Source organism: Pseudophryne corroboree, unplaced genomic scaffold (assembly GCF_028390025.1).
Source record: "Pseudophryne corroboree isolate aPseCor3 unplaced genomic scaffold, aPseCor3.hap2 scaffold_831, whole genome shotgun sequence".
In the NCBI taxonomy this organism is placed as follows: domain Eukaryota; kingdom Metazoa; phylum Chordata; class Amphibia; order Anura; family Myobatrachidae; genus Pseudophryne; species Pseudophryne corroboree.
Window position 1 is genome coordinate 139,650 of NW_026970410.1, and position 69,864 is coordinate 209,513.

Genomic DNA, 69,864 nt, shown 5'->3' on the forward strand with positions numbered 1-69,864 from the left:
TCACTCCTAGCTCTGCCCCTTTGAAATTATTAATCCCTACCCCCCGGTAGGCGGAGTTCTCCAGGCCCATACTCAGGAGTCACCACTGCTGTACATTATGTGCCGGTTGTAGAGGCAGAGCGGGGAACATCAGAGAACGCCACAAATTACACAGTGGGCAAGGAGATAGCTGGAGACAGCTGCACAGCCATGCCTTGCAAGTTCGAGAGAGCTGTTGAATTTCAGCACTTCAAGTCAGAGCCTGCCCCCTGCTGCCCAAGCAGTCCGTGACAGTTAGTGTCGAGGAGGGAGGGATTTGTGCATGTGTGCTATCAGTGTGTGTGTGGGGGGGTGGAGGATGTGTGTGACTGTGAGGGAGCTGTCAGTGTCAGTGGGGAGAGGAGCAGGAGGGAGTTGTCAGTGTGTGGAAGTGATGAGAGTTGTCAGTATTGGGGAAATGTGTGTGTGTGTGTGTGTGTGTACTAGATTTTGGAGTGTGTGTTTGTGAGAGGTTTCAGTTGGGGAATTAGAGTTCATACAGTAATTAAATGTTTTCATATTGAGAACTACATCTCCCAGCATATACAGTGTGCTGGGGATGCTAACAAGCTTTATTTAAAAGTCTAAAAACATTGCTTTTATGACTGCAATGGTTAAAAAGGGAGAGCTATAAATCAATTTATCAGTGAATGATCGCAGTTTGAGCTGTTACATTTTACTGAACCACCTATCCCTCCACACTCACTACCTGTCCTCAGGATACATTTACCATCCCGGCAGACGGTATACCGGCGGTCATTTGACCGATGTTGGAATCCTGACACCACTTGGGAGACTGGTGCCGGCACACAGACAGCCAACATCCCAAAGGCGAGTATTGGAGGGAGGGTTAGGACCGGGGGAGGGGGTGTTAGGGAAGGCACTAGGAGGGGGGGGGGTTAGTCCTAGCTGCCACCCCCTGAGGGTTAGCCCTATCCGCCACCCCCCCAGAGGGTTAGGATTAGGTATCATGTGACTGCTGGAATCCCGAGCGCCGGATGCCATACCCAACCCCCTTTACTTTTTCAGGCATTTCTATCTCTCCTCTCTCTATGGTGTTCCGATTGCCCACTTTCCCTTGTGCTTTTCTCTCTCTCTCTCTCTCCTTTGTTTAGAGCATCAGTTTCTGTAGTCCACTTTATCCTTATTTTTTCCAGTGTTTCACTATCTCTCTGATGTAATGAGGATGTATGGTCTAGAGGGATCAGTAATGCATTGTACTGTATAGAGGCGTCAGGGATGTAGCGTAGGGTATAGAGGCGTCAGGGATGTAGCGTAGGTTATAGAGGCATCAGGAATGTAGCGTAGGGAATAGAGGCATCAGGGATGTAGCGTAGGGTATAGAGGCGTCAGGGATGTAGCATAGGGAATAGAGGCGTCAGGGATGTAGCGTAGGGAATAGAGGCGTCAGGGATTTAGCTTAGGGAATATAGGCATCAGGGATGTACTAGCAGGTATATAGAGGTCAGTGTACTGTATAGAGGGGTCAGTAATGCAGTGATGGTTATAGAAAGGTCAGTGATGTAGTGTAGGGTATAGAGGGGTCAGTTATGTAGTGTGGGGTAAAGAGGGGTCAGTAAAGATACTAAGCTGAAGTACTTAGAACACTTCTTGAATTAAGACACAACCTGCAAGAAAAAGTATGCAATATGGGTGAAAAGGCAAATGTCAGAGGTCTGATACAAGTGACCAGCTCCACACCTTGCACCACATAGCGTTATGTTAAACTGGGATATGTTCTTTTTTGGTGTGTGTGTGTGTGTGTGTGTGTGTGTGTGTGTATGTGTGTGTGTGTGTGTGGGGGGGGGGGTGCCAAAGGAAATTTTTGCCATTGGCTCCTTTGGTCTAGAACCAGCCCTGATCACAAAATATTTTTGTCTGAGCAGACTGGACACTGATCAGCGTTGGCTCATTCTCAGCCCCCCGCCCAGCCTCTGTTGCCAACAGACTGCTATTAGCTAGTTAACCTTCTGCCTTCCCTATCTATGACACAGACTGCTGCTAATGCTACCAGAATGTTCCCAGTGGCTTCACACCAACAGTGAATCCCAGCCGATGATGTAGGGCAGCGTGTGGGGGAGGGGGTCAGTTGCTGTGGCTCCAACATGGTAACCGCCAATGGACTGCAATGCTTTATCGAAAGGGGGGGCGCCAGTTCCTTACTTTGCCAGGGGCGCTTGGACCCCTAGCTACACCTCTGTTGACCCTAACCGATACCCCTAAACTAACCATAATTCCTGCAGTAAAAATCCATGTTTCTATGTATATAGGGGGTCATTCCGAGTTGATCGCTTGCTGCCGTTGTTCGCTGCGTAGCAATCAGTTGAAAAAAAATGGCTAATCTGTGCATGCGCATGCTCCGTAATGTGCATGCGCATCGTACGGGTACAAAGTCCATTGTGGTTTTGCCGCCATTTTCACACGTGCATTGAGATTGATAGGGAGAGGACGTGGCTGGCGTCCTCTCCTTTTAGACTAGAGTACTAGAGAGAGACACAAATTTTGGGGAGCATATTATTAGGAGGAGTACTACTTGCTGCTGATAGTGTGACCAGTGACCACCAGTTTAATTAATCCGTTCTCTGCCTGAAGAAAAACGATACACAGTGTGACACAGTCACATACCATATCTGTGCTCAGCCCAGTGTGCTGCATTATATGTAATACTGTATATCATTATCTGACTGTGCTGAGTGCTCACTGCTCACACAGCTTAATTGTGGGGGAGACTGGGGAGCAGTTATAGCAGGAGTACATATTTTAAGTACAGTGCACACTTTTGCTGCCAGAGTGCCACTGCCAGTGTGACTGACCAGTGACCACTGACCACCAGTATTGTGATTGTCTGCTGACCACCAGTATATTGTGATTGTCTGCCTGAAAAAGTTAAACACTCGTCGTGTGGTGTTTTTATAAACGCATTCTGCAGACAGTGTCCAGCAGGTCCGTCATTACATAATATATACCTGTCCGGCTGCAGTACTAGTGTGATATATATATATATATTTTAATTTTATCTCATTATCATCCAGTCTATATTAGCAGCAGACACAGTACGGTAGTCCACGGCTGTAGCTACTAGTGTGATATATAATATATATATATTTTAATTTTATCTCATTATCATCCAGTCTATATTAGCAGCAGACACAGTACGGTAGTCCACGGCTGTAGCTACCTCTGTGTCGGCAGTCGCTCGTCCATCCATAATTGTATACCACCTACCCGTGGGTTTTTTTTTCTATCTTCTTGATACTAGTAGCTTACTTTAGGAGTCTGCAGTGCTGACAGACAGTGTCCAGCAGGTCCGTCATTACATAATATATACCTGTCCGGCTGCAGTACTAGTGTGATATATATATATATTTTAATTTTATCTCATTATCATCCAGTCTATATTAGCAGCAGACACAGTACGGTAGTCCACGGCTGTAGTTACCTCTGTGTCGGCAGTCGCTCGTCCATCCATAATTGTATACCACCTACCCGTGGTTTTTTTTTTTTCTATCTTCTTGATACTAGTAGCTTACTTTAGGAGTCTGCAGTGCTGAGTCTGACAGACAGTGTCCAGCAGGTCCGTCATTACATAATATATACCTGTCCGGCTGCAGTACTAGTGTGATATATAAATATATATATATTTTAATTTTATCTCATTATCATCCAGTCTATATTAGCAGCAGACACAGTACGGTAGTCCACGGGTGTAGCTACCTCTGTGTCGGCAGTCGCTCGTCCATCCATAATTGTATACCACCTACCCGTGGTTTTTTTTTTCTATCTTCTTGATACTAGTAGCTTACTTTAGGAGTCTGCAGTGCTGACAGACAGTGTCCAGCAGGTCCGTCATTACATAATATATACCTGTCCGGCTGCAGTACTAGTGTGATATATATATATATATATATTTTAATTTTATCTCATTATCATCCAGTCTATATTAGCAGCAGACACAGTACGGTAGTCCACGGCTGTAGCTACCTCTGTGTCGGCAGTCGCTCGTCCATCCATAATTGTATACCACCTACCCGTGTTTTTTTTTTTTCTATCTTCTTGATACTAGTAGCTTACTTTAGGAGTCTGCAGTGCTGACAGACAGTGTCCAGCAGGTCCGTCATTACATAATATATACCTGTCCGGCTGCAGTACTAGTGTGATATATATATATATTTTAATTTTATCTCATTATCATCCAGTCTATATTAGCAGCAGACACAGTACGGTAGTCCACGGCTGTAGTTACCTCTGTGTCGGCAGTCGCTCGTCCATCCATAATTGTATACCACCTACCCATGTTTTTTTTTTTTTCTATCTTCTTGATACTAGTAGCTTACTTTAGGAGTCTGCAGTGCTGACAGACAGTGTCCAGCAGGTCCGTCATTACATAATATATACCTGTCCGGCTGCAGTACTAGTGTGATATATATATATTTTAATTTTATCTCATTATCATCCAGTCTATATTAGCAGCAGACACAGTACGGTAGTCCACGGCTGTAGCTACCTCTGTGTCGGCAGTCGCTCGTCATCCATAAGTATACTAGTATCCATCCATCTCCATTGTTTACCTGAGGTGCCTTTTAGTTGTGCCTATTAAAATATGGAGAACAAAAATGTTGAGGTTCCAAAAATAGGGAAAGATCAAGATCGACTTCCACCTCGTGCTGAAGCTGCTGCCACTAGTCATGGCTGAGACGATGAAATGCCAGCAACGTTGTCTGCCAAGGCCGATGCCCAATGTCATAGTACAGAGCATGTAAAATCCAAAACACCAAATATCAGTAAAAAAAGGACTCAAAAATCTAAAATAAAATTGTCGGAGGAGAAGCGTAAACTTGCCAATATGCCATTTACCACACGGAGTGGCAAGGAACGGCTGAGGCCCTGGCCTATGTTCATGGCTAGTGGTTCAGCTTCACATGAGGATGGAAGCACTCAGCCTCTCGCTAGAAAAATGAAAAGACTCAAGCTGGCAAAAGCACAGCAAAGAACTGTGCGTTCTTCGAAATCCCAAATCCACAAGGAGAGTCCAATTGTGTCGGTTGCGATGCCTGACCTTCCCAACACTGGACGTGAAGAGCATGCGCCTTCCACCATTTGCACGCCCCCTGCAAGTGCTGGAAGGAGCACCCGCAGTCCATTTCCTGATAGTCAGATTGAAGATGTCAGTGTTGAAGTACACCAGGATGAGGAGGATATGGGTGTTGCTGGCGCTGGGGAGGAAATTGACCAGGAGGATTCTGATGGTGAGGTGGTTTGTTTAAGTCAGGCACCCGGGGAGACACCTGTTGTCCGTGGGAGGAATATGGCCATTGACATGCCTGGTGAAAATACCAAAAAAATCAGCTCTTCGGTGTGGAAGTATTTCAACAGAAATGCGGACAACAGGTGTCAAGCCGTGTGTTGCCTTTGTCAAGCTGTAATAAGTAGGGGTAAGGACGTTAACCACCTCGGAACATCCTCCCTTATACGTCACCTGCAGCACATTCATAATAAGTCAGTGACAAGTTCAAAAACTTTGGGCGACAGCGGAAGCAGTCCACTGACCAGTAAATCCCTTCCTCTTGTAACCAAGCTCACGCAAACCACCCCACCAACTCCCTCAGTGTCAATTTCCTCCTTCCCCAGGAATGCCAATAGTCCTGCAGGCCATGTCACTGGCAATTCTGACGAGTCCTCTCCTGCCTGGGATTCCTCCGATGCATCCTTGCGTGTAACGCCTACTGCTGCTGGCGCTGCTGTTGTTGCTGCTGGGAGTCGATGGTCATCCCAGAGGGGAAGTCGTAAGCCCACTTTTACTACTTCCACCAAGCAATTGACTGTCCAACAGTCCTTTGCGAGGAAGATGAAATATCACAGCAGTCATCCTGTTGCAAAGCGGATAACTGAGGCCTTGACAACTATGTTGGTGTTAGACGTGCGTCCGGTATCCGCCGTTAGTTCACAGGGAACTAGACAATTTCTTGAGGTAGTGTGCCCCCGTTACCAAATACCATCTAGGTTCCACTTCTCTAGGCAGGCGATACCGAGAATGTACACGGACGTCAGAAAAAGACTCACCAGTGTCCTAAAAAATGCAGTTGTACCCAATGTCCACTTAACCACGGACATGTGGACAAGTGGAGCAGGGCAGGGTCAGGACTATATGACTGTGACAGCCCACTGGGTAGATGTATGGACTCCCGCCGCAAGAACAGCAGCGGCGGCACCAGTAGCAGCATCTCGCAAACGCCAACTCCTAGGCAGGCTACGCTTTGTATCACCGGTTTCCAGAATACGCACACAGCTGAAAACCTCTTACGGCAACTGAGGAAGATCATCGCGGAATGGCTTACCCCAATTGGACTCTCCTGTGGATTTGTGGCATCGGACAACGCCAGCAATATTGTGTGTGCATTAAATATGGGCAAATTCCAGCACGTCCCATGTTTTGCACATACCTTGAATTTGGTGGTGCAGAATTATTTAAAAAACGAGAGGGGCGTGCAAGAGATGCTGTCGGTGGCCAGAAGAATTGCGGGACACTTTCGGCGTACAGGCACCACGTACAGAAGACTGGAGCAACACCAAAAACGCCTGAACCTGCCCTGCCATCATCTGAAGCAAGAAGTGGTAACGAGGTGGAATTCAACCCTATATATGCTTCAGAGGTTGGAGGAGCAGCAAAAGGCCATTCAAGCCTATACAATTGAGCACGATATAGGAGGTGGAATGCACCTGTCTCAAGCGCAGTGGAGAATGATTTCAACGTTGTGCAAGGTTCTGCTGCCCTTTGAACTTGCCACACGTGAAGTCAGTTCAGACACTGCCAGCCTGAGTCAGGTCATTCCCCTCATCAGGCTTTTGCAGAAGAAGCTGGAGACATTGAAGGAGGAGCTAACACAGAGCGATTCCGCTAGGCATGTGGGACTTGTGGATGGAGCCCTTAATTCGCTTAACAAGGATTCACGGGTGGTCAATCCGTTGAAATCAGAGCACTACATTTTGGCCACCGTGCTCGATCCTAGATTTAAAACCTACCTTGGATCTCTCTTTCCGGCACACACAAGTCTGCTGGGGTTCAAAGACCTGCTGGTGAGAAAATTGTCAAGTCAAGCGGAACGCGACCTGTCAACATCTCCTCCTTCACATTCTCCCGCAACTGGGGGTGCGAGGAAAAGGCTCAGAATTCCGAGCCCACCCGCTGGCGGTGATGCAGGGCAGTCTGGAGCGACTGCTGATGCTGACATCTGGTCCGTACTGAAGGACCTGACAACGATTACGGAGTCGGACATGTCGTCTACTGGCACTGCATATGATTCTCTCCCCATTGAAAGAATGGTGGAGGATTATATGAGTGACCGCATCCAAGTAGGCACGTCAGACAGTCCGTACTTATACTGGCAGGAAAAAGAGGCAATTTGGAGGCCCTTGCACAAACTGGCTTTATTCTACCTAAGTTGCCCTCCCACAAGTGTGTACTCCGAAAGAGTGTTTAGTGCCGCCGCTCACCTTGTCAGCAATCGGCGTACGAGGTTACTTCCAGAAAATGTGGAGAAGATGATGTTCATTAAAATGAATTATAATCAATTCCTCCGTGGAGACATTGACCAGCAGCAATTGCCTCCACAAAGTACACAGGGAGCTGAGATGGTGGATTCCAGTGGGGACGAATTGATAATCTGTGAGGAGGGGGATGTACACGGTGATATATCGGAGGATGATGATGAGGTGGACATCTTGCCTCTGTAGAGCCAGTTTGTGCAAGGAGAGATTAATTGCTTCTTTTTTGGTGGGGGTCCAAACCAACCCGTCATTTCAGTCACAGTCGTGTGGCAGACCCTGTCACTGAAATGATTGGTTGGTTAAAGTGTGCATGTCCTGTTTATACAACATAAGGGTGGGTGGGAGGGCCCAAGGACAATTCCATCTTGCACCTCTTTTTTCTTTCATTTTTCTTTGCGTCATGTGCTGTTTGGGGAGTATTTTTTTGAAGGGCCATCCTGCGTGACACTGCAGTGCCACTACTAGATGGGCCAGGTGTTTGTGTCGGCCACTAGGGTCGCTTATCTTACTCACACAGCTACCTCATTGCGCCTCTTTTTTTCTTTGCGTCATGTGCTGTTTGGGTAATGTTTTTTGGAAGGGCCATCCTGCGTGACACTGCAGTGCCACTCCTAGATGGGCCAGGTGTTTGTGTCGGCCACTAGGGTCGCTTATCTTACTCACACAGCTACCTCATTGCGCCTCTTTTTTTCTTTGCGTCATGTGCTGTTTGGGGAGTGTTTTTTGGAAGGGCCATCCTGCGTGACACTGCAGTGACACTCCTAGATGGGCCAGGTGTTTGTGTCGGCCGCTAGGGTCGCTTAGCTTACTCACACAGCTACCTCATTGCGCCTCTTTTTTTCTTTGCGTCATGTGCTGTTTGGGGAGTGTTTTTTGGAAGGGCCATCCTGCGTGACACTGCAGTGCCACTCCTAGATGGGCCAGGTGTTTGTGTCGGCCACTAGGGTCGCTTAGCTTAGTCATCCAGCGACCTCGGTGCAAATTTTAGGACTAAAAATAATATTGTGAGGTGTGAGGCGTTCAGAATAGACTGAAAATGAGTGGAAATTATGGTTTTTGAGGTTAATAATACTTTGGGATCAAAATGACCCCCAAATTCTATGATTTAAGCTGTTTTTTAGTGTTTTTTGAAAAAAACACCCGAATCCAAAACACACCCGAATCCGACAAAAAAAATTCGGTGAGGTTTTGCCAAAACGCGGTCGAACCCAAAACACGGCCGCGGAACCGAACCCAAAACCAAAACACAAAACCCGAAAAATTTCAAGTGCACATCTCTAATAGAGGGGTCAGTAATGCAGTGATGGTTATAGAAAGGTCAGTGATGTAGTGTAGGGTATAGAGGGGTCAGTTATGTAGTGTGGGGTAAAGAGGGGTCAGTAAAGATACTAAGCTGAAGTACTTAGAACACTTCTTGAATTAAGACACAACCTGCAAGACAAAAGTATGCAATATGGGTGAAAAGGCAAATGTCAGAGGTCTGATACAAGTGACCAGCTCCACACCTTGCACCACATAGCGTTATGTTAAACTGGGATATGTTCTTTTTTGGTGTGTGTGTGTGTGTGTGTGTGTGTGTGTGTGTGTGTGTGTGTGTGTGTATGTGTGTGTGTGTGTGTGTGTGGGGGGGGGGGGTGCCAAAGGAAATTTTTGCCATTGGCTCCTTTGGTCTAGAACCAGCCCTGATCACAAAATATTTTTGTCTGAGCAGACTGGACACTGATCAGCGTTGGCTCATTCTCAGCCCCCCGCCTAGCCTCTGCTGCCAACAGACTGCTATTAGCTAGATAACCTTCTGCCTTCCCTATCTATGACACAGACTGCTGCTAATGCTACCAGAATGTTCCCAGTGGCTTCACACCAACAGTGAATCCCAGCCGATGATGTAGGGCAGCGTGTGGGGGAGGGGGTCAGTTGCTGTGGCTCCAACATGGTAACCGCCAATGGACTGCAATGCTTTATCGAAAGGGGGGGCGCCAGTCCCTTACTTTGCCAAGGGCGCTTGGACCCCTAGCTACACCTCTGTTGACCCTAACCGATACCCCTAAACTAACCATAATTCCTGCAGTAAAAATCCATGTTTCTATGTATATAGGGGGTCATTCCGAGTTGATCGCTTGCTGCCGTTGTTCGCTGCGTAGCAATCAGTTGAAAAAAAATGGCTAATCTGTGCATGCGCATGCTCCGTAATGTGCATGCGCATCGTACGGGTACAAAGTCCATTGTGGTTTTGCACTAGTTCTAGCGATTATTCCAAGAACAGGCCACAAGGAGATTGACAGAAAGAGGGCGTTTCTGGGTGTCAACTGACCGTTTTCAGGGAGTGCTTGGAAAAATGCAGGCGTGGCAGAAGAAATGCAGACGTGGCTGGGCATTCGCTGGATGGGTGTGTGACATCAAAAGCCGTCCCTCGGTTGTTAGAATCAACGCACACGAAGTGTAACTACAGTACTGGTCTTATTTTGAAACGATTTTGCAGGCGCTCTGCTACTCAAGTATTCGCACTTCTCCAAAGTGAATATACACTCTCCAGTGGGCAGCGACAATGCGTTTGCATGGCTGCTAAAAACTGCTAGCGAGCAATCAACTCAGAATGACCCCCATAGTGTATTGCAAGAAAATATCTGTAAATCCAATGGTACCGTAAGTGCGGTATATACTCGCACTTCTTTGCGGGGTGAGAACATCTCCCCTAAGTGAAGTCAGCCCTATGAATAGAGTTTGTGTGATCCCTGTGCAGCAGTCACAGAAAGGGTTCATCTCTGCAGTTTGTCACTCAAATTACATTGCTGCATTTTTTCTAGAAGTGGATCTGAGAGCTGTTACCCGCAGACCAGCTACAATAATTATCCTGGGTACTCACTAGACCAGTGGTTCTCAAACTGCACCCTGGGGTGCCTCAGGACACTTGCAGGGGTGCCTTGGATTGGTGGTCCAGGACCAATTCAAAATATTTATAGTTAGTGTTATAGGCAAAACCAGTGCTGTTGGCTGGCAATCATAACATATGTGCACAAGCAGAAGCAAATCCTGTCCCCTACCAAAGGGCCAGTGCTAGGGTGTTTGGCGCCTCCCTGCAAACTATTAATTTGGGCCCTCTCTCCAATACTTAATAAAGGGACAGTGCGCTCCTTAAAAAAAGAAGGTGTGGTATCACAAGGAAGGGGCATGGCCACACAATAGCACCCCAAATCAAAATACGCCACACAGTAGCACTATCTTATTGTCATTACACCGCATGTAATAATAATAATAATAATAATACCCACAGTCGCAGTGCCCTTTATACACATAACCACCATATCAGTGCAGCTTACACACATAATGCCAACAGTAGCAGTGCCCCTTCTACACATGCCCACGGTGGCAATCCTTTACATGGCAAATATCAACCTGGTTTTGCCATGTAAAGGATTGCCACTTTAAAAACAAACAATCAAAAAAAAAAAAAAAACAACAGGAAAAAACACAAAATCTCTCACTTTCTGATTCTCACACCCTATTACATTCCTCCCTATATATTTAAATGTTTCTATTACTGTATGTTCCCTCTTCCCTTCTCCAAACTATACACATCAACATTTTTTAGTATTTCCAGGTAAGTTTTGTGATGTAGGCCATGCACAATTTTAGTTGCCCTAATGTATTTACAGCCTTCTGGAGATATGGCTTCTGGAACTGAACACAGGATTCTAAATGTGGCTGTACCAAGGACCTATACAGTGGCATTACAGGTTGAGTATCCCTTATCCAAAATGCTTGGGACCAGAGGAATTTTGGATATCAGATTTTTCTGTATTTTGGAATAATTGCATACCATAACGAGATATTATGGTGATGGGACCTAAATCTAAGCACAGAAGGCATTTATGTTTCATATACACCTTATACACACAGCCTGAAGGTCATTTTAGCCAATATTTTTTATAACTTTGTGCATTAAACAAAGTGTGTGTACATTCACAGAATTCATTTATGTTTCATATACACCTTATACACACAGTCTGAAGTTCATTTAATACAATATTTTTAATAACTTTGAGTATTAAACAAAGTTTGTGTACACTGAGCCATCAAAACACAAAGGTTTCACTATCTCAGTCTCACTCAAAAAAGTCCGTATTTCGGAATATTCCGTATTTCTGAATATTTGGATATGGGATACTCAACCTGTATTACTTTTTTCTGCTACTGGTTCTTTAACCTATGCAAACAAGCATCTGACTTGCCTTTCCTATTGCTTTGTTACATTGCTCACCTGAAATAGTAATACTTAGATAGCTTTCCTCTTGCCATTATAATGCCCTTAATATTATAGTTAGCCTTTGCATTTTTGAGACGTGTATGATTTTGCATTTTTTGGCATTAAATGTTGCCATGTTCTTGACCATTCCTCTAGTCCAGGGGCGGAACTGCCAGAGACAACGGAGTCAGTTGCCGCCGGGCTCCAGCCCTAAAGGGGCTTCCTCCATTGCCCCCCGGCTGTTACGTGCCCTTCCTACTAAATAGACAAAGGCGCTACCAGCAGGGTCTCGCAGTTTGTACATTCCATGCCGTAACACCCTTCTTTCCACCTTCACAATGAAGCTATTGGTACTTTGCAAAAAAAAAATTATTAGCATTGCAACTCAGCAGATCAATGCAGTGTGCAGCCACACACTCCATATATCTGCTCAGCCACAAAGCTGATTATTTCTTCACAAAGTACAAGGTGAGCTCCAAATAGAATTCTCTAGCTTAGATTATACCTTTCTATGCAAGGGTAAATAGCTCAATTGTTTGACTGCAATGCCACAGGAAATGGTTTGGATCCAAGACAGTGTGACTGAATAATAAAGAAACCTTAAAATGAGTTCATGAATGTTGTATAAGTATTAGTGAGAGAATGGGTCAGGAGCATGCTAGGCTGCAAAAAATAAGGTAGGCTGCAAGTGAAAGTAATGATCTCCTATATATTTTCCCAGATCTGTCACTCTGTGTGGCTAAATCTGGGGGAAGTCACAGCAATGGGCGGAGACGGCATCTGCAGGACGATACACCAGTGCCAGCAGCAGACCGTAACAAAGTGACAGATCAGGGAGAATATATAGGAGGTAGGGAGGTGGCCATGGTACATGGCTGGCCAAGGGACACTAGCTCATGTACCCCTTTACCACTGAGGCTGGCCACCAAGGATGGACCTGTCACCAGTGCACATGCAATAACCTCTTCTGCTGCCCTCTTTGCAACTCAGATTGCCCAGTGCTCCCCTTCGCTAACAGTCCACAAAGTTTCCCCATCTCACGATCTGCCTCCTCACCCCCACTTTCATCTCTACAGCACACGCGCATATCATACAAGATCCCATCATGCGTACGTAGGTCTGAAATGCAAGAGGGAGGTTGGGGGGAGATTGGCATGCGCCAGCAACACCACACAGCTCACTGTGACCACAGTGGAGAGGCGCTGCAACAGGACAATACACCAACCTCGGAGCAAGGAACTGCGTCGGTCAGGAGGAGAACTATTTCAATAGCATAAAAAGGTTAATGCGTCCCACCCTATGGACACCAGACTCATCAAGTCACTGTTGCCAGAGTCTCATACAATGACTCTGAACCTCTAAGCACACTATTTGACTGTCCACACCCTGCTGTGCCTAATACCCATCTCCTCCACCACCCTCAACACATCATTCACCCACAAAGATACAATAAAGGTAGTTTGGATAAATTAGCTAAATGAAATGGATTTAACCAATTTATCTAAATGACCATTTTTGGATGTTTTCCAGTGTTTGTGAGCAAATGGTCAATTGTCATTTGCTGCCACATATTGGCATAATTTTGTTTCAACTAGAAAAAAAAAATTGGACAGATAATCTAAGTGTGGATCCAGTTTAAAGGTCCGTATTCACGGCCCGATTTTGGGGAGAGATGTGTGCTGAGCGAACTGCTCAGCACACATCTCTGCCCCCGCTCAGCACAGCGTGATGTGTGCTGAGCGTACGGTGGGTGGGGGGGGGGGCGCTCATTTCACCCCCTGTGTAGGGCATTCTGTGTGTATCCAGTTTTCCAGGTGTGAGCATCATACAACTACTGACTTGCGAGTAACTATACAGCAGCTCCATACCTTGTGACTTGAAGAAACACCAGTTAACCCCAGGAATGCTGCAGTCAAAGCAACAATTCCTCTTCTTACATTCCGCTGCACTTATTGTGGGGTAGCCGCAATTCCTTCTGCTGTACGGTTCCACATTACATTGTTTCTTGTCACTTCCTGTTGATGCAGTAAGGAAACATCCAGGAATTACAGCAGCTTAGTTTTTTTTTTTTTTAACTGGGGCAATTTAGCTAGATCACAGGGCAATTTAGCTCCTTTGGTCCTTTTTTAGGACAAGTTAATCAGACAGTTGAGCAAACTGAAAAACAGCTAACAGGAAATTTCCACTTAAATGGTATTTTCTAATCTTATCTGACCATGACTAAAAATAAAGGATACACAAGATAAACTCTTAGAGCCATGGACCTTATCCATGTTTAAGCTCCATCAAATCTGTAATCAATAGCACTACATGCTCCCACTTTACCACTGTACTATATACTCTACCTGTGTTTTTAAGGTAAAAACACCATTTAACCCCAGTGACACTTGAATTAAAGCAGCAGCCTCTGGAATAGCATTCCTTAGCATTAATCCCAGGAAATCTGCAATCTTCACGCTCTTTGATAGCCATGCTACATTGCTGTTTACTTGGATGGAGCAGAGAGCACAACATCAGGACATAGGAAATATTACAATGCATGATAAGAAAGGTGTGAGCTCTACAGCAAGGCCTCTAACCCTTTGCCAGTGCCAAATACATAGGGCTTAACTCAGATCTGATCACAGCAGCGAATTTATTAGCTAAAACCATGTACACTGCAGGGGGGGGGGTGTATAATATGTGCAGAGAGAGTTAGATTTTGGTGCGGTGTGTTCAAACTGAAATCTAAATTGCAGTGTAAAAACAAAACAGCCAGTATTTACCCTGCACACAAACAATATAACCCACCTAAATCTCTCTGCAAATGTTATATCTGCCCCCCCCCAACCCTGCAGTGCACATGGTTTTGCCCACTAGCTAACAAATTTGCTGCATCTGGGAATTACAGCAGCTTAATATTTCTTTTTACAGAAGGTTCAGCAAATTAAATTATTTAGTGAAATACTGTAATCATAACAGTTACAGGGATATTGTAGGTAGATTTATTGTCAGTGGATAAATGTAAAAATTAAACCCTTAGGCATAGTTCCAAAATGCTGTCATTGCAATCCAGATTTTAAGGATATCATGCTTGAGCACAGGTGACTTAATTAGAACTTCGGTCAATGTGAATTAACCATTGGACTCAACCATGGTTATCCTTAAAACCCAGGGGTCTATTTAAGATCGATCTTAATCGATGTTGGGCTTCCAGGTTGAAAAAAAAACACACATTTACTAACATTTTAAAATTTATATAAAAAATCATCTGTTCGTAAATGCAGTGCACATGGTTTTGCCCAACTGCTAACAAAAATCCTGCTGCGATCAACTCAGAATTACCCCCCATGGCCCTCATTCCGAGTTGTTCGCTCGCAAGCTGCTTTTAGCAGCATTGCACACGCTAAGCTGCCGCCTACTGGGAGTGAATCTTAGCATCTTAAAATTGCGAACGAAAGATTTTCAATATTGCGATAAGACATCTCTGTGCAGTTTCTGAGTAGCTCGAGACTTACTCTGCCAGTGCGATCAGTTCAGTGCTTGTCGTTCCTGGTTTGACGTCACAAACACACCCAGCGTTCGCCCAGACACTCCTCCGTTTCTCCAGCCACTCCCGCGTTTTTCCCAGAAACGGTAGCATTTTTTCCCACACGCCCCCTAAAACGGCCTGTTTCCGCCCAGAAACACCCACTTCCTGTCAATCACATTACGATCACCAGAACGATGAAAAAACCGTGAGTAATATTCCTAACTGCATAGCAAATTTACTTGGCGCAGTCGCAGTGTGAACATTGCGCATGCGCATTAAGCGGAAAATCGCTGCGATGCGAAGAAAATTACCGAGCGAACAACTCGGAATGACCACCTATGTGCACTGCAGGGAAGGCAGATTTAACATGTGCAGAGAGAGTTAGATTTGGGTGTGGTGTGTTCAATCTGCAATCTAATTTGCAGTGTAAAAATAAAGCAGTTAGTATTTACCCTGCACAGAAACAAAATAACTCACCCAAATCTAACTCTTTCTGCACATGTTATATCTGCCTCCCCTGCAGTACACATGGTTTTGCCCAACTGCTAACAAAATTCCTGCTGTGATCAACTTGGAATTACCCCCATCGATTGATGTTTTCACACTGCTCGTGTATATAAGACATAGGGCCTAATTCAGTTTGGATCGTAATACGCGTTCCAACCGCAAAAACTATGAAGAGGATGGGGGCATATACGCAGGGTCCATCCTGTGCGTGTGCCTACATTTTCTCCGGGTGCCCCGCAGAAAATGCGAATGCCTCTGCCTGTCAATCAGTAGAGGGCGTACCTTCGCAGGTATATCGCGATCATGAGCCATGTCTCCCATTTTTGTAATTATAGGTGCTCTGTGAGCTGCTGGCCATGCCCCAGCCCCTCTGTCTCCCGTGAATAGAGATTGAGGCTTATTCAGACCAGATCGCTTCAATTTATTTTCACCCAGCGGGCAATCTGGTTTGCACTGCACATGCGTATGCGCCACAATGCGTAAGTGCGACGGTCCGGAGATCACAAGAAGATTGACAAGAAGAGGGTGTTTGTGTGGGTGGCAACTGAATGTTTCTAGGGAGTGTCCGGAAAAACACTGGAGGGACCCGGCGTTTTGTGGGAGGATTTGTGACGTCACCTCAATGGCTGAGTAAGTGCTGAGCTGTGCAGCTCTTGTGCACATGTGATCACACACCTGCACAGCAAATTTTCCCTTCCGCTGTAGGCGACAACTACCTGATTACAGGGATGCAAAAAACACACCCTAGCGATCAGGTCTGAATTACCCACAATGTGCATATTTGCAGAGCAACAAGCTACAGGGAGCCTTCCACCCCCCCCCCCTTTCCCATGGGAAGGGGGGGGGGGTTGTTTGGGTTAGCTGGACATTCCCCAAAAAAGTGACTGTCCTGCAAAAATTGGGATAGTTGGGAGGTATGTTCAAATACATTTATTGTTTTGCATGCAGGGTAAATACTGGCTTCTTTGACATTTAGCCACAAATGCTGCACAGCTGAATTACAGTATTACACTGCAATTAACAGTTATGCTAGGACATTCCCCCTCCCAAATCTACCTCTCTCTGCATGTTACATCTGTCCCACAGTGGCGTGCGGTGAGGTCAGTGGCTAGTGAGGCACTACAGCCATAATGTCCGCCGAATCCTGCCGATGACCCTTAGCCAATGCCCGCTACTGCCTCTGAGCCGATACCCGCTGCCACCGCCAATGGCTTACAAACTCGCCCACAATCAACTGACCCAGCCCTCCACCACTAATTTCTATCTCAGTCCGATGCCGCCAATGCCCGCTGCCTGCCTGCTCATTGTTCTCGTTATATATTATAAATTTTTAAAGAAAAAAAAAATGAGTGTTTGGGACTGGGAAGGGTGAGGGAAGAGGACATGAATGCAATTTTGTTGTCCAGGGCTTCCATTAACTTAAAGGAGAAGGGTCTGAATGGGTTAAAAAAAATGCGTGAGGTCCCCCCTCCTTAGTATAACCAGCCTCGGGCTCTTTGAGCCGGTCCTGGTTATTTAAATACTGGGGGAAAAATTGGACAGGGGTTCCCCGTATTTAGACAACCAGCACCGGGCTCTTAGACCGGTCCAGGTTCCAAAAATACGTGGGACAATAGATGTAGGGGTCCCCCATATTTTTAAAACCAGCACCGGGCTCCACTAGCCAGAGAGATAATGCCACAGCCGGGGGACACTTTTATGTAGGTCCCTGCGGCCCTGGCATTACCCCTCCAACTAGTCACCCCTGGCCGGGGTTCCCTGGAGGAGTGGGGACCCCTTAAATCAAGAGGTTCCTCCCCTCGAGGCACCCAAGGGCCAGGGGTGAAGCCCGAGGCTGTCCCCAGCACCCCTGGGTGGTGGGTGCCGGGCTGATAGCCATGTGTGTAAAAAAAGAATATTGTTTTTTCGTTGTGGAACTACAAGGCCCAGCAAGCCTCCCCCGCTTGCTGGTACTTGGAGAACCTCAAGTACCAGCAGGCGGGGAAATAACGGGCTTGCTGGTACCTGTAGTTCTACAACAACAAAAAATACCCAAATAAAAACACAAACACACACAGCGTGACAGTAAAATTATTGAGACAGGCTGTAGCATGTGGGTGCATGTAACCCTATAAAAGTGATGGATTGGGTGACTATTACAATACCCACTGTTGCTGTCTGAAAAATGATGGATTTATAGATTGCTCTGCCGAGACATGTTTTTTTCTAAAATGCACCACAGGTATGGATGGATAGTATACTTGACGACACAGAGGTAGGTAGAGCAGTGGCCTACTGTACCGTACTGCTATATATTATATTATTTATTATTATTATTATCCTTTATTTATATGGCGCCACAAGGGTTCCGCAGTGCCCAATTACAGAGTACATAAACAAATAATCAAACAGGAAAACAGCAACTTACAGTTGACGACAATATAGGACAAGTACAGGGTAAATAAACATAGCTACATCAGCAGATGACACTGGAATAAGTATCAGGTGGCAGAAGACTGCTGGATTTGGTGCAGCTGAAGATTATTAAAGTAAGAAAAGAGTAAGCACATGAGGGAAGAGGGCCCTGCTCGTGAGAGCTTACATTCTAAAAGGGAGGGGTAGACAGACAGGGGTGAGACAGATGGGGTACATAGAGAGCATGGAACAGAGGTTTAGGATGAGATTTGGCTGGGTTTGGTGAAGAAGTGGGTCTTGAGAGCCCGTTTGAAGTTTTGTAGAGAGGTGGAGAGTCTGAGGGGGAGAGGTAGGGAATTCCAGAAAAGTGGTGCAGCACGTGAAAAATCTTGGAGGTAGGAGTGGGAGGAAGTAATCCGTAGGCAGGAGAGTCGGTGTGCATTAGCAGAGCGAAGAGGATGGGTGGGAGTGTAAAGCGAGATAAGATCAGAGATGTAGATGGGAGAGGAGTGGGTGAGGGCTTTGTAAGCAAGTGTGAGAAGCTTGAAATGGATTCTGAAAGGGAAGGGGAGCCAGTGAAGGACTAGTAAGAGAGGAGAGGTGGACGTAGTGCGTTTGGTGAGGAAAATGAGCCGGGCAGCAGCATTGAGGATAGATTGGAGTGGAGAGAGGTATTTGTCAGGAATGCCAGTCAGGAAGAGATTACAGCAGTCCAGTCTGGAGATGACCAGTGAGTGGATAAGAGTCTTAGTAGCATCCTGGGTCAGAAAGGGTCTGATCCTGGAAATATTTTTTAGATGAAAACGGCAGGTTTGTGAGAGGTGCTGAATGTGTGGTTTGAAGGAGAGGGAGGAGTCAAGGATTACTCCAAGACAGCGCGCTTGGGGGGTAGAGGAGATAGTAGTGCCATCAATAGATAATGAGATTGTAGGAGGTGAGATTATGCGGGAGGGAGGGAAGATGATCAGCTCGGTCTTAGACATGTTAAGTTTAAGAAAGCGCTGGGACATCCAGGAAGAGATAGCAGAGAGACAGTTGGAGATACGAGTGAGGAGAGTAGGGGAGAGGTCTGGAGAGGAAAGATAGATTTGAGTGTCATCAGCATAGAGATGATATTGGAAACCAAAAGAACTAATGAGCTTACCTAGTGAGGACGTATAGAGAGAGAAGAGAAGAGGACCAAGGACAGAACCTTGGGGTACCCCTACAGTTAGTGGAAGTGAGGGGGAGGTGGAGTCATGAGAGGAGACAGAGAATGAACGGTCAGAAAGGTAGGACGACAACCAAGAGAGGGCAGTGTTACGCAAACCAATGGAGTGAAGGATTTGCAGTAGGAGAGGATGGTCCACAGTGTCAAAAGCAGCAGAGAGATCAAGTAGAATAAGTAGAGAGTAGTGTCCCTTAGATTTAGCAGCATGGAGGTCATTGCATACTTTTGTAAGGGCAGTTTCAGTGGAGTGGAGAGGACGGAAGCCAGACTGGAATGGGTCAAGCAGTGAGTGTGAGGAAAGAAAGGAAGTAAGGCGGTTGTAGACAATACGCTCAAGGAGTTTGGAGGCAAAAGGGAGGAGAGAGATGGGTCGGTAGTTGGAGATAGTGTTTGGATCAAGGGTAGGTTTTTTAAGAATAGGAGAGATGAGAGCGTGCTTGAAGGCAGAGGGGACAGTGCCTGATGAGAGGGAGAGATTGAGAAGGTGGGAAAGATGGGAACAAGCAGAAGAAGAGAGGTGGCAAAGGAGGCGGGAGGGGATAGGGTCAAGTGGGGAGGTGGTGAGGGGACAGGAACGAATGAGGGCCATGACTTCCTCTCCAGATGCATGGGAGAAAGATGACAGAGTTGGTGCGAGGGATGGGGAGGGTTGGTAAGGGATGGGAGAAGGCTGGTTACTGATAGTCTGGTGTGATGTGATGTCCTGACGTATGGAGTCAATTTTGGATGTGAAGTAAGTGGCAAAGTCAAGAGCAGAGAGTGAGGAAGGGAGACGAGGTGGAGGTGGGCAGAGGAGTGAGTTGAGAGTGGCAAAGAGGCGCCGGGGGTTGGAAGACTGGGAGGAGATGAGGTTCTTGAAGTATGACTGTTTAGCAAGAGAAAGGGCAGCACTGAAGGATGAGAGCATAAGTTTGAAATGGAGGAAGTCTGCCTTAGAGCGTGATTTCCTCCAGTGTCGCTCAACAGTACATGAGCATTTTTGCAGATATCTGGTGCATTTGGTGTGCCAGGGTTGAGGTGTTAATTTGCAAGGGTGAATAGTGGTTGGTGGAGCAACAGAGTCAAGAGCAGAAGTAAGGGAAGCATTGTATGTGGAAGTGGCTTGTTCAGGGCATGAGAGAGAGAGAATAGGAGAGAGAAGTGAGTCAAACAGGGAGGAAAGGAATGTGGTGTCAATAGCTTCAATGTTACGCTTAGTGATGGTAGCCTTAGGAGGTAGAGATGGGGAAGTCGAGAGAGATAGGTTGAAGGAGAGCAGGTGGTTGTCAGAAAGGGGAAATGGGGAGTTGGAAAAATCAGAAATATCACAGCGGTGAGTGAAGACCAGATCCAGTGAGCTCCCATTCACATGGGAGGGTGAGGAGGTCCACTGGGAGAGACCAAGTGAAGAGGTGAGGTTAAGGAGTTTAGAGGCAGGGGATTGTGTGGGGATGTCAATAGGGATGTTGAAATCGCCTAGGATAATGGTGGGAATGTCAGAAGAGAGGAAGTGAGGAAGCCAGGAAGCAAAGTTGTCGATGAATTTGGAAGCAGTGCCAGGGGGCCGGTAAATGACAGCTACTCTAAGATGGACTGGTTGGAAGAGGCATATGGTGTGGACCTCAAATGTAGAGAATATAAGGGATGGTTCTGGTGGTATGAGTTGGTAGGAGTAACTAGAAGGTAAAAGGACCCCAACACCACCCCCATGGCGACCCCCAGGTCGGGGTGTGTGTGTGAATGTAAGGCCCCCAGCAGAGAGAGCAGCAGCAGAAGTAGTGTCAGAGGGCATAATCCAAGTTTCAGTAATGGCTAGTAGGTGTAGGGAGTTGGAAATGAAAAGGTCATGAGTGGGGACCAGTTTGTTACAAACAGATCTGGCATTCCAGAGGGCACAGGATAGGGGGTATGAGTTTGTGGGAGAGATGTGAATTAGATTTTCAGGGTTGCTGTAGCGATGAGGTGGGATTAACTTTGAGGGCAGGGATGATGAGAGAGTAGTGATGGTACGGGTGCCTGAGCTAGGAGGGGAAACTGCAGGAGGTGGGCAGGGAGGGAGGTCAGTGTGATGTGGATGGGGGTGTGGGGAGGTGACAGGGAAGGGAGAGAGGGAGCAGGGCTGAGTTGTGGGGTAGCAGGACCATGGGGCAGAGGTGAATGAAAGTGGGGTAACAGGAAAGGTGGGGGAAGGAAACAGAGGGATGGAGGGGAGACAGAGGAGGGGAGAGAGGAGGAGGTGGAGGAGACTAGTGGGGAAGGATAAAGATACATTATTAGGTAGACACTGAGTGATGTGGGGAGTATAAGAAAACCTTGACATAGTGTTAAGTAGGTAAATAGGTTGAAGTAGTGGAAGTAGGAGAGGAGACTGTAAGGCAATCCGAGCAGAAGAATTGCAGAAATGCAGGTGAGAAAAGCAGTGTAGGCTCAAGGGGTGTAGATTTAGTATGAAATGAGTCAAAAGCGTAGATAAAGTGGGTGCAGAAATGTATTTGGAGTGTAAGAAATGAAAGGATTGTGAGAGGTTTAAGAAGCAATGGTAATTATGTTAGATGTTTTAAGTGTTTGCAGGTAAAATTGCATTGGTGCAGCTGTGCTTAAAAAACAAAATTACAATAATACAGATACAGGCATTTGTAGGTGAAATGGATGGTTTATGAAATGTCCAAGTAAGGTAGTTCTGTGCTATGTAATCAGATGCAACAATCAGGAGGTGAGTGATCTGAGGAGTAAGTGACTCACATTTGTTATTAGTTCTTCAGTTTTCTTTGTTTTGTTAGATTGGTGTGCTTCTGTTTTCCTTCTTTTTCACTTCGATTGAACGCTGATTGAACACTGCTGTTATGTGTCAATTTTATCACGCTTTGATAAAAATGCACGCTTAGATCAATAAATGCACAGCCTACACCATTGGACTTAAGTAGAAGACTATTACAAGTGAAACCAATAATTGAAATCTGTAACCACACCCCACCCCCTCAAATGCCAGGCAATAAATTACCTTAAAAACAACAACCAGGCATTCCACAAAGATTAAACTGGGTCTATATCATTCAAAACTTTAAAAAAGTACTTAAAAATCACATACTATGCGATAATGTTTCAATTTGCATTACCCAGCAGAATTAGCTTTGCATATATAGATATAGTGCAGCAGAATATATTGGTGGTTGTAGTCAATTGTAATTACCTGTAGGTGACAAGAAGAGAAGAAACGTCAATTCACAATCGATATCAGCTGAAGATAAATTAACGCTGATTGAACGCTGCTGTTATGTGTCAATTTTATCACGCTTTGATAAAAATGCACGCTTGGATCAATAAATGCACAGCCAAACGGCTTTGCACAGCCTACACCATTGGACTTAAGTAGAAGACTATTACAAGTGAAACCAATAATTGAAATCTGTAACCACACCCCACCCCCTCAAATGCCAGGCAATAAATTACCTTAAAAACAACAACCAGGCATTCCACAAAGATTAAACTGGGTCTATATCATTCAAAACTTTAAAAAAGTACTTAAAAATCACATACTATGCAATAATGTTTCAATTTGCATTACCCAGCAGAATTAGCTTTGCATATATAGATATAGTGCAGCAGAATATATTGGTGGTTGTAGTCAATTGTAATTACTCAGCAGAATTAGCTTTTCATATATAGATATAGTGCAGCAGAATATATTGGTGGTTGTAGTCAATTGTAATTACCCAGCAGAATTAGCTTTGCAAATATAGATATAGTGCAGCAGAATATATTGGTGGTTGTAGTCAATTGTAATTACCCAGCAGAATTAGCTTTGCATATATATAGTGCAGCAGAATATATTGGTGGTTGTAGTAAATTGTAATTACCCAGCAGCAGCTCTACTGCACTCAACATCACCAGTGCTCACAATATATATAATGCTATATACTATGCCATAGTGGTGCTTACTATATAACACCCCCTACTGCGTTCCCCCTGGCAATGAGCATGACACCCAGAGAGTGAAACCCCTGGCAATGAGCATGACACCCAGCACGTGAAACTCTTGGCATTGAGCAGTTTTTGTAAAAGTAATTAGAAGCTTTACTGTAGGGCATAGTGTATCACAGATATTGTGGTGAGTGACATAATATGTTCCAAAGGGCATTAATGTGTGGGGCTTACCCTGCACAGAAACAAAATAACTCACCCAAATCTAACTCTTTCTGCACATGTTATATCTGCCTCCCCTGCAGTACACATGGTTTTGCCCAACTGCTAACAAAATTCCTGCTGCGATCAACTTGGAATTACCCCCATCGATTGATGTTTTCACACTGCTCGTGTATATAAGACATAGGGCCTAATTCAGTTTGGATCGTAATACGCGTTCCAACCGCAAAAACTATGAAGAGGATGGGGGCATATACGCAGGGTCCATCCTGTGCATGTGCCTACATTTTCTCCGGGTGCCCCGCAGAAAATACGAATGCCTCTGCCTGTCAATCAGTAGAGGGCGTACCTTCGCAGGTATATCGCGATCATGAGCCATGTCTCCCATTTTTGTCATTATAGGTGCTCTGTGAGCTGCTGGCCATGCCCCAGCCCCTCTGTCTCCCGTGAATAGAGATTGAGGCTTATTCAGACCAGATCGCTTCAATTTATTTTCACCCAGCGGGCAATCTGGTTTGCATTGCACATGCGTATGCGCCACAATGCGTAAGTGCGACGGCCCGGAGATCACAAGAAGATTGACAAGAAGAGGGTGTTTGTGTGGGTGGCAACTGAATGTGTCTAGGGAGTGTCCGGAAAAACACTGGAGGGACCCGGCGTTTTGTGGGAGGATTTGTGACGTCACCTCAATGGCTGAGTAAGTGCTGAGCTGTGCAGCTCTTGTGCACATGTGATCACACACCTGCACAGCAAATTTTCCCTTCCGCTGTAGGCGACAACTACCTGATTACAGGGATGCAAAAAACACACCCTAGCGATCAGGTCTGAATTACCCACAATGTGCATATTTGCAGAGCAACAAGCTACAGGGAGCCTTCCACCCCCCATCCCCCCCCTTCCCCATGGGAAGGGGGGGGGGGGTGTTTGGGTTAGCTGGACATTCCCCAAAAAAGTGACTGTCCTGCAAAAATTGGGATAGTTGGGAGGTATGTTCAAATACATTTATTGTTTTGCATGCAGGGTAAATACTGGCTTCTTTGACATTTAGCCACAAATGCTGCACAGCTGAATTACAGTATTACACTGCAATTAACAGTTATGCTAGGACATTCCCCCTCCCAAATCTACCTCTCTCTGCATGTTACATCTGTCCCACAGTGGCGTGCGGTGAGGTCAGTGGCTAGTGAGGCACTACAGCCATAATGTCCGCCGAATCCTGCCCATGACCCTTAGCCAATGCCCGCTACTGCCTCTGAGCCGATACCCGCTGCCACCGCCAATGGCTTACAAACTCGCCCACAATCAACTGACCCAGCCCTCCGCACTATCCTGACTTCTCCCGTCTGCTTACTTTGTGCTTTCCAATGCACAATGCAAACTACAGGTAGTACTGCAGGGCCCACACCCTTTTACTTGCCTTACAGAGCAGCTCTGGGGCTGTTACAGTGCCCAGCTGCTGCAAGAAATCAGCTTGAATGCTTCAGGGGCTGGGGCATAGCCAACATGAGCCCCACACCGAAGGAGGGTGGAGGTGTTTAATGCGAACTTGGGGTCATCCAAGCGCCGCAAAAGGCCGCCATGCCCTGCACGCCCCTTTTCTCTTTTCATATGCAGACGAGAGTTGAAGCCAACTTTGACCCACTGCTTGGATGGCATTACCATATGCAAATCCATCTGCTGCAGGCCTTCCCCCAGGAATGCTTGCACTAGTTGTTGCATTTGGTTTGTTGTTTGGGGGTGCTTCAGTATTAGGCAGCCTTCTGCCCTCCCATGTTCATCTGAAAATATGTGTTCTCCCTGCAGTTGTTGTCCCCAGATGAGAGTTCCCTTGTGCTGCCTCAGTTGAATCGCCTTTACTTGACAGAGATGTGCCTGAGCAGCGGCCCTCCCCAGCCCTATCCCAAATCATACTTACTTTGCATAGGAGATATCATGGTCATGAAGATTGTTCTCCCAGGGTGAGGTTCATTCATTGCATTCTGGGTATGATGACCCCTGTGATTTCCCCAAATGTGGGAAACTCGACTGCATTATTTGTGGTAGTGGGGGACTGTGTTTGTGCTTTCCTCTGGTCAGCTCTGGTAAAAGTCAGATTTCTTTGTCTCAGATCTTCCTCTAGCCTTGTTCTTCTTTCGAGAGTTCCCTTGTGCTGCCTCAGTTGGATCTCCTTCACTTGACAGGGGGGTGCCCGAGCAGCGACCCTCCCCAGCTCTAGCCCAACTCCTACTTACCTGCCAGGTGAGATACTATGATCATGTAGGTGCTTCTCCCAGGGCAAGGCTCACCCATTGCACTCTGGGTGTGCTGCCCCTTTGATTTCCCCAAATGTGGGAAACTTGACTGCATAATTTGTGTTTCCCCTGGTCGGCTCTCATATAATTCAGATCTCTTTGTCTCAGGTCTCTCTCCAGCCTAGTTTGCTGTCTGTTTCCACTTCTCTTTTCTTGAGCCGCTCCCTTCTATGCCTTTGCGCACTATCCTGACTTCTCCCGTCTGCTTACTTTGTGCCTTCCAACGCACAATGCGAACTACAGGTAGTGCTGCAGGGCCCACACCCTTTTACTTGACTTACAGAGCAACTCTGGAGCTGTTACAGTGCCCAGCTGCTGCAAGAAATCAGCTTGAATGCTTCAGGGGCTGGGGCATAGCCAACATGAGCCCCACACCGAATGAGGGTGGAGGTGTTTAATGCGAACTAGGGGTCATCCAAGCGCCGCAAAAGGCCGCCATGCCCTGCACGCCCCTTTTCTCTTTTCATATGCAGATGAGGGTTGAAGCCAACTTTGACCCACTGCTTGGATGACATCACCATATGCAAATCCATCTGCTGCAGGCCTTCCCCCAGGAATGCTTGTACTAGTTGTTGCATTTGGTTTGTTGTTTGGGGGTGCTTCAGTATTAGGCAGCCTTCTGCCCTCCCATGTTCATCTGTCTGAAAATATGTGTTCTCCCTGCAGTTGTTGTCCCCAGATGAGAGTTCCCTTGTGCTGCCTCAGTTGAATCTCCTTTACTTGACAGAGATGTGCCTGAGCAGCGGCCCTCACCAGCCCTATCCCAAATCATACTTATTTTGCATAGGAGATACCATGGTCATGAAGATTGTTCTCCCAGGGTGAGGTTCATTCATTGCATTCTGGGTATGCTGACCCCTGTGATTTCCCCAAATGTGGGAAACTCGACTGCATTATTTGTGGTAGTGGGGGACTGTGTTTGTGCTTTCCTCTGGTCAGCTCTGGTAAAAGTCAGATTTCTTTGTCTCAGATCTTCCTCTAGCCTTGTTCTTCTTTCAAGAGTTCCCTTGTGCTGCCTCAGTTGGATCTCCTTCACTTGACAGGGGGGTGCCCGAGCAGCGACCCTCCCCAGCTCTAGCCCAACTCCTACTTACCTGCCAGGTGAGATACTATGATCATGAAGGTGCTACTCCCAGGGCAAGGCTCACCCATTGCACTCTGGGTGTGCTGCTCCTGCAATTTCCCCAAATGTGGGACACTTGACTGCATAATTTGTGTTTCCCCTGGTCGGCTCTCGTATAATTCAGATCTCTTTGTCTCAGGTCTCTCTCCAGCCTAGTTTGCTGTCTGTTTCCACTTCTCTTTTCTTGAACCGCTCCCTTCTATGCCCTTGCGCACTATCCTGACTTCTCCCGTCTGCTTACTTTGTGCCTTCCAACGCACAATGCGAACTACAGGTAGTGCTGCAGGGCCCACACCCTTTTAGTTGCCTTACAGAGCAGCTCTGGAGCTGTTACAGTGCCCAGCTGCTGCAAGAAATCAGCTTGAATGCTTCAGGTGCTGGGGCATAGCCAACATGAGCCCCACACCGAAGGAGGGTGGAGGTGTTTAATGCGAATTAGGGGTCATGCAAGCGCCACAAAAGGACGCCATGCCCTGCACATCCCTTTTTTCTTTTCATATGCAGACGAGGGTTGAAGCCAACTTTGACCCACTGCTTGGATGACATCACCATATGCAAATCCATCTGCTGCAGGCCTTCCCCCAGGAATGCTTGCACTAGTTGTTGCATTTGGTTTGTTGTTTGGGGGTGCTTCAGTATTAGGCAGCCTTCTGCCCTCCCATGTTCATCTGAAAATATGTGTTCTCCCTGCAGTTGTTGTCCCCAGATGAGAGTTCCCTTGTGCTGCCTCAGTTGAATCGCCTTTACTTGACAGAGATGTGCCTGAGCAGCGGCCCTCCCCAGCCCTATCCCAAATCATACTTACTTTGCATAGGAGATATCATGGTCATGAAGATTGTTCTCCCAGGGTGAGGTTCATTCATTGCATTCTGGGTATGATGACCCCTGTGATTTCCCCAAATGTGGGAAACTCGACTGCATTATTTGTGGTAGTGGGGGACTGTGTTTGTGCTTTCCTCTGGTCAGCTCTGGTAAAAGTCAGATTTCTTTGTCTCAGATCTTCCTCTAGCCTTGTTCTTCTTTCGAGAGTTCCCTTGTGCTGCCTCAGTTGGATCTCCTTCACTTGACAGGGGGGTGCCCGAGCAGCGACCCTCCCCAGCTCTAGCCCAACTCCTACTTACCTGCCAGGTGAGATACTATGATCATGTAGGTGCTTCTCCCAGGGCAAGGCTCACCCATTGCACTCTGGGTGTGCTGCCCCTTTGATTTCCCCAAATGTGGGAAACTTGACTGCATAATTTGTGTTTCCCCTGGTCGGCTCTCATATAATTCAGATCTCTTTGTCTCAGGTCTCTCTCCAGCCTAGTTTGCTGTCTGTTTCCACTTCTCTTTTCTTGAGCCGCTCCCTTCTATGCCTTTGCGCACTATCCTGACTTCTCCCGTCTGCTTACTTTGTGCCTTCCAACGCACAATGCGAACTACAGGTAGTGCTGCAGGGCCCACACCCTTTTACTTGACTTACAGAGCAACTCTGGAGCTGTTACAGTGCCCAGCTGCTGCAAGAAATCAGCTTGAATGCTTCAGGGGCTGGGGCATAGCCAACATGAGCCCCACACCGAATGAGGGTGGAGGTGTTTAATGCGAACTAGGGGTCATCCAAGCGCCGCAAAAGGCCGCCATGCCCTGCACGCCCCTTTTCTCTTTTCATATGCAGATGAGGGTTGAAGCCAACTTTGACCCACTGCTTGGATGACATCACCATATGCAAATCCATCTGCTGCAGGCCTTCCCCCAGGAATGCTTGTACTAGTTGTTGCATTTGGTTTGTTGTTTGGGGGTGCTTCAGTATTAGGCAGCCTTCTGCCCTCCCATGTTCATCTGTCTGAAAATATGTGTTCTCCCTGCAGTTGTTGTCCCCAGATGAGAGTTCCCTTGTGCTGCCTCAGTTGAATCTCCTTTACTTGACAGAGATGTGCCTGAGCAGCGGCCCTCACCAGCCCTATCCCAAATCATACTTATTTTGCATAGGAGATACCATGGTCATGAAGATTGTTCTCCCAGGGTGAGGTTCATTCATTGCATTCTGGGTATGCTGACCCCTGTGATTTCCCCAAATGTGGGAAACTCGACTGCATTATTTGTGGTAGTGGGGGACTGTGTTTGTGCTTTCCTCTGGTCAGCTCTGGTAAAAGTCAGATTTCTTTGTCTCAGATCTTCCTCTAGCCTTGTTCTTCTTTCAAGAGTTCCCTTGTGCTGCCTCAGTTGGATCTCCTTCACTTGACAGGGGGGTGCCCGAGCAGCGACCCTCCCCAGCTCTAGCCCAACTCCTACTTACCTGCCAGGTGAGATACTATGATCATGAAGGTGCTACTCCCAGGGCAAGGCTCACCCATTGCACTCTGGGTGTGCTGCTCCTGCAATTTCCCCAAATGTGGGACACTTGACTGCATAATTTGTGTTTCCCCTGGTCGGCTCTCGTATAATTCAGATCTCTTTGTCTCAGGTCTCTCTCCAGTATAGTTTGCTGTCTGTTTCCACTTCTCTTTTCTTGAGCCGCTCCCTTCTATGCCCTTGCGCACTATCCTGACTTCTCCCGTCTGCTTACTTTGTGCCTTCCAATGCACAATGCAAACTACAGGTAGTGCTGCAGGGCCCACACCCTTTTACTTGCCTTACAGAGCAGCTCTGGAGCTGTTACAGTGCCCAGCTGCTGCAAGAAATCAGCTTGAATGCTTCAGGGGCTGGGGCATAGCCAACATGAGCCCCACACCGAAGGAGGGTGGAGGTGTTTAATGCGAACTAGAGGTCATCCAAGCGCCGCAAAAGGCCGCCATGCCCTGCACGCCCCTTTTCTCTTTTTTGATATGCAGACGAGGGTTGAAGCCAACTTTGACCCACTGCTTGGATGGCATTACCATATGCAAATCAATCTGCTGCAGGCCTTCCCCCAGGAATGCTTGCACTAGTTGTTGCATTTGGTTTGTTGTTTGGGGGTGCTTCAGTATTAGGCAGCCTTCTGCCCTCCCATGTTCATCTGAAAATATGTGTTCTCCCTGCAGTTGTTGTCCCCAGATGAGAGTTCCCTTGTGCTGCCTCAGTTGAATCTCCTTTACTTGACAGAGATGTGCCTGAGCAGCGGCCCTCCCCAGCCCTATCCCAAATCATACTTATTTTGCATAGGAGATACCATGGTCATGAAGATTGTTCTCCCAGGGTGAGGTTCATTCATTGCATTCTGGGTATGCTGACCCCTGTGATTTCCCCAAATGTGGGAAACTCGACTGCATTATTTGTGGTAGTGGGGGACTGTGTTTGTGCTTTCCTCTGCTCAGCTCTGGTAAAAGTCAGATTTCTTTGTCTCAGATCTTCCTCTAGCCTTGTTCTTCTTTCGAGAGTTCCCTTGTGCTGCCTCAGTTGGATCTCCTTCACTTGACAGGGGGGTGCCCGAGCAGCGACCCTCCCCAGCTCTAGCCCAACTCCTACTTACCTGCCAGGTGAGATACTATGATCAGGAAGGTGCTTCTCCCAGGGCAAGGCTCACCCATTGCACTCTGGGTGTGCCGCTCCTGCGATTTCCCCAAATGTGGGAAACTTGACTGCATAATTTGTGTTTCCTCTGGTCGGCTCTCGTATAATTCAGATCTCTTTGTCTCAGGTCTTTCTCCAGCCTAGTTTGCTGTCTGTTTCCACTTCTCTTTTCTTGAGCCGCTCCCTTCTATGCCCTTGCGCACTATCCTGACCTCTCCCGTCTGCTTACTTTGTGCCTTCCAACGCACAATGCATACTACAGGTAGTGCTGCAGGGCCCACACCCTTTTACATGCTTTACAGAACAGCTCTGGAGCTGTTACAGTGCCCAGCTGCTGCAAGAAATCATCTCGAATGCTTCAGGGGCTGGGGCATAGCCAACATGAGCCCCACACCGAAGGAGGGTGGAGATGTTTAATGTGAATTAGGGGTCATCCAAGCGCCACAAAAGGACGCCATGCCCTGCACATCCCTTTTTTCTTTTCATATGCAGACGAGGGTTGAAGCCAACTTTGACCCACTGCTTGGATGACATCACCATATGCAAATCCATCTGCTGTAGGCCTTCCCCCAGGAATGCTTGTACTAGTTGTTGCATTTGGTTTGTTGTTTGGGGGTGCTTCAGTATTAGGCAGCCTTCTGCCCTCCCATGTTCATCTGAAAATATGTGTTCTCCCAGCAGTTGTTGTCCCCAGATGAGAGTTCCCTTGTGCTGCCTCAGTTGAATCTCCTTTACTTGACAGAGATGTGCCTGAGCAGCGGCCCTCCCCAGCTCTATCCCAAATCATACTTATTTTGCATAGGAGATACCATGGTCATGAAGATTGTTCTCCCAGGGTGAGGTTCATTCATTGCATTCTGGGTATGCTGACTCCTATGTTTTCCCCAAATGTGGGAAACTCGACTGCATTATTTGTGGTAGTGGGGGACTGTGTTTGTGCTTTCCTCTGGTCAGCTCTGGTAAAAGTCAGATTTATTTGTCTCAGATCTTCCTCTAGCCTTGTTCTTCTTTCGAGAGTTCCCTTGTGCTGCCTCAGTTGGATTTCCTTCACTTGACAGGGGGGTGCCCTAGCATCAACCCTCCCCAGCTCAAGCCCAACTCCTACTTACCTGCCAAGTGAGATACTATGATCATGAAGGTGCTTCTCCCAGGGCAAGGCTCACCCATTGCACTCTGGGTATGCTGCTCCTGCGATTTCCCCAAATGTGGGAAACTTGACTGCATAATTTGTGTTTCCCCTGGTCAGCTCTCGTATAATTCAGATCTGTTTGTCTCAGGTCTCTCTCCAGCCTAGTTTGCTGTCTGTTTCAACTTCTCTTTTCTTGAGCCGCTCCCTTCTATGCCCTTGCGCATTATCTTGACTTCTCCCATCTGCTTACTTTGTGCCTTCCAATGCACAATGCGAACTACAGGTAGTGCTGCAGGGCCCACACCCTTTTACTTGCCTTACAGAGCAGCTCTGGAGCTATTACAGTGCCCAGCTGCTGCAAGTAATCAGCTTGAATGCTTCATGGGCTGGGGCATAGCCAACATGAGCCCCACACCGAAGTAGGGTGGAGGTGTTTAATGCGAACTAGGGGTCATCCAAGCGCTGCAAAAGGCCGCCATGCCCTGCACGCCCCTTTTCTCTTTTCATATGCAGACGAGGGTTGAAGCCAACTTTGACCCACTGCTTGGATGACATCACCATATGCAAATCCATCTGCTGCAGGCCTTCCCCCAGGAATGCTTGTACTAGTTGTTGCATTTGGTTTGTTGTTTGGGGGTGCTTCAGTATTAGGCAGCCTTCTGCCCTCCCATGTTCATCTGAAAATATGTGTTCTCCCTGCAGTTGTTGTCCCCAGATGAGAGTTCCCTTGTGCTGCCTCAGTTGAATCTCCTTTACTTGACAGAGATGTGCCTGAGCAGCGGCCCTCACCAGCCCTATCCCAAATCATACTTATTTTGCATAGGAGATACCATGGTCATGAAGATTGTTCTCCCAGGGTGAGGTTCATTCATTGCATTCTGGGTATGCTGACCCCTGTGATTTCCCCAAATGTGGGAAACTCGACTGCATTATTTGTGGTAGTGGGGGACTGTGTTTGTGCTTTCCTCTGGTCAGCTCTGGTAAAAGTCAGATTTCTTTGTCTCAGATCTTCCTCTAGCCTTGTTCCTCTTTCAAGAGTTCCCTTGTGCTGCCTCAGTTGGATCTCCTTCACTTGACAGGGGGGTGCCCGAGCAGCGACCCTCCCCAGCTCTAGCCCAACTCCTACTTACCTGCCAGGTGAGATACTATGATCATGAAGGTGCTACTCCCAGGGCAAGGCTCACCCATTGCACTCTGGGTGTGCTGCTCCTGCAATTTCCCCAAATGTGGGACACTTGACTGCATAATTTGTGTTTCCCCTGGTCGGCTCTCGTATAATTCAGATCTCTTTGTCTCAGGTCTCTCTCCAGTATAGTTTGCTGTCTGTTTCCACTTCTCTTTTCTTGAGCCGCTCCCTTCTATGCCCTTGCGCACTATCCTGACTTCTCCCGTCTGCTTACTTTGTGCCTTCCAATGCACAATGCAAACTACAGGTAGTGCTGCAGGGCCCACACCCTTTTACTTGCCTTACAGAGCAGCTCTGGAGCTGTTACAGTGCCCAGCTGCTGCAAGAAATCAGCTTGAATGCTTCAGGGGCTGGGGCATAGCCAACATGAGCCCCACACCGAAGGAGGGTGGAGGTGTTTAATGCGAACTAGAGGTCATCCAAGCGCCGCAAAAGGCCGCCATGCCCTGCACGCCCCTTTTCTCTTTTTTGATATGCAGACGAGGGTTGAAGCCAACTTTGACCCACTGCTTGGATGGCATTACCATATGCAAATCAATCTGCTGCAGGCCTTCCCCCAGGAATGCTTGCACTAGTTGTTGCATTTGGTTTGTTGTTTGGGGGTGCTTCAGTATTAGGCAGCCTTCTGCCCTCCCATGTTCATCTGAAAATATGTGTTCTCCCTGCAGTTGTTGTCCCCAGATGAGAGTTCCCTTGTGCTGCCTCAGTTGAATCTCCTTTACTTGACAGAGATGTGCCTGAGCAGCGGCCCTCCCCAGCCCTATCCCAAATCATACTTATTTTGCATAGGAGATACCACGGTCATGAAGATTGTTCTCCCAGGGTGAGGTTCATTCATTGCATTCTGGGTATGCTGACCCCTGTGATTTCCCCAAATGTGGGAAACTCAACTGCATTATTTGTGGTAGTGGGGGACTGTGTTTGTGCTTTCCTCTGGTCAGCTCTGGTAAAAGTCAGATTTCTTTGTCTCAGATCTTCCTCTAGCCTTGTTCTTCTTTCGAGAGTTCCCTTGTGCTGCCTCAGTTGGATCTCCTTAACTTGACAGGGGGGTGCACGAGCAGCGACCCTCCCCAGCTCTAGCCCAACTCCTATTTACCTGCCAGGTGAGATACTATGATCAGGAAGGTGCTTCTCCCAGGGCAAGGCTCACCCATTGCACTCTGGGTGTGCTGCTCCTGCGATTTCCCCAAATGTGGGACACTTGACGGCATAATTTGTGTTTCCTCTGGTCGGCTCTCATATAATTCAGATCTCTTTGTCTCAGGTCTTTCTCCAGCCTAGTTTGCTGTCTGTTTCCACTTCTCTTTTCTTGAGCCGCTCCCTTCTATGCCCTTGCGCACTATCCTGACCTCTCCCGTCTGCTTACTTTGTGCCTTCCAACGCACAATGCATACTACAGGTAGTGCTGCAGGGCCCACACCCTTTTACATGCTTTACAGAGCAGCTCTGGAGCTGTTACAGTGCCCAGCTGCTGCAAGAAATCATCTTGAATGCTTCAGGGGCTGGGGCATAGCCAACATGAGCCCCACACCGAAGGAGGGTGGAGATGTTTAATGCGAATTAGGGGTCATCCAAGCGCCACAAAAGGACGCCATGCCCTGCACATCCCTTTTTTCTTTTCATATGCAGACGAGGGTTGAAGCCAACTTTGACCCACTGCTTGGATGACATCACCATATGCAAAACCATCTGCTGCAGGCCTTCCCCCAGGAATGCTTGCACTAGTTGTTGCATTTGGTTTGTTGTTTGGGGGTGCTTCAGTATTAGGCAGCCTTCTGCCCTCCCATGTTCATCTGAAAATATGTGTTCTCCCTGCAGTTGTTGTCCCCAGATGAGAGTTCCCTTGTGCTGCCTCAGTTGAATCTCCTTTACTTGACAGAGATGTGCCTGAGCAGCGGCCCTCCCCAGCCCTATCCCAAATCATACTTATTTTGCATAGGAGATACCATGGTCATGAAGATTGTTCTCCCAGGGTGAGGTTCATTCATTGCATTCTGGGTATGCTGACCCCTGTGATTTCCCCAAATGTGGGAAACTCAACTGCATTATTTGTGGTAGTGGGGGACTGTGTTTGTGCTTTCTTCTGGTCAACTCTGGTAAAAATCAGATTTCTTTGTCTCAGATCTTCCTCTAGCCTTGTTCCTCTTTCGAGAGTTCCCTTGTGCTGCCTCAGTTGGATCTCCTTCACTTGACAGGGGGGTACCCGAGCAGCGACCCTTCGCAGCTCTAGCCCAACTCCTACTTACCTGCCAGGTGAGATACTATGATCATGTAGGTGCTTCTCCCAGGGCAAGGCTCACCCATTGCACTCTGGGTGTGCTGCCCCTGTGATTTCCCCAAATGTGGGAAACTTGACTGCATAATTTGTGTTTCCCCTGGTCGGCTCTCGTATAATTTAGATCTCTTTGTCTCAGGTCTCTCTCCAGCCTAGTTTGCTGTCTGTTTCCACTTCTCTTTTCTTGAGCCGCTCCCTTCTATGCCCTTGCGCACTATCCTGACTTCTCCCGTCTGCTTACTTTGTGCCTTCCAACACACAATGCAAACTACAGGTAGTGCTGCAGGGCCCACACCCTTTTACTTGCCTCACAGAGCGGCTCTGGAGCTGTTACAGTGCCCAGCTGCTGCAAGAAATCAGCTTGAATGCTTCAGGTGCTGGGGCATTGCCAACATGAGCCCCACACCGAAGTAGGGTGGGGGTGTTTAATGCGAACTAAGGGTCACCCAAGCGCCGCAAAAGGCCGCCATGCCCTGCACGCCCCTTTTCTCTTTTCATATGCAGACGAGGGTTGAAGCCAACTTTGACCCACTGCTTGGATGGCATTACCATATGCAAATCAATCTGCTGCAGGCCTTCCCCCAGGAATGCTTGCACTAGTTGTTGCATTTGGTTTGTTGTTTGGGGGTGCTTCAGTATTAGGCAGCCTTCTGCCCTCCCATGTTCATCTGAAAATATGTGTTCTCCCTGCAGTTGTTGTCCCCAGATGAGAGTTCCCTTGTGCTGCCTCAGTTGAATCTCCTTTACTTGACAGAGATGTGCCTGAGCAGCGGCCCTCCCCAGCCCTATCCCAAATCATACTTATTTTGCATAGGAGATACCATGGTCATGAAGATTGTTCTCCCAGGGTGAGGTTCATTCATTGCATTCTGGGTATGCTGACCCCTGTGATTTCCCCAAATGTGGGAAACTCGACTGCATTATTTGTGGTAGTGGGGGACTGTGTTTGTGCTTTCCTCTGCTCAGCTCTGGTAAAAGTCAGATTTCTTTGTCTCAGATCTTCCTCTAGCCTTGTTCTTCTTTCGAGAGTTCCCTTGTGCTGCCTCAGTTGGATCTCCTTCACTTGACAGGGGGGTGCCCGAGCAGCGACCCTCCCCAGCTCTAGCCCAACTCCTACTTACCTGCCATGTGAGATACTATGATCAGGAAGGTGCTTCTCCCAGGGCAAGGCTCACCCATTGCACTCTGGGTGTGCCGCTCCTGCGATTTCCCCAAATGTGGGAAACTTGACTGCATAATTTGTGTTTCCTCTGGTCGGCTCTCGTATAATTCAGATCTCTTTGTCTCAGGTCTTTCTCCAGCCTAGTTTGCTGTCTGTTTCCACTTCTCTTTTCTTGAGCCGCTCCCTTCTATGCCCTTGCGCACTATCCTGACCTCTCCCGTCTGCTTACTTTGTGCCTTCCAACGCACAATGCATACTACAGGTAGTGCTGCAGGGCCCACACCCTTTTACATGCTTTACAGAACAGCTCTGGAGCTGTTACAGTGCCCAGCTGCTGCAAGAAATCATCTTGAATGCTTCAGGGGCTGGGGCATAGCCAACATGAGCCCCACACCGAAGGAGGGTGGAGATGTTTAATGTGAATTAGGGGTCATCCAAGCGCCACAAAAGGACGCCATGCCCTGCACATCCCTTTTTTCTTTTCATATGCAGACGAGGGTTGAAGCCAACTTTGACCCACTGCTTGGATGACATCACCATATGCAAATCCATCTGCTGTAGGCCTTCCCCCAGGAATGCTTGTACTAGTTGTTGCATTTGGTTTGTTGTTTGGGGGTGCTTCAGTATTAGGCAGCCTTCTGCCCTCCCATGTTCATCTGAAAATATGTGTTCTCCCAGCAGTTGTTGTCCCCAGATGAGAGTTCCCTTGTGCTGCCTCAGTTGAATCTCCTTTACTTGACAGAGATGTGCCTGAGCAGCGGCCCTCCCCAGCTCTATCCCAAATCATACTTATTTTGCATAGGAGATACCATGGTCATGAAGATTGTTCTCCCAGGGTGAGGTTCATTCATTGCATTCTGGGTATGCTGACTCCTATGATTTCCCCAAATGTGGGAAACTCGACTGCATTATTTGTGGTAGTGGGGGACTGTGTTTGTGCTTTCCTCTGGTCAGCTCTGGTAAAAGTCAGATTTATTTGTCTCAGATCTTCCTCTAGCCTTGTTCTTCTTTCGAGAGTTCCCTTGTGCTGCCTCAGTTGGATCTCCTTCACTTGACAGGGGGGTGCCCTAGCATCAACCCTCCCCAGCTCAAGCCCAACTCCTACTTACCTGCCAAGTGAGATACTATGATCATGAAGGTGCTTCTCCCAGGGCAAGGCTCACCCATTGCACTCTGGGTGTGCTGCTCCTGCGATTTCCCCAAATGTGGGAAACTTGACTGCATAATTTGTGTTTCCCCTGGTCAGCTCTCGTATTATTCAGATCTGTTTGTCTCAGGTCTCTCTCCAGCCTAGTTTGCTGTCTGTTTCAACTTCTCTTTTCTTGAGCCGCTCCCTTCTATGCCCTTGCGCATTATCTTGACTTCTCCCATCTGCTTACTTTGTGCCTTCCAATGCACAATGCGAACTACAGGTAGTGCTGCAGGGCCCACACCCTTTTACTTGCCTTACAGAGCAGCTCTGGAGCTATTACAGTGCCCAGCTGCTGCAAGTAATCAGCTTGAATGCTTCATGGGCTGGGGCATAGCCAACATGAGCCCCACACCGAAGTAGGGTGGAGGTGTTTAATGCGAACTAGGGGTCATCCAAGCGCCGCAAAAGGCCGCCATGCCCTGCACGCCCCTTTTCTCTTTTCATATGCAGACGAGGGTTGAAGCCAACTTTGACCCACTGCTTGGATGACATCACCATATGCAAATCCATCTGCTGCAGGCCTTCCCCCAGGAATGCTTGTACTAGTTGTTGCATTTGGTTTGTTGTTTGGGGGTGCTTCAGTATTAGGCAGCCTTCTGCCCTCCCATGTTCATCTGAAAATATGTGTTCTCCCTGCAGTTGTTGTCCCCAGATGAGAGTTCCCTTGTGCTGCCTCAGTTGAATCTCCTTTACTTGACAGAGCTGTGCCTGAGCAGCGGCCCTCCCCAGCCCTATCCCAAATCATACTTATTTTGCATAGGAGATACCATGGTCATGAAGATTGTTCTCCCAGGGTGAGGTTCATTCATTGCATTCTGGGTATGCTGACCCCTGTGATTTCCCCAAATGTGGGAAACTCGACTGCATTATTTGTGGTAGTGGGGGACTGTGTTTGTGCTTTCCTTTGGTCAGCTCTGGTAAAAGCCAGATTTCTGTGTCTCAGATCTTCCTCTAGCCTTGTTCTTCTTTCGAGAGTTCTCTTGTGCTGCCTCAGTTGGATCTCCTTCACTTAACAGGGGGGTGCCCGAGCAGCGACCCTCCTCAGCTCTTGCCCAACTCCTACTTACCTGCCAGGTGAGATACTATGATCATGAAGGTGCTTCTCCCAGGGCAAGGCTCACCCATTGCACTCTGTGTGTGCTGCTCCAGCGATTTCCCCAAATGTGGGAAACTCGACTGCATAATTTGTGTTTCCCCTGGTCGGCTCTCGTATAATTCAGATCTCTTTGTCTCAGGTCTCTCTCCAGCCTAGTTTGCTGTCTGTTTCCACTTCTCTTTTCTTGAGCCGCTCCTTTCTATGCCCTTGCGCACTATCCTGACTTCTCCCGTCTGCTTACTTTGTGCCTTCCAACGCACAATGCGAACTACAGGTAGTGCTGCAGGGCCCACACCCTTTTAGTTGCCTTACAGAGCAGCTCTGGAGCTGTTACAGTGCCCAGCTGCTGCAAGAAATCAGCTTGAATGTTCTTCGTTGATTGATGGAAGAAACATCTTACAAAAACTCTCCAGATTATTGACTTTTTAAAGTTTTTCTAGGAAACGTTCTAGATGAATGCTTATTAGCGTTTGTCAGAATGTACGTTTGCAAAGTGTCACTATGGCGCAATCAGTTAGCGTGTTCTGTTATTATCCAAAAGGTTGGTGGTTCAATCCCACCCAGGGACGTAATTTACCTTGTTATCAGATTTTGGTGATCTTTAAGTAGACAAGTCAAAATTTCAAACCCCCTCTTGTGGTGTAGGGTACCTGGCCTTCTCTGATGTAATCAGAGTTAGATTTGATTAAGTGATTTTATAAAAAAAAACAGCTAGGAAGCACAATTTAGCAGTGGGTTGCAGAGAAAAAGAAATATGCTGGCAAAAAAATCCAATTGAGTGATTAAACAGCTCTTCATTTTCTGGCTTTATTTTTATGCTAACAAATTTGTTCTCTGAAAAGTGTCCACAAAGCCAAGTCTCTGATTAACACCTTTGTAAGGATGGTTTTTCACCTATTACTAAATTAAACTTGCTTCATTGGAAAGGCAGCAAGATGCATCGTCATTTCAATATCTACTGAAATAATACAGGTTGACACCAGGAAACATTAACGCCACTGCATCCTTGCTGCTTTCTCATGTGGAAGTCTGTTTAATGTGAAAACAAGGTGATATCTAATTAGCATACAGGTAAGGAATTAAGAAAATCTTTATTTAAGGGTGAAGATGTTTCTCACAAAATCGTTGCCCCAATGCATCATTGAAATTCAAGCTGGAAAGATGATTTTAATATATCACTTGTACATTTTGTATTGCTCTTCTGGTGACAATGTAGTTTGTTTTTGTCAATTACCATTTTAATAATAGGGTAAAGAAAATTAAGTGGATTTTTGAAAGAAAACAATACTGTCAATATACTATTAAACAAATTAAAATGGTAAAAGTTATTGTACTTTAAGTAAAAATAAAAGAGCTAAAATATCAATCCCAATTTTGGATTACTTTAATTAAAAAAAAATGCATATAGCAGAGGGTAGTTTCAATCTGCCTACCTCTGGGTTATCGGCCCAGCATGCTTCCATTGCAGTACTCTGCTGCACATGTAAGTGCAAGAGATCCTGAAGCACTCACTCATCATGGGAAAGTACCAATGTGTTTCTTCGTTGGTTGATGGAAGAAACATCTTACAAAAACTCTCCAGATTATTGACTTTTTAAAGTTTTTCTAGGAAACGTTCTAGATGAATGCTTATTAGCCTTTGTCAGTATGAACTTTTTGCAAAGTGTCTCTGTGGCGCAATCGGTTAGTGTGTTTGGCTATTAACCAAAAGGTTGGTGGTTCAATCCCACCCAGGGATGTAATTGACCTTGTGATCAGATTTTGGTGATATTTAAGTAGACAAGTCAAAATTTCAAACCCCCTGTTATGGTGTGGGTACCTGGCCTTCCCTGATGTAATCAGAGTTAGATTTGATTCAGTGATTTTATAAAAACAGCTAGGAAGCACAATTTAGCAGTAGGTTGCAGAGAAAAAAAATATGCTGGCAGAAAAATCCAATTGAGTGATTAAACAGCTCTTCATTTTCTGGCTTTATTTTTATGCTAACAAATTTGTTCTCTGAAAAGTGTCCACAAAGCCAAGTCTCTGATTAACACCTTTGTAAGGATGGTTTTTCACCTATTACTAAATTAAACTTGCTTCATTGGAAAGGCAGCAAGATGCATCCTCATTTCAATGTCTACTGAAATAATACAGGTTGACACCAGGAAACATTAACGCCACTGCATCCTTGCTGCTTTCTCATGTGGAAGTCTGTTTAATGTGAAAACAAGGTGATATCTAATTAGCACACAGGTAAGGAATTAAGAAAATCTTTATTTAAGGGTGAAGATGTTTCTCACAAAATCGTTGCCCCAATGCATCATTGAAATTCAAACTGGAAAGATGATTTTAATATATCACTTGTACATTTTGTATTGCTCTTCTGGTGACAATGTAGTTTGTTTTTGTCAATTACCATTTTAATAATAGGGTAAAGAAAATAAAGTGGATTTTTGAAAGAAAACAATACTGTCAATATACTATTAAAACAAATTAAAATGGTAAAAGTTATTGTACTTTAAGTAAAAATAAAAGAGCAAAAATATCCATCCCAGTTTTGGATTACTTTAATTAACAAAAAAAATGCATATAGCAAAGGATAGTTTCAATCTGCCTACCTCTGGGTTATGGGCCCAGCATGCTTCCATTGCAGTACTTTGCTGCACATGTAAGTGCAAGAGATCCTGAAGCACTCACTCATCATGGGAAAGTACCAATGTGTTTCTTTGTTGGTTGATGGAAGAAACATCTTACAAAAACTCTCCAGATTATTGACTTTTTAAAGTTTTTCTAGGAAACGTTCTAGATGAATGCTTATTAGCCTTTGTCAGTATGTACTTTTTGCAAAGTGTCTCTGTGGCGCAATTGGTTAGTGTGTACGGCTATTAACCAAAAGGTTGGTGGTTAAATCCTACCCAGGGACGTAATTGACCTTGTGATCAGATTTTGGTGATATTTAAGTAGACAAGTCAAAATTTCAAACCCCCTCTTATTGTGTAGGGTACCTAGCCTTCTCTGATGTAATCAGAGTTAGATTTGATTCAGTGATTTTATAAAAACAGCTAGGAAGCACAATTTATCAGTGGGTTGCAGAGAAAAAGAAATATGCTGGCAAAAAAATCCAATTGAGTGATTAAACAGCTCTTCATTTTCTGGCTTTATTTTTATGCTAACAAATTTGTTCTCTGAAAAGTGTCCACAAAGCCAAGTCTCTGATTAACACCTTTGTAGGGATGGTTTTTCACCTATTACTAAATTAAACTTGCTTCATTGGAAAGGCAACAAGATGCATCCTCATTTCAATGTCTACTGAAATAATACAGGTTGACACCAGGAAACATTAATGCCACTGCATCCTTGCTGCTTTCTCATGTGGAAGTCTGTTTAATGTGAAAACAAGGTGATATCTAATTATCACACTGGTAAGGAATTAAGAAAATCTTTATTTAAGGGTGAAGATGTTTCTCACAAAATCGTTGCCCCAATGCATCATTGAAATTCAAGCTGGAAAGATGATTTTAATATATCACTTGTACATTTTGTATTGCTCTTCTGGTGACAATGTAGTTTGTTTTTGTCAATTACCATTTTAATAATAGGGTAAAGAAAATTAAGTGGATTTTTGAAAGAAAACAATACTGTCAATATACTATCAAAACAAATTAAAATGGTAAAAGTTATTGTACTTTAAGTAAAAATAAAAGAGCCAAAATATCAATCCCAGTTTTGGATTACTTTAATTAACAAAAAAAAATGCATATAGCAAAGGATAGTTTCAATCTGCCTACCTCTGGGTTATGGGCCCAGCATGCTTCCATTGCAGTACTCTGCTGCACATGTAAGTGCAAGAGATCCTGAAGCACTCACTCATCATGGGAAAGTACCAATGTGTTTCTTCATTGGTTGATGGAAGAAACATCTTACAAAAACTCTCCAGATTATTGACTTTTTAAAGTTTTTCTAGGAAACGTTCTAGATGAATGCTTATTAGCCTTTGTCAGTATGTACTTTTGCAAAGTGTCTCTGTGGCGCAATTGGTTAGTGTGTAAGGCTATTAACCAAAAGGTTGGTGGTTCAATCCCACCCAGGGACGTAATTGAACTTGTGATCAGATTTTGGTGATATTTAAGTAGACAAGTCAAAATTTCAAACCCCCTCTTATTGTGTAGGGTACCTGGCCTTCTCTGATGTTATCAGAGTTAGATTTGATTCAGTGATTTTATAAAAAACAGCTAGGAAGCACAATTTAGCAGTGGGTTGCAGAGAAAAAAAAATATGCTGGCAAAAAAATCCAATTGAGTGATTAAACAGCTCTTCATTTTCTGGTTTATTTTTATGCTAACAAATTTGTTCTCTGAAAAGTGTCCACAAAGCCAAGTCTCTGATTAACACCTTTGTAGGGATGGTTTTTCACCTATTACTAAATTAAACTTGCTTCATTGGAAAGGCAGCAAGATGCATCCTCATTTCAATGTCTACTGAAATAATACAGGTTGACACCAGGAAACATTAACGCCACTGCATCCTTGCTGCTTTCTCATGTGGAAGTCTGTTTAATGTGAAAACAAGGTGATATCTAATTAGCACACAGGTAAGGAATTAAGAAAATCTTTATTTAAGGGTGAAGATGTTTCTCACAAAATCGTTGCCCCAATGCATCATTGAAATTCAAGCTGGAAAGATGATTTTAATATATCACTTGTACATTTTGTATTGCTCTTCTGGTGACAATGTAGTTTGTTTTTGTCAATTACCATTTTAATAATAGGGTAAAGAAAATAAAGTGGATTTTTGAAAGAAAACAATACTGTCAATATACTATTAAAACAAATTAAAATGGTAAAAGTTATTGTACTTTAAGTAAAAATAAAAGAGCCAAAATATCAATCCCAGTTTTGGATTACTTTAATTAAAAAAAAAAAGCATACAGCAGAGGATAGTTTCAATCTGCCTACCTCTGGGTTATGAGCCCAGCATGCTTCCATTGCTGTACTCTGCTGCACATGTAAGTGCAAGAGATCCTGAAGCACTCACTCATCATGGGAAAGTACCAATGTGTTTCTTCGTTGGTTGATGGTAGAAACATCTTACAAAAACTCTCCAGATTATTGACTTTTTAAAGTTTTTCTAGGAAACGTTTTAGATGAATGCTTATTAGCCTTTGTCAGTATGCCCTTTCGCAAAGTGTCTCTGTGGCGCAATCAGTTAGTGTGTACGGCTATTAACCAAAAGGTTGGTGGTTCAATCCCACCCAGGGATGTAATTGATCTTGTTATCAGATTTTGGTGATCTTTAAGTAGACAAGTCAAAATTTCAAACCCCCTCTTATGGTGTAGGGTACCTGGCCTTCTCTGATGTAATTAGATTTGATTCATTGATTTTATAAAAACAGCTAGGAAGCACAATTTAGCAGTGGTTTGCAGAGAAAAAAAATATGCTGGCAGAAAAATCCAATTGAGTGATTAAACAGCTCTTCATTTTCTGGCTTTATTTTTATGCTAACAAATTTGTTCTCTGAAAAGTGTCCACAAAGCCAAGTCTCTGATTAACACCTTTGTAAGGATGGTTTTTCACCTATTACTAAATTAAACTTGCTTCATTGGAAAGGCAGCAAGATGCATCCTCATTTCAATGTCTACTGAAATAATACAAGTTGACACCAGGAAACATTAACGCCACTGCATCCTTGCTGCTTTCTCATGTGGAAGTCTGTTTAATGCGAAAACAAGGTGATATCTAATTATCACACAGGTAAGGAATTAAGAAAATCTTTATTTAAGGGTGAAGATGTTTCTCACAAAATCGTTGCCCCAATGCATCATTGAAATTCAAGCTGGAAAGATGATTTTAATATATCACTTGTACATTTTGTATTGCTCTTCTGGTGACAATGTAGTTTGTTTTTGTCAATTACCATTTTAATAATAGGGTAAAGAAAATTAAGTGGATTTTTGAAAGAAAACAATACTGTCAATATACTATTAAAACAAATTAAAATGGTAAAAGTTATTGTACTTTAAGTAAAAATAAAAGAGCCAAAATATCAATCCCAGTTTTGGATTACTTTAATTAACAAAAAAAAAGCATATAGCAAAGGATAGTTTCAATCTGCCTACCTCTGGGTTATGGGCCCAGCATGCTTCCATTGCTGTACTCTGCTGCACATGTAAGTGCAAGAGATCCTGAAGCACTCACTCATCATGGGAAAGTACCAATGTGTTTCTTCGTTGGTTGATGGAAGAAACATCTTACAAAAACTCTCCAGATTATTGACTTTTTAAAGTTTTTCTAGGAAACGTTTTAGATGAATGCTTATTAGCCCTTGTCAGTATATACTTTTGCAATGTGTCTCTGTGGCACAATTAGTTAGTGTGTACGGCTATTAGCCAAAAGGTTGGTGGTTCAATCCCACCCAGGTACGTAATTGACCTTGTTATCAGATTTTGGTGATCTTTAAGTAGACAAGTCAAAATTTCAAACCCCCTGTTATGGTGTAGGGTACCTGGCCTTCTCTGATGTAATCAGAGTTAGATTTGATTCAGTGATTTTATAAAAACAGCTAGGAAGCACAATTTAGCAGTGGGTTGCAGAGAAAAAGAAATATGCTGGCAGAAAAATCCAATTGAGTGATTAAACAGCTCTTCATTTTCTGGCTTTATTTTTATGCTAACAAATTTGTTCTCTGAAAAGTGTCCACAAAGCAAAGTCTCTGATTAACACCTTTGTAGGGATGGTTTTTCACCTATTACTAAATTAAACTTGCTTCATTGGAAAGGCAGCAAGATGCATCCTCATTTCAATGTCTACTGAAATAATACAGGTTTACACCAGGAAACACATTAACGCCACTGCATCCTTGCTGCTTTCTCATGTGGAAGTCTGTTTAATGTGAAAACAAGGTGATATCTAATTAGCAAACAGGTAAGGAATTAAGAAAATCTTTATTTAAGGGTGAAGATGTTTCTCACAAAATCGTTGCCCCAATGCATCATTGAAATTCAAGCTGGAAAGATGATTTTAATATATCACTTGTACATTTTGTATTGCTCTTCTGGTGACAATGTAGTTTGTTTTTGTCAATTACCATTTTAATAATAGGGTAAAGAAAATGAAGTGGATTTTTGAAAGAAAACAATACTGTCAATATACTATTAAAACAAATTAAAATGGTAAAAGTTATTGTACTTTAAGTAAAAATAAAAGAGCCAAAATATCAATCCCAGTTTTGGATTACTTTAATTAACAAAAAAAAAGCATATAGCAAAGGATAGTTTCAATCTGCCTACCTCTGGGTTATGGGCCCAGCATGCTTCCATTGCTGTACTCTGCTGCACATGTAAGTGCAAGAGATCCTGAAGCACTCACTCATCATGGGAAAGTACCAATGTGTTTCTTCGTTGGTTGATAGAAGAAACATCTTACAAAAACTCTCCAGATTATTGACTTTTTTTAAGTTTTTCTAGGAAACGTTTTAGATGAATGCTTATTAGCATTTGTCAGTATGTACTTTTGCAAAGTGTCTCTGTGGCGCAATCAGTTAGTGTGTACGGCTATTAACCAAAAGGTTGGTAGTTCAATCCCACCCAGGGACGTAATTGACCTTGTTATCAGATTTTGGTGATCTTTAAGTAGACAAGTCAAATTTCATACCCCCTGTTATTGTGTAGGGTACCTTGCCTTATCTGATGTAATCAGAGTTAGATTTGATTCAATGATTTTATAAAAACATCTAGGAAGCACAATTTAGCAGTGGGTTGCAGAGAAAAAGAAATATGCTGGCAAAAAAATCAAATTGCGTGATTAAACAGCTCTTCATTTTCTGGCTTTATTTTTATGCTAACAAATTTGTTCTCTGAAAAGTGTCCACAAAGCCAAGTCTCTGATTAACACCTTTGTAGGGATGGTTTTTCACCTATTACTAAATTAAACTTGCTTCATTGGAAAGGCAGCAAGATGCATCCTCATTTCAATGTCTACTGAAATAATACAGGTTTACACCAGGAAACATTAACGCCACTGCATCCTTGCTGCTTTCTCATGTGGAAGTCTGTTTAATGTGAAAACAAGGTGATATCTAATTAGCACACAGGTAAGGAATTAAGAAAATCTTTATTTAAGGGTGAAGATGTTTCTCACAAAATCGTTGCCCCAATGCATCATTGAAATTCAAGCTGGAAAGATGATTTTAATATATCACTTGTACATTTTGTATTGCTCTTCTGGTGACAATGTAGTTTGTTTTTGTCAATTACCATTTTAATAATAGGGTAAAGAAAATGAAGTGGATTTTTGAAAGAAAACAATACTGTCAATATACTATTAAAACAAATTAAAATGGTAAAAGTTATTGTACTTTAAGTAAAAATAAAAGAGCCAAAATATCAATCCCAGTTTTGGATTACTTTAATTAACAAAAAAAAATGCATATAGCAGAGGATAGTTTCAATCTGCCTACCTCTGGGTTATGGGCCCAGCATGCTTCCATTGCTGTACTCTGCTGCACATGTAAGTGCAAGAGATCCTGAAGCACTCACTCATCATGGGAAAGTACCAATGTGTTTCTTCGTTGGTTGATAGAAGAAACATCTTACAAAAACTCTCCAGATTATTGACTTTTTTAAGTTTTTCTAGGAAACGTTTTAGATGAATGCTTATTAGCATTTGTCAGTATGTACTTTTGCAAAGTGTCTCTGTGGCGCAATCAGTTAGTGTGTACGGCTATTAACCAAAAGGTTGGTGGTTCAATCCCACCCAGGGACGTAATTGACCTTGTTATCAGATTTTGGTGATCTTTAAGTAGACAAGTCAAATTTCATACCCCCTGTTATTGTGTAGGGTACCTGGCCTTCTCTGATGTAATCAGAGTTAGATTTGATTCAATGATTTTATAAAAACATCTAGGAAGCACAATTTAGCAGTGGGTTGCAGAGAAAAAGAAATATGCTGGCAAAAAAATCAAATTGCGTGATTAAACAGCTCTTCATTTTCTGGCTTTATTTTTATGCTAACAAATTTGTTCTCTGAAAAGTGTCCACAAAGCCAAGTCTCTGATTAACACCTTTGTAGGGATGGTTTTTCACCTATTACTAAATTAAACTTGCTTCATTGGAAAGGCAGCAAGATGCATCCTCATTTCAATGTCTACTGAAATAATACAGGTTGAAACCAGGAAACATTAACGCCACTGCATCCTTGCTGCTTTCTCATGTGGAAGTCTGTTTAATGTGAAAACAAGGTGATATCTAATTAGCACACAGGTAAGGAATTACGAAAATCTTTATTTAAGGGTGAAGATGTTTCTCACAAAATTGTTGCCCCAATGCATCATTGAAATTCAAGCTGGAAAGATGATTTTAATATATCACTTGTACATTTTGTATTGCTCTTCTGGTGACAATGTAGTTTTTTTTGTCAATTACCATTTTAATAATAGGGTAAAGAAAATTAAGTGGATTTTTGAAAGAAAACTATACTGTCAATATACTATTAAAACAAATTAAAATGGTAAAAGTTATTGTACTTTAAGTAAAAATAAAAGAGCAAAAATATCAATCCCAGTTTTGATTACTTAAATTAACAAAAAAAAATGCATATAGCAAAGGATAGTTTCAATCTGCCTACCTCTGGGTTATGGGTCCAGCATGCTTCCATTGCAGTACTCTGCTGCACATGTAAGTGCAAGAGATCCTGAAGCACTCACTCATCATGGGAAAGTACCAATGTGTTTATTCGTTGGTTGATGGAAGAAACATCTTACAAAAACTCTCCAGATTATTTATTTTTTAATGTTTTTCTAGGAAACGTTCTAGATGTATGCTTATTAGCCTTTGTCAGTATGTACTTTTTGCAAAGTGTCTCTGTGGCGCGATCGGTTAGTGTGTTCGACTATTAACCAAAAGGTTGGTGGTTCAATCCCACCCAGGGATGTAATTGACCTTGTGATCAGATTTTGGTGATATTTAAGTAGACAAGTCAAAATTTCAAACCCCCTCTTATTGTGTAGGGTACCTGGCCTTCTCTGATGTAATCAGAGTTAGATTTGATTCAGTGATTTTATAAAAACAGCTAGGAAGCACAATTTAGCAGTGGGTTGCAGAGAAAAAGAAATATGCTGGCAGAAAAATCCAATTGAGTGATTAAACAGCTCTTCATTTTCTGGCTTTATTTTTATGCTAACAAATTTGTTCTCTGAAAAGTGTCCACAAAGCAAAGTCTCTGATTAACACCTTTGTAGGGATGGTTTTTCACCTATTACTAAATTAAACTTGCTTCATTGGAAAGGCAGCAAGATGCATACTCATTTCAATGTCTACTGAAATAATACAGGTTGACACCAGGAAACATTAACGCCACTGCATCCTTGCTGCTTTCTCATGTGGAAGTCTGTTTAATGTGAAAACAAGGTGATATCTAATTAGCACACAGGTAAGGAATTAAGAAAATCTTTATTTAAGGGTGAAGATGTTTCTCACAAAATCGTTGCCCCAATGCATCATTGAAATTCAAGCTGGAAAGATGATTTTAATATATCACTTGTACATTTTGTATTGCTCTTCTGGTGACAATGTAGTTTATTTTTGTCAATTACCATTTTAATAATAGGGTAAAGAAAATGAAGTGGATTTTTGAAAGAAAACAATACTGTCAATATACTATTAAAACAAATTAAAATGGTAAAAGTTATTGTACTTTAAGTAAAAATAAAAGAGCCAAAATATCAATCCCAGTTTTGGATTACTTTAATTAACAAAAAAAAATGCATATAGCAGAGGATAGTTTCAATCTGCCTACCTCTGGGTTATGGGCCCAGCATGCTCCCATTGCTGTACTCTGCTGCACATGTAAGTGCAAGAGATCCTGAAGCACTCACTCATCATGGGAAAGTACCAATGTGTTTCTTCGTTGGTTGATAGAAGAAACATCTTACAAAAACTCTCCAGATTATTGACTTTTTTTAAGTTTTTCTAGGAAACGTTTTAGATGAATGCTTATTAGCATTTGTCAGTATGGACTTTTGCAAAGTGTCTCTGTGGCGCAATCAGTTAGTGTGTACGGCTATTAACCAAAAGGTTGGTGGTTCAATCCCACCCAGGGACGTAATTGACCTTGTTATCAGATTTTGGTGATCTTTAAGTAGACATGTCAAATTTCATACCCCCTGTTATTGTGTAGGGTACCTGGCCTTCTCTGATGTAATCAGAGTTAGATTTGATTCAATGATTTTATAAAAACATCTAGGAAGCACAATTTAGCAGTGGGTTGCAGAGAAAAAAAAATATGCTGGCAAAAAAATCAAATTGCGTGATTAAACAGCTCTTCATTTTCTGGCTTTATTTTTATGCTAACAAATTTGTTCTCTGAAAAGTGTCCACAAAGCCAAGTCTCTGATTAACACCTTTGTAGGGATGGTTTTTCACCTATTACTAAATTAAACTTGCTTCATTGGAAAGGCAGCAAGATGCATCCTCATTTCAATGTCTACTGAAATAATACAGGTTGAAACCAGGAAACATTAACGCCACTGCATCCTTGCTGCTTTCTCATGTGGAAGTCTGTTTAATGTGAAAACAAGGTGATATCTAATTAGCACACAGGTAAGGAATTACGAAAATCTTTATTTAAGGGTGAAGATGTTTCTCACAAAATTGTTGCCCCAATGCATCATTGAAATTCAAGCTGGAAAGATGATTTTAATATATCACTTGTACATTTTGTATTGCTCTTCTGGTGACAATGTAGTTTTTTTTGTCAATTACCATTTTAATAATATGGTAAAGAAAATTAAGTGGATTTTTGAAAGAAAACTATACTGTCAATATACTATTAAAACAAATTAAAATGGTAAAAGTTATTGTACTTTAAGTAAAAATAAAAGAGCAAAAATATCAATCCCAGTTTTGATTACTTAAATTAACAAAAAAAATGCATATAGCAAAGGATAGTTTCAATCTGCCTACCTCTGGGTTATGGGTCCAGCATGCTTCCATTGCAGTACTCTGCTGCACATGTAAGTGCAAGAGATCCTGAAGCACTCACTCATCATGGGAAAGTACCAATGTGTTTATTCGTTGGTTGATGGAAGAAACATCTTACAAAAACTCTCCAGATTATTTATTTTTTAATGTTTTTCTAGGAAACGTTCTAGATGTATGCTTATTAGCCTTTGTCAGTATGTACTTTTTGCAAAGTGTCTCTGTGGCGCGATCGGTTAGTGTGTTCGACTATTAACCAAAAGGTTGGTGGTTCAATCCCACCCAGGGACGTAATTGACCTTGTGATCAGATTTTGGTGATATTTAAGTAGACAAGTCAAAATTTCAAACCCCCTCTTATTGTGTAGGGTACCTGGCCTTCTCTGATGTAATCAGAGTTAGATTTGATTCAGTGATTTTATAAAAAACAGCTAGGAAGCACAATTTAGCAGTGGGTTGCAGAGAAAAAAAATATGCTGGCAAAAAAAATCCAATTGAGTGATTAAACAGCTCTTCATTTTCTGTTTTTATTTTTATGCTAACAAATTTGTTCTCTGAAAAGTGTCCACAAAGCCAAGTCTCTGATTAACACCTTTGTAGGGATGGTTTTTCACCTATTACTAAATTAAACTTGCTTCATTGGAAAGGCAGCAAGATGCATCCTCATTTCAATGTCTACTGAAATAATACAAGTTGACACCAGGAAACATTAACGCCACTGCATCCTTGCTGCTTTCTCATGTGGAAGTCTGTTTAATGCGAAAACAAGGTGATATCTAATTAGCACACAGGTAAGGAATTAAGAAAATCTTTATTTAAGGGTGAAGATGTTTCTCACAAAATCGTTGCCCCAATGCATCATTGAAATTCAAGCTGGAAAGATGATTTTAATATATCACTTGTACATTTTGTATTGCTCTTCTGGTGACAATGTAGTTTGTTTTTGTCAATTACCATTTTAATAATAGGGTAAAGAAAATTAAGTGGATTTTTGAAAGAAAACAATACTGTCAATATACTATTAAAACAAATTAAAATGGTAAAAGTTATTGTACTTTAAGTAAAAATAAAAGAGCCAAAATATCAATCCCAGTTTTGGATTACTTTAATTAACAAAAAAAAAGCATATAGCAAAGGATAGTTTCAATCTGCCTACCTCTGGGTTATGGGCCCAGCATGCTTCCATTGCTGTACTCTGCTGCACATGTAAGTGCCAGAGATCCTGAAGCACTCACTCATCATGGGAAAGTACCAATGTGTTTCTTCGTTGGTTGATTGAAGAAACATCTTACAAAAACTCTCCAGATTATTGACTTTTTAAAGTTTTTCTAGGAAACGTTTTAGATGAATGCTTATTAGCCTTTGTCAGTATGCCCTTTCGCAAAGTGTCTTTGTGGCGCAATCAGTTAGTGTGTATGGCTATTAACTAAAAGGTTGGTGGTTCAATCCCACCCAGGGATGTAATTGATCTTGTTATCAGATTTTGGTGATCTTTAAGTAGACAAGTCAAAATTTCAAACCCCCTCTTATGGTGTAGGGTACCTGGCCTTCTCTGATGTAATCAGAGTTAGATTTGATTCATTGATTTTATAAAAACAGCTAGGAAGCACAATTTAGCAGTGGTTTGCAGAGAAAAAAAATATGCTGGCAGAAAAATCCAATTGAGTGATTAAACAGCTCTTCATTTTCTGGCTTTATTTTTATGCTAACAAATTTGTTCTCTGAAAAGTGTCCACAAAGCCAAGTCTCTGATTAACACCTTTGTAAGGATGGTTTTTCACCTATTACTAAATTAAACTTGCTTCATTGGAAAGGCAGCAAGATGCATCCTCATTTCAATGTCTACTGAAATAATACAAGTTGACACCAGGAAACATTAACGCCACTGCATCCTTGCTGCTTTCTCATGTGGAAGTCTGTTTAATGCGAAAACAAGGTGATATCTAATTATCACACAGGTAAGGAATTAAGAAAATCTTTATTTAAGGGTGAAGATGTTTCTCACAAAATCGTTGCCCCAATGCATCATTGAAATTCAAGCTGGAAAGATGATTTTAATATATCACTTGTACATTTTGTATTGCTCTTCTGGTGACAATGTAGTTTGTTTTTGTCAATTACCATTTTAATAATAGGGTAAAGAAAATTAAGTGGATTTTAGAGATGAGCGCCGGAAATTTTTCGGGTTTTGTGTTTTGGTTTTGGGTTCGGTTCCGCGGCCGTGTTTTGGGTTCGACCGCGTTTTGGCAAAACCTCACCGAATTTTTTTTGTCGGATTCGGGTGTGTTTTGGATTCGGGTGTTTTTTTCAAAAAACCCTAAAAAACAGCTTAAATCATAGAATTTGGGGGTAATTTTGATCCCAAAGTATTATTAACCTCAAAAAACATAATTTACACTCATTTTCAGCCTATTCTGAACACATCACACCTCACAATATTATTTTTAGTCCTAAAATTTGCACCGAGGTCGCTGTGTGAGTAAGATAAGCGACCCTAGTGGCCGACACAAACACCGGGCCCATCTAGGAGTGGCACTGCAGTGTCACGCAGGATGTCCCTTCCAAAAAACCCTCCCCAAACAGCACATGACGCAAAGAAAAAAAGAGGCGCAATGAGGTAGCTGTGTGAGTAAGATTAGCGACCCTAGTGGCCGACACAAACACCGGGCCCATCTAGGAGTGGCACTGCAGTGTCACGCAGGATGTCCCTTCCAAAAAACCCTCCCCAAACAGCACATGACGCAAAGAAAAAAAGAGGCGCAATGAGGTAGCTGACTGTGTGAGAAAGATAAGCGACCCTAGTGGCCGACACAAACACCGGGCCCATCTAGGAGTGGCACTGCAGTGTCACGCAGGATGTCCCTTCCAAAAAACCCTCCCCAAACAGCACATGACGCAAAGAAAAAAAGAGGCGCAATGAGGTAGCTGACTGTGTGAGAAAGATAAGCGACCCTAGTGGCCGACACAAACACCGGGCCCATCTAGGAGTGGCACTGCAGTGTCACGTAGGATGTCCCTTCCAAAAAACCCTCCCCAAACAGCACATGACGCAAAGAAAAAAAGAGGCGCAATGAGGTAGCTGTGTGAGTAAGATTAGCGACCCTAGTGGCCGACACAAACACCGGGCCCATCTAGGAGTGGCACTGCAGTGTCACGCAGGATGTCCCTTCCAAAAAACCCTCCCCAAACAGCACATGACGCAAAGAAAAAAAGAGGCGCAATGAGGTAGCTGACTGTGTGAGAAAGATAAGCGACCCTAGTGGCCGACACAAACACCGGGCCCATCTAGGAGTGGCACTGCAGTGTCACGCAGGATGTCCCTTCCAAAAAACCCTCCCCAAACAGCACATGACGCAAAGAAAAAAAGAGGCGCAATGAGGTAGCTGTGTGAGAAAGATAAGCGACCCTAGTGGCCGACACAAACACCGGGCCCATCTAGGAGTGGCACTGCAGTGTCACGCAGGATGTCCCTTCCAAAAAACCCTCCCCAAACAGCACATGACGCAAAGAAAAATAAAAGAAAAAAGAGGTGCAAGATGGAATTGTCCTTGGGCCCTTCCCACCCACCCTTATGTTGTATAAACAAAACAGGACATGCACACTTTAACCAACCCATCATTTCAGTGACAGGGTCTGCCACACGACTGTGACTGAAATGACGGGTTGGTTTGGACCCCTACCAAAAAAGAAGCAATTAATCTCTCCTTGCACAAACTGGCTCTACAGAGGCAAGATGTCCACCTCATCATCATCCTCCGATATATCACCGTGTACATCCCCCTCCTCACAGATTATCAATTCGTCCCCACTGGAATCCACCATGTCAGCTCCCTGTGTACTTTGTGGAGGCAATTGCTGCTGGTCAATGTCTCCGCGGAGGAATTGATTATAATTCATTTTAATGAACATCATCTTCTCCACATTTTCTGGATGTAACCTCGTACGCCGATTGCTGACAAGGTGAGCGGCGGCACTAAACACTCTTTCGGAGTACACACTTGTGGGAGGGCAACTTAGGTAGAATAAAGCCAGTTTGTGCAAGGGCCTCCAAATTGCCTCTTTTTCCTGCCAGTATAAGTACGGACTGTGTGACGTGCCTACTTGGATGCGGTCACTCATATAATCCTCCACCATTCTATCAATGGTGATAGAATCATATGCAGTGACAGTAGACGACATGTCCGTAATGGTTGTCAGGTCCTTCAGTCCGGACCAGATGTCAGCATCAGCAGTCGCTCCAGACTGCCCTGCATCACCGCCAGCGGGTGGGCTCGGAATTCTGAGCCTTTTCCTCGCACCCCCAGTTGCGGGAGAATGTGAAGGAGGAGATGTTGACAGGTCGCGTTCCGCTTGACTTGACAATTTTCTCACCAGCAGGTCTTTGAAACCCAGCAGACTTGTGTGCGCCGGAAAGAGAGATCCAAGGTAGGTTTTAAATCTAGGATCGAGCACGGTGGCCAAAATGTAGTGCTCTGATTTCAACAGATTGACCACCCGTGAATCCTTGTTAAGCGAATTAAGGGCTCCATCCACAAGTCCCACATGCCTAGCGGAATCGCTCTGTCTTAGCTCCTCCTTCAATGTCTCCAGCTTCTTCTGCAAAAGCCTGATGAGGGGAATGACCTGACTCAGGCTGGCAGTGTCTGAACTGACTTCACGTGTGGCAAGTTCAAAAGGTTGCAGAACCTTGCACAACGTTGAAATCATTCTCCACTGCGCTTGAGACAGGTGCATTCCACCTCCTATATCGTGGTCAGTTGTATAGGCTTGAATGGCCTTTTGCTGCTCCTCCAACCTCTGAAGCATATAGAGGGTTGAATTCCACCTCGTTACCACCTCCTGCTTCAGATGATGGCAGGGCAGGTTCAGGCGTTTTTGGTGGTGCTCCAGTCTTCTGTACGTGCTGCCTGTACGCCGAAAGTGTCCCGCAATTTTTCTGGCCACCGACAGCATCTCTTGCACGCCCCTGTCGTTTTTTAAAAAATTCTGCACCACCAAATTCAAGGTATGTGCAAAACATGGGACGTGCTGGAATTTGCCCAGATGTAATGCACGCACAATATTGCTGGCGTTGTCCGATGCCACAAATCCACAGGAGAGTCCAATTGGGGTAAGCCATTCCGCGATGATCTTCCTCAGTTGCCGTAAGAGGTTTTCAGCTGTGTGCGTATTCTGGAAACCGGTGATACAAAGCGTAGCCTGCCTAGGAACGAGTTGGCGTTTGCGAGATGCTGCTACTGGTGCCGCCGCTGCTGTTCTTGCGGCGGGAGTCCATACATCTACCCAGTGGGCTGTCACAGTCATATAGTCCTGACCCTGCCCTGCTCCACTTGTCCACATGTCCGTGGTTAAGTGGACATTGGGTACAGCTGCATTTTTTAGGACACTGGTGACTCTTTTTCTGAGGTCTGTGTACATTTTCGGTATCGCAACCCTAGAGAAATGGAACCTAGATGGTATTTGGTACCGGGGACACAGTACCTCCAACAAGTCTCTAGTTGGCTCTGCAGTAATGATGGATACCGGAACCACGTTTCTCACCACCCAGGATGTCAAGGCCTCAGTTATCCGCTTTGCAGTAGGATGACTGATGTGATATTTAATCTTCCTCGCAAATGACTGTTGGACAGTCAATTGCTTGGTGGAAGTAGTAAAAGTGGTCTTACGACTTCCTCTCTGGGATGACCATCGACTCCCAGCAGCAACAACAGCAGCGCCAGCAGCAGTAGGCGTTACACGCAAGGATGCATCGGAGGAATCCCAGGCAGGAGAGGAATCGTCAGAATTGCCAGTGACATGGCCTGCAGGACTATTGGCATTCCTGGGGAAGGAGGAAATTGACACTGAGGGAGTTGGTGGGGTGGTTTGCGTGAGCTTGGTTACAAGAGGAAGGGATTTACTGGTCAGTGGAGTGCTTCCGCTGTCACCCAAAGTTTTTGAACTTGTCACTGACTTATTATGAATGCGCTGCAGGTGACGTATAAGGGAGGATGTTCCGAGGTGGTTAACGTCCTTACCCCTACTTATTACAGCTTGACAAAGGGAACACACGGCTTGACACCTGTTGTCCGCATTTCTGGTGAAATACCTCCACACCGAAGAGCTGATTTTTTTGGTATTTTCACCTGGCATGTCAACGGCCATATTCGTCCCACGGACAACAGGTGTCTCCCCGGGTGCCTGATTTAAACAAACCACCTCACCATCAGAATCCTCCTTGTCAATTTCCTCCCCAGCGCCAGCAACACCCATATCCTCCTCATCCTGGTGGACTTCAACACTGACATCTTCAATCTCACTATCAGGAACTGGACTGCGGGTGCTCCTTCCAGCACTTGCAGGGGGCGTGCAAATGGTGGAAGGCGCATGCTCTTCACATCCAGTGTTGGGAAGGTCAGGCATCGCAACCGACACAATTGGACTCTCCTTGTGGATTTGGGATTTCGAAGAACGCACAGTTCTTTGCTGTGCTTTTGCCAGCTTGAGTCGTTTCATTTTTCTAGCGAGAGGCTGAGTGCTTCCATCCTCATGTGAAGCTGAACCACTAGCCATGAACATAGGCCAGGGCCTCAGCCGTTCCTTGCCACTCCGTGTGGTAAATGGCATATTGGCAAGTTTACGCTTCTCCTCCGACAATTTTAGTTTAGGTTTTGGAGTCCTTTTTTTTTCTGATATTTGGTGTTTTGGATTTGACATGCTCTGTACTATGACATTGGGCATCGGCCTTGGCAGACGACGTTGCTGGCATTTCATCGTCTCGGCCATGACTAGTGGCAGCAGCTTCAGCACGAGGTGGAAGTGGATCTTGATCTTTCCCTAATTTTGGAACCTCAACTTTTTTGTTCTCCATATTTTATAGGCAGAACTAAAAGGCACCTCAGGTAAACAATGGAGATGGATGGATTGGATACTAGTATACAATTATGGACGGACTGCCACGGTTAGGTGGTATAAAAAAACCACGGTTAGGTGGTATATATTATAATAATAATACAATTATGGATGGACGGACTGCCTGCCGACTGCCGACACAGAGGTAGCCACAGCCGTGAACTACCGCACTGTACACTGGTTGATAAAGAGATAGTAGTATACTCGTAACAACTAGTATGACACTATGACGACGGTATAAAGAATGAAAAAAAAACCACGGTTAGGTGGTATATATTATAATAATAATACAATTATGGATGGACGGACTGCCTGCCGACTGCCGACACAGAGGTAGCCACAGCCGTGAACTACCGCACTGTACACTGGTTGATAAAGAGATAGTAGTATACTCGTAACAACTAGTATGACACTATGACGACGGTATAAAGAAAGAAAAAAAAATACCACAGTTAGGTGGTATATATTATAATAATAATACAATTATGGATGGACGGACTGCCTGCCGACTGCCGACACAGAGGTAGCCACAGCCGTGAACTACCGCACTGTACACTGGTTGATAAAGAGATAGTAGTATACTCGTAACAACTAGTATGACACTATGACGACGGTATAAAGAATGAAAAAAAAACCACGGTTAGGTGGTATATATTATAATAATAATACAATTATGGATGGACGGACTGCCTGCCGACTGCCGACACAGAGGTAGCCACAGCCGTGAACTACCGCACTGTACACTGGTTGATAAAGAGATAGTAGTATACTCGTAACAACTAGTATGACACTATGACGACGGTATAAAGAATGAAAAAAAAACCACGGTTAGGTGGTATATATTATAATAATAATACAATTATGGATGGACGGACTGCCTGCCGACTGCCGACACAGAGGTAGCCACAGCCGTGAACTACCGCACTGTACACTGGTTGATAAAGAGATAGTAGTATACTCGTAACAACTAGTATGACACTATGACGACGGTATAAAGAAAGAAAAAAAAATACCACAGTTAGGTGGTATATATTATAATAATAATACAATTATGGATGGACGGACTGCCTGCCGACTGCCGACACAGAGGTAGCCACAGCCGTGAACTACCGCACTGTACACTGGTTGATAAAGAGATAGTAGTATACTCGTAACAACTAGTATGACACTATGACGACGGTATAAAGAATGGAAAAAAAACCACGGTTAGGTGGTATATATTATAATAATAATACAATTATGGATGGACGGACTGCCTGCCGACTGCCGACACAGAGGTAGCCACAGCCGTGAACTACCGCACTGTACACTGGTTGATAAAGAGATAGTAGTATACTCGTAACAACTAGTATGACACTATGACGACGGTATAAAGAATGAAAAAAAAACCACGGTTAGGTGGTATATATTATAATAATAATACAATTATGGATGGACGGACTGCCTGCCGACTGCCGACACAGAGGTAGCCACAGCCGTGAACTACCGCACTGTACACTGGTTGATAAAGAGATAGTAGTATACTCGTAACAACTAGTATGACACTATGACGACGGTATAAAGAAAGAAAAAAAAATACCACAGTTAGGTGGTATATATTATAATAATAATACAATTATGGATGGACGGACTGCCTGCCGACTGCCGACACAGAGGTAGCCACAGCCGTGAACTACCGCACTGTACACTGGTTGATAAAGAGATAGTAGTATACTCGTAACAACTAGTATGACACTATGACGACGGTATAAAGAATGGAAAAAAAACCACGGTTAGGTGGTATATATTATAATAATAATACAATTATGGATGGACGGACTGCCTGCCGACTGCCGACACAGAGGTAGCCACAGCCGTGAACTACCGCACTGTACACTGGTTGATAAAGAGATAGTAGTATACTCGTAACAACTAGTATGACACTATGACGACGGTATAAAGAAAGAAAAAAAAATACCACAGTTAGGTGGTATATATTATAATAATAATACAATTATGGATGGACGGACTGCCTGCCGACTGCCGACACAGAGGTAGCCACAGCCGTGAACTACCGCACTGTACACTGGTTGATAAAGAGATAGTAGTATACTCGTAACAACTAGTATGACACTATGACGACGGTATAAAGAATGAAAAAAAAACCACGGTTAGGTGGTATATATTATAATAATAATACAATTATGGATGGACGGACTGCCTGCCGACTGCCGACACAGAGGTAGCCACAGCCGTGAACTACCGCACTGTACACTGGTTGATAAAGAGATAGTAGTATACTCGTAACAACTAGTATGACACTATGACGACGGTATAAAGAAAGAAAAAAAAATACCACAGTTAGGTGGTATATATTATAATAATAATACAATTATGGATGGACGGACTGCCTGCCGACTGCCGACACAGAGGTAGCCACAGCCGTGAACTACCGCACTGTACACTGGTTGATAAAGAGATAGTAGTATACTCGTAACAACTAGTATGACACTATGACGACGGTATAAAGAATGAAAAAAAAACCACGGTTAGGTGGTATATATTATAATAATAATACAATTATGGATGGACGGACTGCCTGCCGACTGCCGACACAGAGGTAGCCACAGCCGTGAACTACCGCACTGTACACTGGTTGATAAAGAGATAGTAGTATACTCGTAACAACTAGTATGACACTATGACGACGGTATAAAGAATGAAAAAAAAACCACGGTTAGGTGGTATATATTATAATAATAATACAATTATGGATGGACGGACTGCCTGCCGACTGCCGACACAGACGTAGCCACAGCCGTGAACTACCGCACTGTACACTGGTTGATAAAGAGATAGTAGTATACTCGTAACAACTAGTATGACACTATGACGACGGTATAAAGAATGAAAAAAAAACCACGGTTAGGTGGTATATATTATAATAATAATACAATTATGGATGGACGGACTGCCTGCCGACTGCCGACACAGAGGTAGCCACAGCCGTGAACTACCGCACTGTACACTGGTTGATAAAGAGATAGTAGTATACTCGTAACAACTAGTATGACACTATGACGGTATAAAGAATGAAAAAAAAACCACGGTTAGGTGGTATATATTATAATAATAATACAATTATGGATGGACGGACTGCCTGCCGACTGCCGACACAGAGGTAGCCACAGCCGTGAACTACCGCACTGTACACTGGTTGATAAAGAGATAGTAGTATACTCGTAACAACTAGTATGACACTATGACGACGGTATAAAGAAAGAAAAAAAAATACCACGGTTAGGTGGTATATATTGTAATACAATTATGGATGGACGGACTGCCTGCCGAGTTCCGACTGCCGACACAGAGGTAGCCACAGCCGTGAACTACCGCACTGTACTGTGTCTGCTGCTAATATAGACTGGTTGATAAAGAGATAGTATACAATACATACAACAATATACTACTATACTGGTGGTCAGGCACTGGTCACCACTAGTCACACTGGCAGTGGCACTCCTGCAGCAAAAGTGTGCACTGTTTAATTTTAAATTAATATAATATTATGTACTCCTGGGGGCTCCTGCTATAACAACCTGCAGTGCTCCCCAGTCTCCCCCACAATTATTATAAGCTTTGCCTTTTATACATTGATGTGCAGCACACTGGGCTGAGCTGAGTGCACACAGACTGAGTCACACTGTGTGACTGGCTGCTGCTGTGTATCGTTTTTTTTCAGGCAGAGAACGGATATAGCAGAGAACGGATATATTATATTAAAATAAATAAAAGTTAACTAACAACAACTGCACTGGTCACTGTGGTAAACTCTGTCTGACTCTGCACAATCTCTCTCTCTCTTCTAATCTAATTTCTAATGGAGAGGACGCCAGCCACGTCCTCTCCCTATCAATCTCAATGCACGTGTGAAAATGGCGGCGACGCGCGGCTCCTTATATAGAATCCGAGTCTCGCGAGAATCCGACAGCGTCATGATGACGTTCGGGCGCGCTCGGGTTAACCGAGCAAGGCGGGAGGATCCGAGTCTGCTCGGACCCGTGAAAAAAACATGAAGTTCGTGCGGGTTCGGTTTCAGAGAAACCGAACCCGCTCATCTCTAGTGGATTTTTGAAAGAAAACAATACTGTCAATATACTATTAAAACAAATTAAAATGGTAAAAGTTATTGTACTTTAAGTAAAAATAAAAGAGCCAAAATATCAATCCCAGTTTTGGATTACTTTAATTAACAAAAAAAAAAGCATATAGCAAAGGATAGTTTCAATCTGCCTACCTCTGGGTTATGGGCCCAGCATGCTTCCATTGCTGTACTCTGCTGCACATGTAAGTGCAAGAGATCCTGAAGCACTCACTCATCATGGGAAAGTACCAATGTGTTTCTTCGTTGGTTGATGGAAGAAACATCTTACAAAAACTCTCCAGATTATTGACTTTTTAAAGTTTTTCTAGGAAACGTTTTAGATGAATGCTTGTTAGCCCTTGTCAGTATATACTTTTGCAATGTGTCTCTGTGGCGCAATTAGTTAGTGTGTACGGCAATTAACCAAAAGGTTGGTGGTTCAATCCCACCCAGGGACGTAATTGACCTTGTGATCAGATTTTGGTGATCTTTAAGTAGACAAGTCAAAATTTCAAACCCCCTGTTATGGTGTAGGGTACCTGGCCTTCTCTGATGTAATCAGAGTTAGATTTGATTCAATGATTTTATAAAAACATCTAGGAAGCACAATTTAGCAGTGGGTTGCAGAGAAAAAGAAATATGCTGGCAAAAAAATCAAATTGCGTGATTAAACAGCTCTTCATTTTCTGGCTTTATTTTTATGCTAACAAATTTGTTCTCTGAAAAGTGTCCACAAAGCCAAGTCTCTGATTAACACCTTTGTAGGGATGGTTTTACACCTATTACTAAATTAAACTTGCTTCATTGGAAAAGCAGCAAGATGCATCCTCATTTCAATGTCTACTGAAATAATACAGGTTGAAACCAGGAAACATTAACGCCACTGCATCCTTGCTGCTTTCTCATGTGGAAGTCTGTTTAATGTGAAAACAAGGTGATATCTAATTAGCACACAGGTAAGGAATTACGAAAATCTTTATTTAAGGGTGAAGATGTTTCTCACAAAATTGTTGCCCCAATGCATCATTGAAATTCAAGCTGGAAAGATGATTTTAATATATCACTTGTACATTTTGTATTGCTCTTCTGGTGACAATGTAGTTTTTTTTGTCAATTACCATTTTAATAATAGGGTAAAGAAAATTAAGTGGATTTTTGAAAGAAAACTATACTGTCAATATACTATTAAAACAAATTAAAATGGTAAAAGTTATTGTACTTTAAGTAAAAATAAAAGAGCAAAAATATCAATCCCAGTTTTGATTACTTAAATTAACAAAAAAAAAATGCATATAGCAAAGGATAGTTTCAATCTGCCTACCTCTGGGTTATGGGTCCAGCATGCTTCCATTGCAGTACTCTGCTGCACATGTAAGTGCAAGAGATCCTGAAGCACTCACTCATCATGGGAAAGTACCAATGTGTTTATTCGTTGGTTGATGGAAGAAACATCTTACAAAAACTCTCCAGATTATTGATTTTTTAATGTTTTTCTAGGAAACGTTCTAGATGTATGCTTATTAGCCTTTGTCAGTATGTACATTTTGCAAAGTGTCTCTGTGGCGCAATCGGTTAGTGTGCTCGACTATTAACCAAAAGGTTGGTGGTTCAATCCCACCCAGGGACGTAATTGACCTTGTGATCAGATTTTGGTGATATTTAAGTAGACAAGTCAAAATTTCAAACCCCCTCTTATTGTGTAGGGTACCTGGCCTTCTCTGATGTAATCAGAGTTAGATTTGATTCAGTGATTTTATAAAAAACAGCTAGGAAGCACAATTTAGCAGTGGGTTGCAGAGAAAAAAAATATGCTGGCAGAAAAATCCAATTGAGTGATTAAACAGCTCTTCATTTTCTGGCTTTATTTTTATGCTAACAAATTTGTTCTCTGAAAAGTGTCCACAAAGCCACGTCTCTGATTAACACCTTTGTAAGGATGGTTTTTCACCTATTACTAAATTAAACTTGCTTCATTGGAAAGGCAGCAAGATGCATCCTCATTTCAATGTCTACTGAAATAATACAAGTTGACACCAGGAAACATTAACGCCACTGCATCCTTGCTGCTTTCTCATGTGGAAGTCTGTTTAATGTGAAAACAAGGTGATATCTAATTAGCACACAGGTAAGGAATTAAGAAAATCTTTATTTAAGGGTGAAGATGTTTCTCACAAAATTGTTGACCCAATGCATCATTGAAATTCAAGCTGGAAAGATGAATTTAATATATCACTTGTACATTTTGTATTGCTCTTCTGGTGACAATGTAGTTTGTTTTTGTCAATTACCATTTTAATAATAGGGTAAAGAAAATGAAGTGGATTTTTGAAAGAAAACAATACTGTCAATATACTATTAAAACAAATTAAAATGGTAAAAGTTATTGTACTTTAAGTAAAAATAAAAGAGACAAAATATCAATCCCAGTTTTGGATTACTTTAATTAACAAAAAAAAATGCATATAGCAGAGGATAGTTTCAATCTGCCTACCTCTGGGTTATGGGCCCAGCATGCTTCCATTGCAGTACTCTGCTGCACATGTAAGTGCAAGAGATCCTGAAGCACTCACTCATCATGGGAAAGTACCAATGTGTTTCTTCGTTGGTTGATGGAAGAAACATCTTACAAAAACTCTCCAGATTATTGACTTTTTAAAGTTTTGCTAGGAAACGTTTTAGATGAATGCTTATTAGCCTTTGTCAGTATGGAATTTTGCAAAGTGTCTCTGTGGCGCAATCAGTTAGTATGTACGGCTATTAACCAAAAGGTTGGTGGTTCAATCCCACCCAGGGACCTAATTGACCTTGTTATCAGATTTTGGTGATCTTTAAGTAGACAAGTCAAAATTTCAAACCCCCTGTTATGGTGTAGGGTACCTGGCCTTCTCTGATGTAATCAGAGTTAGATTTGATTCAGTAATTTTATAAAAACAGTTAGGAAGCACAATTTAGCAGTGGGTTGCAGAGAAAAAAAATATGCTGGCAGAAAAATCCAATTGAGTGATTAAACAGCTCTTTATTTTCTTGCTTTATTTTTATGCTAACAAATTTGTTCTCTGAAAAGTGTCCACAAAGCCAAGTCTCTGATTAACACCTTTGTAAGGATGGTTTTTCACCTATTACTAAATTAAACTTGCTTCATTGGAAAGGCAGCAAGATGCACCCTCATTTCAATGTCTACTGAAATAATACAGGTTGACACCAGGAAACATTAACGCCACTGCATCCTTGCTGCTTTCTCATGTGGAAGTCTGTTTAATGTGAAAACAAGGTGATATCTAATTAGCACACAGGTAAGGAATTAAGAAAATCTTTATTTAAGGGTGAAGATGTTTCTCACAAAATCGTTGCCCCAATGCATCATTGAAATTCAAGCTGGAAAGATGATTTTAATATATCACTTGTACATTTTGTATTGCTCTTCTGGTGACAATGTAGTTTGTTTTTGTCAATTACCATTTTAATAAAAGGGTAAAGAAAATTAAGTGGATTTTTGAAAGAAAACTATACTGTCAATATACTATTAAAACAAATTAAAATGGTAAAAGTTATTGTACTTTAAGTAAAAATAAAAGAGCAAAAATATCAATCCCAGTTTTGATTACTTAAATTAACAAAAAAAATGCATATAGCAAAGGATAGTTTCAATCTGCCTACTTCTGGTTTATGGGTCCAGCATGCTTCCATTGCAGTACTCTGCTGCACAAGTAAGTGCAAGAGATCCTGAAGCACTTACTCATCATGGGAAAGTACCAATGTGTTTCTTCGTTGGTTGATGGAAGAAAAATCTTACAAAAACTCTCCAGATTATTGACTTTTTTAAGTTTTTCTAGGAAACGTTTTAGATGAATGCTTATTAGCATTTGTCAGTATGTTGTTTTGCAAAGTGTCTCTGTGGCGCAATCAGTTAGTGTGTACGGCTATTAACCAAAAGGTTGGTGGTTCAATCCCACCCAGGGACGTAATTGACCTTGTTATCAGATTTTGGTGATCTTTAAGTAGACAAGTCAAATTTCATACCCCCTGTTATGGTGTAGGGTACCTGGCCTTCTCTGATGTAATCAGAGTTAGATTTGATTCAGTGATTTTATAAAAACATCTAGGAAGCACAATTTAGCAGTGGGTTGCAGAGAAAAAGAAATATGCTGGCAAAAAAATCAAATTGCGTGATTAAACAGCTCTTCATTTTCTGGCTTTATTTTTATGCTAACATATTTGTTCTCTGAAAAGTGTCCACAAAGCCAAGTCTCTGATTAACACCTTTGTAGGGATGGTTTTTCACCTATTACTAAATTAAACTTGCTTCATTGGAAAGGCAGCAAGATGTATCCTCATTTCAATGTCTACTGAAATAATACAGGTTGACACCAGGAAACATTAACGCCACTGCATCCTTGCTGCTTTCTCATGTGGAAGTCTGTTTAATGTGAAAACAAGGTGATATCTAATTAGCACACAAGTAAGGAATTAAGAAAATCTTTATTTAAGGGTGAAGATGTTTCTCACAAAATTGTTGACCCAATGCATCATTGAAATTCAAGCTGGAAAGATGATTTTAATATATCACTTGTACATTTTGTATTGCTCTTCTGGTGACAATGTAGTTTGTTTTTGTCAATTACCATTTTAATAATAGGGTAAAGAAAATGAAGTGGATTTTTGAAAGAAAACAATACTGTACCCAGTGGAGACTGGGTGCTTTTCAGGAGCTCTCCTGAGCTTTCTGACAGAAAGTATTTTGTTAGGTTTTTAATTTTCAGGGAGCACTGCTGGCAACAGACTCCCTCATCGAGGGACTGAGGGGAGAGAAGCAGCCCTACTCTCTGAGTTGCAAGGTCCTGCTTCTTAGACTACTGGACACCATTAGCTCCAGTGGGATTGGTACGCAGGATCTCACCCTCGCCTTCCGTCCCAGAGCCGCGCCGCCGTCCCCCCCGCAGAGCCGGAAGATAGAAGCCGGGTGAGTATGAGAAGAAAAGAAGACTTCAGAGGCGGCAGAAGACTTCATGATCTTCACTGAGGTAACGCACAGCACTGCAGCTGTGCGCCTTTGCTCCCATACACCTCACATACTCCGGTCACTGTAAGGGTGCAGGGCGCAGGGGGGGCGCCCTGGGCAGCAATATAAACCTCTTTCGCAAAAATATAACATATATACAGCTGGGCACTTTATATATGTATAAGCCCCCACCAATTTTACAGTTTAAGCGGGACAGAAGCCCGCCTCCGAGGGGGCGGGGCTTCTCCCTCAGCACTCACCAGCGCCATTTTTTCTCCACAGCACCGCTGAGAGGAAGCTCCCCGGACTCTACCCTGCTTATACCACGTTAGACAAGAGGGTTGAAAAGAGGGGGGGGGGCACATAATTCGCAAATTACATACAGCAGCACTACTGGGCAAACATTAAGCTACTGTTTTATTCCTGGGTTATATAGCGCTGGGGGGGTGCTGGCATACTCTCTCTCTGTCTCTCCAAAGGGCCTTGTGGGGAAACTGTCTTCAGAAAAAGCATTCCCTGTGTGTGAAGTGTGTCGGTACACGTGTGTCGACATGTCTGAGGAAGAAGGCTATATTAGAGAGGAGCGGGAGCAAATGAATGTGGTGTCTCCGCCGACAGCTGATTGGATGGATATGTGGAATGTTTTAAATGCTAGTGTAAACTCATTGCACAAAAGATTAGACAAGGCAGAAGCTTTGGGACAGTCAGGGTTTCAACCCATGCCTGATCCTATGTTGCAGGGACTGTCAGGGTCTCATAAGCGCCCACTATCCCAGATTGTTGACACAGATACCGACACGGATTCTGACTCCAGTGTCGATTACGATGATGCAAAGTTACAGCCAAAATTGGCAAAATCCATTCGATTTATGATTATGGCAATAAAAGATGTTTTGCACATCACAGAGGAACCCCGTCGCTGACAAGAGGGTACATATGTACAAGGGAAAGAAGCCTGAGGTAACCTTTCCCCCCTCACACGAGCTGAACGAGTTATGTGAAAAAGCTTGGGAATCTCCAGATAAAAGACTGCAGATTTCCAAAAGAATTCTTATGGCGTATCCTTTCCCATCAACGGATAGGTTACGATGGGAATCCTCCCCTAGGGTGGACAAAGCATTAACACGCTTATCCAAGAAGGTAGCCCTCCCGTCCCAGGATACGGCTACCCTCAAAGAGTGTGCTGACCGCAAACAGGAGATTACCCTGAAGTCCATTTATACACATTCAGGTACCTTACTCAGACCGGCAATTGCGTCGGCCTGGGTGTGTAGTGCTGTAGCGGCATGGACAAATACCTTATCTGAGGGGATGGATAGCCTAGACAAGGATACTATTTTATTGACCCTGGGGCATATAAGAGATGCTGTCCTATATATGTGTGTATGCAAACTACAGGTGGTGCTGCAGGGCCCACACCCTTTTACTTGTCTTGTAGAGCAGCTCTGAAGCTGTTACAGTGCCCAGCTGCTGCAAGAAATCAGCTTGAATGCTTCAGGGGCTTGGGCATGGCCAACATGAGCCCCACACCGAAGGAGGGTGGGGGTGTTTAATGCAAACTTGGGGTTATCCAAGCGCCGCAAAAGGCCGCCATGCCCTGCATGCCCCTTTTCTCTTTTCATATACAGATGAGGGTTCCAGCCAACTTTGGCCCATTGCTTGGATGACATCACCGTATGCAAATCCGTCTGCTGCAGACCTTCCCCCAGGAATGCTTGCAATAGTTGTTGCATATGGTTTAATGTCTGAGGGTGCTTCAGTATTAGGCAGCCTTCCGCCCTCCCATGTTCATCTGAAAAGATGTGGTCTCCCTGCAGTTGTTGTCCCCAGACGAGAGTTCCCTTGTGCTTCCTCAGTTAAATCTCCTTAACTTGACGGGGGTGTGCCCGAGCAGCCACCCTCCCCAGCCCTATCCCAACACATACTTATCTTGCATATGAGATCTCTTGATCATGAAGATAGTTCTCACAGGTTGAGGTTCATCCTGGCCCCGCTCCCCGCTGGAGAGCGCTGATGGGGACAGCAGCGGGGCTTCAGCAGAAGGGTGAGTACGTGTGGCCAGAGACCTCCCTTCCCATGTGCAGGCCTGCAGAGTCTGCCGCGCAGGATGGGGCATGTGGCACTCTCCCTCCCAGGGGCTCTTCCAGATGTAGCTCCTCAGCAGTATTTTTCCCGGGCTGCGCGGCGCTCTCCCCGACTGGCATCCGCCCTGGAACACTGCCTTCCTCAACGCAACATCAGCAGGGGGCCCTGGCCTCATCACCATCCCAGGTCTTTCTCATGTATGTATCATGTATGTGTGTGTGATATATGTATGAATCATATATGTTTGTGATATATATATATATATATGTATCTATCTATCTATCTATCTATCTATCTATCTATCTATCTATCTATCGTATGTGTGTGTGTGTGTGTATATATATGTATCTATAATGTATGTATGTATCTATCTTGTATGTATGTGTTCTATCTATCCTATCTATCGTGTGTGTGATATATGTATGTATCTATCATGTATGTGTTATATGTATGTATCACACCTCCCTCTATACATATACATACATACATACACACACACACACACACACACACACCTATATCTGTACGTACACTGACATACACACACCAACATCTATACATTAACACGCTGACCCCTAAACGTACACCAACGTACCCACACCTGCATCTATACCTACACATGCTGACACGTGGACGTACACCGGCTTACCCACATGTGAATCTATACATACATGTGCTGACACCTGGACATACACTGATGTACCCACACCTAACATCTATACATACACATGCTAACACCTGGACGTATACAGACGTACCCACATTTGCATCCATGCATATATAGATGTAGGTGTGTGTACGTCAGTGTACGTCCAGGTGTCAACGCGTGTATGTATAGATGCAGGTGTGGGTACGTCTGTGTATGTCCAGGTGTCAGAATGTGTATGTATAGATGCAGGTGTGGGAAGGTCAGTGTAGGTTCAGGTGTCAGCACGTGTATGTATAGATGCAGGTGCTTGTATGTCCAGATGTCAGTGCATGTATGTATAGATGCAAGTGTGGGTACGTCGGTGTATGTCCATTTGTCAGCGCGTGTATATATAGATGCAGGTGCTTGTATGTTGGTGTATGTCCAGGTGTCAGCATGTGTATGTATAGATGCAGGTGTGGGAATGTTGGTGTATGTCCAGGTGTCAGGGCGTGTATGTATGGATATTAGGTGTGGGTACATCAGTGTATGTCCAGGTGTTAGCGCATGTATGTATAGATGTATATATACACACACATACGATAGATAGATAGATAGATAGATAGATAGATACATATTATAAGGGCAGGGTCGTGCCCTTATATTAAGGCTGAATCGAACAAACGGAATTCTCCCATAGGGAACTTCTGAGA

The 69,864-nt window shown here is 43.9% G+C and overlaps 22 non-coding genes and 3 pseudogenes across 22 annotated transcripts; all 25 read left to right on the forward strand.

Annotated features, from left to right (window-relative positions):
* The first annotated feature begins 25,457 nt into the window (after positions 1–25,457).
* LOC135042639 (U1 spliceosomal RNA) lies at positions 25,458–25,621 on the forward strand. Its single transcript, XR_010235733.1, has one exon. It is a non-coding gene; the product is annotated as a U1 spliceosomal RNA (small nuclear RNA).
* Positions 25,622–25,773: 152 nt separating this feature from the next.
* LOC135042652 (U1 spliceosomal RNA) lies at positions 25,774–25,915 on the forward strand (annotated as a pseudogene).
* A 696-nt stretch (positions 25,916–26,611) lies between these two features.
* Positions 26,612–26,775, forward strand: LOC135042630 (U1 spliceosomal RNA). Its single transcript, XR_010235725.1, has one exon. It is a non-coding gene; the product is annotated as a U1 spliceosomal RNA (small nuclear RNA).
* Positions 26,776–26,927: 152 nt separating this feature from the next.
* On the forward strand, positions 26,928–27,090 carry LOC135042647 (U1 spliceosomal RNA). The gene has a single exon (XR_010235741.1). It is a non-coding gene; the product is annotated as a U1 spliceosomal RNA (small nuclear RNA).
* A 671-nt stretch (positions 27,091–27,761) lies between these two features.
* Positions 27,762–27,925, forward strand: LOC135042640 (U1 spliceosomal RNA). The gene has a single exon (XR_010235734.1). It is a non-coding gene; the product is annotated as a U1 spliceosomal RNA (small nuclear RNA).
* Positions 27,926–28,077: 152 nt separating this feature from the next.
* Positions 28,078–28,219, forward strand: LOC135042653 (U1 spliceosomal RNA; annotated as a pseudogene).
* A 696-nt stretch (positions 28,220–28,915) lies between these two features.
* On the forward strand, positions 28,916–29,079 carry LOC135042631 (U1 spliceosomal RNA). Its single transcript, XR_010235726.1, has one exon. It is a non-coding gene; the product is annotated as a U1 spliceosomal RNA (small nuclear RNA).
* A 152-nt stretch (positions 29,080–29,231) lies between these two features.
* On the forward strand, positions 29,232–29,394 carry LOC135042648 (U1 spliceosomal RNA). The gene has a single exon (XR_010235742.1). It is a non-coding gene; the product is annotated as a U1 spliceosomal RNA (small nuclear RNA).
* Positions 29,395–30,067: 673 nt separating this feature from the next.
* LOC135042632 (U1 spliceosomal RNA) lies at positions 30,068–30,231 on the forward strand. The gene has a single exon (XR_010235727.1). It is a non-coding gene; the product is annotated as a U1 spliceosomal RNA (small nuclear RNA).
* A 152-nt stretch (positions 30,232–30,383) lies between these two features.
* On the forward strand, positions 30,384–30,546 carry LOC135042643 (U1 spliceosomal RNA). The gene has a single exon (XR_010235738.1). It is a non-coding gene; the product is annotated as a U1 spliceosomal RNA (small nuclear RNA).
* Positions 30,547–31,217: 671 nt separating this feature from the next.
* On the forward strand, positions 31,218–31,381 carry LOC135042642 (U1 spliceosomal RNA). Its single transcript, XR_010235737.1, has one exon. It is a non-coding gene; the product is annotated as a U1 spliceosomal RNA (small nuclear RNA).
* A 152-nt stretch (positions 31,382–31,533) lies between these two features.
* LOC135042654 (U1 spliceosomal RNA) lies at positions 31,534–31,696 on the forward strand. The gene has a single exon (XR_010235746.1). It is a non-coding gene; the product is annotated as a U1 spliceosomal RNA (small nuclear RNA).
* Positions 31,697–32,367: 671 nt separating this feature from the next.
* LOC135042633 (U1 spliceosomal RNA) lies at positions 32,368–32,531 on the forward strand. The gene has a single exon (XR_010235728.1). It is a non-coding gene; the product is annotated as a U1 spliceosomal RNA (small nuclear RNA).
* Positions 32,532–32,683: 152 nt separating this feature from the next.
* Positions 32,684–32,846, forward strand: LOC135042649 (U1 spliceosomal RNA). Its single transcript, XR_010235743.1, has one exon. It is a non-coding gene; the product is annotated as a U1 spliceosomal RNA (small nuclear RNA).
* Positions 32,847–33,519: 673 nt separating this feature from the next.
* Positions 33,520–33,683, forward strand: LOC135042636 (U1 spliceosomal RNA). The gene has a single exon (XR_010235730.1). It is a non-coding gene; the product is annotated as a U1 spliceosomal RNA (small nuclear RNA).
* Positions 33,684–33,835: 152 nt separating this feature from the next.
* LOC135042655 (U1 spliceosomal RNA) lies at positions 33,836–33,998 on the forward strand. The gene has a single exon (XR_010235747.1). It is a non-coding gene; the product is annotated as a U1 spliceosomal RNA (small nuclear RNA).
* Positions 33,999–34,669: 671 nt separating this feature from the next.
* On the forward strand, positions 34,670–34,833 carry LOC135042637 (U1 spliceosomal RNA). Its single transcript, XR_010235731.1, has one exon. It is a non-coding gene; the product is annotated as a U1 spliceosomal RNA (small nuclear RNA).
* A 152-nt stretch (positions 34,834–34,985) lies between these two features.
* Positions 34,986–35,127, forward strand: LOC135042651 (U1 spliceosomal RNA; annotated as a pseudogene).
* Positions 35,128–35,819: 692 nt separating this feature from the next.
* LOC135042634 (U1 spliceosomal RNA) lies at positions 35,820–35,983 on the forward strand. Its single transcript, XR_010235729.1, has one exon. It is a non-coding gene; the product is annotated as a U1 spliceosomal RNA (small nuclear RNA).
* A 152-nt stretch (positions 35,984–36,135) lies between these two features.
* Positions 36,136–36,298, forward strand: LOC135042645 (U1 spliceosomal RNA). Its single transcript, XR_010235740.1, has one exon. It is a non-coding gene; the product is annotated as a U1 spliceosomal RNA (small nuclear RNA).
* Positions 36,299–36,969: 671 nt separating this feature from the next.
* On the forward strand, positions 36,970–37,133 carry LOC135042641 (U1 spliceosomal RNA). The gene has a single exon (XR_010235736.1). It is a non-coding gene; the product is annotated as a U1 spliceosomal RNA (small nuclear RNA).
* Positions 37,134–37,285: 152 nt separating this feature from the next.
* LOC135042644 (U1 spliceosomal RNA) lies at positions 37,286–37,448 on the forward strand. The gene has a single exon (XR_010235739.1). It is a non-coding gene; the product is annotated as a U1 spliceosomal RNA (small nuclear RNA).
* Positions 37,449–38,119: 671 nt separating this feature from the next.
* LOC135042638 (U1 spliceosomal RNA) lies at positions 38,120–38,283 on the forward strand. Its single transcript, XR_010235732.1, has one exon. It is a non-coding gene; the product is annotated as a U1 spliceosomal RNA (small nuclear RNA).
* Positions 38,284–38,435: 152 nt separating this feature from the next.
* On the forward strand, positions 38,436–38,598 carry LOC135042650 (U1 spliceosomal RNA). Its single transcript, XR_010235744.1, has one exon. It is a non-coding gene; the product is annotated as a U1 spliceosomal RNA (small nuclear RNA).
* A 1,539-nt stretch (positions 38,599–40,137) lies between these two features.
* Positions 40,138–40,211, forward strand: TRNAN-AUU (transfer RNA asparagine (anticodon AUU)). Its single transcript has one exon. It is a non-coding gene; the product is annotated as a tRNA-Asn (tRNA).
* Positions 40,212–69,864: the final 29,653 nt, after the last annotated feature.